This window comes from Lytechinus variegatus, chromosome 8 (assembly GCF_018143015.1).
Source record: "Lytechinus variegatus isolate NC3 chromosome 8, Lvar_3.0, whole genome shotgun sequence".
Taxonomy (NCBI): domain Eukaryota; kingdom Metazoa; phylum Echinodermata; class Echinoidea; order Temnopleuroida; family Toxopneustidae; genus Lytechinus; species Lytechinus variegatus.
Window position 1 is genome coordinate 11278872 of NC_054747.1, and position 72089 is coordinate 11350960.

A 72089-nucleotide genomic window follows, 5' to 3' on the forward strand; every position below is an offset into this window, starting at 1 on the left:
GCCTAGTAGCCACACGATCTCCAAGCAGTGACTGTTAAACGAGACCTTCCACTTAACATGTCTTCTTTTTTTATTCACAGTAATATTTGACAATTATTAAACACTATTTACGCATGTGCCCGTTCCACGAATTAGCCACAAAAATGCTAATACACGTTTCCTTAATTTTACTGGAACGAATCTTCCTTGTTTGAAGTTCGTTTTCATAGTCTTTCTCACGATTCATTTACCCGGCGAGTCTCGCTGTCTCGGTCGGCCGGTGCAGGTGCGGTTTCCGCCCAACTTAGGCAAGACGGGCGCCAACAGGTAAAGATGGCTTTACGCGAGTCAAAATTTGGCCTGAAATGTTATGAATGCATGCGCCAGAATTATAGCGCGAAATCACATTTTATGGGGAATGAAACTGGGAAGTATCTCACTCTTTGAGGATTTATGGAGAGTGGCGAGAGAAAGGAAGTAAAACTTAATCAAAAGATCTTTTTTTATTTGTATTGTTATGATTTAAATAACAGGAGGCTTTATACCTTCTTTATTATCATGAACATCATCCTTATGCCTGTTTTTTCTCCCTCTCTCGTTTTATTCAAATTAGGGAGTAAGGGGTTTCAAGGGCTGCTGGCATTTGACTCAGTCCAACTGAGCAGTGGCGGATCAGGGCGGGGCACTTTCGGTCCGTGCCCTCTCTCCTCCCTTTTTTGAGGGGCACCAAAGATATTTTAGTGGAATCATGTATACGCAAGTGAGGACCTTTTTTTTTTTTTTTTTTTTTTGCTAAATTTATTCCTGCAACAAAATGACCTCGATTTGGTAGTGAAGAATTTGTCAAAATTTTCCTGTACAGCAGAATGCCCCTCCCCCGTAGGAAAATCATGGATCTGAATTTGATCATTAATCAATTAGGCACAATAAATATTAAGTAGAGCTTCCTGAATATGGATTTGTTATCCAAAATAATGAAAACGATTTATTCCTACACACTATGCATTCATTTGGTTATTATCCCCACATAGATCAACCGACTAGAATTGATAGCCATTCATCAACACTTATCGACAACATATTTTCAAACATACTAAACAGAGATACTTCCAGCGGATTAATAATATCTGATATAGCTGATCATTTACCGGTATTTTTATTATGTGATAATGATATTTCAAAAGAAAATTCACCTAAATCTACAATGTATAGTAAAGAAACACCAATCAATATTGAATCGTTTAAAAGTGATCTTGCGATTGAGGAATGGTTAGATGTATTTAATGAGTCAAATTCAGATATTGCTTACACAAATTCTAACCAAAAATTGCAGAAATATTACGGAAATTTTTTTCCTCTATCACCTATCAAAAAAGAAAAGCAAAAATGCCATGGATCACTAAAGCTATTCTACGATCCATACACACCCGAAATAAACTATACAAGACATTTTTAAAGAACCCTTCTATTCAAAACAAAAATAAATATAAAACTTACTAACTTACTTACTAGGTAAAACTAACCAATATAATTCGGGCTTCTCGCAAATTGTTTTATTCCCAGAAACTTAACAAAGTTAAATCAAACATGAAAGCCACATGGGAGATAATCAATGATTTGATTGGCAAGAAACCCAAAGTATTACCTAAAGACAATTTCACAGTTCATGCTGCTGCAATAAATTCAGATGATGTAGCTGATACCTTTAATTCCTTTTTCGTTAACATAGGACCCTCTTTGGCAAACAACCTTGCCAGACCAAACCAAAGTTTTGCAAAATTTCTTCCCACACCCATCAATTCTTCCTTATTCTTTAACCCCACAAATGTTCAGGAAATAATTGAAATAACAAAAAATCTCAAATCCAGCAAATCACAGGGATATGATAGAATTAGTACTTTCCTTCTTAAGCAGATCATACATTATATTGTCTCTCCATTGTGTCATATTTTTAATCTGTCGATCAGCACCGGTAAATGTCCAGATTCCCTAAAAATTGCAAAGGTAAATCCTGCTTAAAAAAAGACAATCCACACGAAATAAAAAATTATAGGCCTATTTCTATTCTCCCCAGCATATCCAAAATATTAGAGAAGATTATTTACAAAAGACTTTATAAGTTCCTAGATACTTTTCAGTTTCTAAATTCAAACCAATATGGATTCAGGAAAGGGCATTCAACTGATCAGGCTTTAATACAAATATACGATAAAATTACAAATGCAATGACAAATAAAGAACACATAATAGGAGTATTCATGGACCTAAGCAAAGCATTCGACACTCTTGACCACCAGATTTTACTTAAAAAACTTGAAAATTATGGAAATTCGGGGAATCGCACTATCATGGTTTGAGAGTTATTTGTCTGATAGAAAACAATATGTCACTCACAACAATATTTCTTCTAACTTTCAGTCAATAAAATGCGGAGTTCCACAAGGATCGATCCTTGGCCCCTTACTTATCCTTATACATATTAATGATTTGACTACTGTAACGCCTTTATTATCATTTGTATTATTTGCCGATGACACAAACATTTTTTGTTCAAAAACTAGCTTAAAAACTTTAGTAGATACATTTAATCGTGAATTACCTAAACTATCTTTATGGTTTAAATGTAATAGGCTCTCACTTAATATAGACAAAACAAACTTTATGTATTTTACGCATACAAGTTCACATATTACTGAGTTTCCATACGACATAAGCATAGATAATATTCCACTCAAAAGGAAAAAAGAAACAAAGTTTTTAGGTGTCACAATAGATAAACATTTAAATTGGAATGAACATATACGTTGTATAACTACTAACATCTCCAGAAACGTAGGTGTACTTTACAAAATGAAAAACATAATTCCTCATACTACACTCGTTCTACTATACAATTCATTAATATTGCCGTATATATCGTACTGCAATATAGTTTGGGCAACGTGTGCAAAAACTAAAATTAATACAATATACTTATTACAGAAAAAAGCAATTCGAATTTGTACTAATTCGCAATATTTATCACACACAAATCCATTATTCCATAAACTAAAGACTCTAACTATTTTTGACATAAAGTCATTTCAAAGCTTACTGCTTATGTTCAAATAAGTAAATAACAGGCTCCCACCTTCATTTCACAATTTTTATACTATGAACATATCTATCCATTCATACCCTACGCGGAACTCTTCTAATTTCCATTTAATCAACCCCAAATTGCTTATTGCGCAGAGATCCATAAGACATCATGGTCCTGATTTGTGGAACTCTCTACCTGAATCTGTAAAAAGATCCACGTCCCTTTACTCATTTAAAGCAAACGTTAAATCTATGTTGATATCAGAATATTTGAAGTAAAATTTCTGTGTCGATGTGTCATCATTAAAGCATCATCACCATCATCCTCTCCATCGCCTTTATCTTCACCATTTCACCATCATCTTCATCCTTATCATCTCCATCTTCATTGCTCAAATTACATTACTGCTGTTTTTCATGAAATGTGCTGTATATCGATTCTGCTGTATTAATGCATTATATTAATCAATGAGTTCTAACCTGGGGTTGTCATTTTTTTAAGCAATCTGCTTATGATGACAATCCTTCTCCTGCAAATTGTAAATGTTACCTAATTTGGTATGAGATCAGTTTTGTTTGTAATGATAATTTTAGTACATTTAGTTATGATTCATGCCAAAAAAGTTCTCAATATACTATGTCTGTTATGTTATGGAAAATGTATTATATACGAATGATGTAATTGCAGAAGTAAACAATAAAATAAAATCAAATCAAATCAAATGTTTAAACCTTTTATTTTAACATAATTATATAGGCTATAGGCGGCTAGGCTATCAAGTGGATAACATAAATAACAGCCCTTCCATACATTCTTTTAAAAGAAAACGGAAAAAATTTCTTACTTAAATCCTACCGAGGTCTTCATTATTAATTCCCGCTCGTTACCACCCCCTCTCAGACACCGAGTTATTTTTATTAGTCTCTATCATTTTGTTTTATTCTCTATTTTCGGTCGCAATTCGTCCTGTTTCTATTTATGTTTATTTCTCCTTTTGTCGTCCTGTTTTTGTTTTTCTTCGTGGTATTTTACTCTTTAATAGTTTTGTCTTATTCTGGGGATTTATCTTCTTGTTTTTTTGTTTTTTTTTAATCTATTCAGCAAGTCTCCGTAGGCAAATAGCAACCATTGCGTCTCCCCCCCATCTCTCTCTCTTTCTCTCTCTCTCCCCTTTCTCTTCATTTAGGGAGGTTCATATTATACAAGCTAGTCTTTTTAGTGAATCTTCCATTTCCACAGATACCTTTTTCTATTTAAATTATATATTATAATTTGTCTACGTAATGCACCATATTTGGTTTATACCTTAATTATCATGGATTTTTTTAATATGATTATAATGACAATGATTTGTATCGCAAATATTTGTTATAAAGTATGAAAATGATTTGTATCAATGTTTATGTCATTTCTGTTGGAAACAAATCTGAATCTGAAAAGTGGATATCTGTATCGCTATGAAAATGATAATTCTCACGCGTTTGTGAAATTCGCCCAATGCAAAGAGGGACAAGGGAAGGACAATATAACACGTGATGTGAGGGGTCCACACGACAAAATAAAAGATACGCCCCGCTTTTTATAAAGCATCGCACCTTTCTCCCGATGTGGTTACACCGTCGACCGGACGAGGGAGATGATACTCGTCTACCCGCGGGAGCGAACTTTCCTCGCGGGCGTACTTTTGGTATGAACAGCGTCATCGCAGCGAAAACGCCGCGCAGTGCTTCCCTAAACAAAATGAAGCTATATATCTTGCAGATTTTGACTTCCCAGGCTTGAAACAATGGGAGATGAGTTTAGGTAGACAGCCAAAACGATGGGAAGATTGCCGATTGTAGATTCACAGAAATGAACCGTCATTTTATTTATTCTGATTTCGTATCAACAAAAATGAAGTAGTAATGGTAGTAGGGCTATTATCATTGGGATTTATGACTGGCATCCAATTGTATCAAATATGTAAATAGCAGGGGATGCGGCTGATTTTTCATGGGAAAGAAAAATATAGAAGGCAACTGCCGAGATCAGTATAGACAATTATAGTTTTTATAAGATGATACTATTGCATATCATCTTTATTTCACTGAGAATCATCAGATTTGTCTTTCTCACGGATGTTTTTATCACATTCCATTTCAACGGCAGTAATGTAACGTGAAAGTAAAATAATGACGAAAAATGATATGAAGTTAAAGAAAAGGGCGAGAGAAATAGGAGATTATAAAGATAATAAGAATGGTTTTCTTGCCAACTAGATTTTCATAAGCTTCTTCCCCTCGAGTTCCAATAAGCTGACAAAGGACACACACACACACACACTTTTTCAACACTGTGTTTTTATCATGTTTATTAGGATTTCATTCAAATGGATTACATACTCTCAAGATAAATTCCAAATCTTCATTATATATCAGCAAGGATATGCAAAAAAAATAATAGTTCCCCAAAAATTGAAGCAAAATCTATAATGATGATGGAATGAAATTCCTTAAAAATATAATTTTATATCTAAACAAAAAAAAAACACAAACAAACTCAACTGAGCCCCAACCCTCTATGTTTTTAATAATAATTAAAACACACACACACGCACACACACTCGCACATGTACATAATATGCAAATTTTCTATCTACTATCAAACGCATAAGCAGGCCTCCTCTAATGCTCCCTTTTATTTCTTTCATTTTCTCTCTCCTTTGCTTTTTATTCTTTAATTTATAATTTAGTTATCAATTGGCACTCTAGAATCCCTATATTGAAATATATTGAATCGTCCGTCTGTTTTTCCTTCAAGTGTCTATTAGAAATTCCTTTCCTGCATTTAACAAGACCTGAATCGTTTTTCAAACTAAACTGAAAATATTTTCAATAGATTATCACATCAAAACGATCGTTTTATCTGTTTTTCTGTGAAGTAATGCCATGCTGATTTCCGTTATGTTCTTCATTTCAGTATAGGGCTTTTGTATTTGCATTTGAATCCATTATTCTTAAAAGCATGAAGAGTGGCATGATTGCCTTATCCATAAAATATTGAATGAATTAAAAAGCAGTATGTATCAATAATTGCAAAAACAAAAGATTAAATAAATGCAATGTATAATATGATGGGGGATATTACTGTTGGTTACACTTCGTAATTCCGAAGGTTCGTAATTCCGAAACACGTAAACTGCCTATACCCCGATGTTCGTTAATCCGAAAACGTATAAGGGATCGTTAATCCGAACATTAGTGGCGTTATTCCGAAGGTTCGTTACTCCGAAGGTTCGATATTCTGAAAACGAAATAAGGTTCGATGTTCCGAAGGTTCGTTAATCCGTTAAACGAAATAAGGTTCGTTGATCATTTGGTTTTCGGACGAACGAACCTTCGGAATTACGAACCTCATTTCTTTTCCGGATTAACGAACCTTTGGAATTACGAGCCCCATTTTGTTTTCGGATTAACGAACCTTCGGAATTACGAACCTTCGGAAATACGAACCTTCGGAATAACGAAGCTTCGGAATTACGAACCTTCGGAAATACGAACCTTCGGAAATACGAACCTTCGGAATAACGAAGCTTCGGAATTACGAATGTATGAAATGAAATGGACATAGACCAACTGGCTATGAGACGAAATGGTCATAGAGGAAATGGTGATTAGACGAAGTGATGATTGGACCAAATGGTTGTTAGACGAAATGTTGATGGACAGTATGGCATTAGACTATTACAATGAAGGTAGACCATGTGATCAGTGGACGAGTTGGCAATAGACGAATTGGCAGTTTACCCTCTCTCGATCGCTGTATGATTGTTCTATTGTATGTCTGTATCTGCGATGTCGCTTCCTTCGCTGATCGTTCTCTCCCCCTCTCTCTCGAGCAGTGCTCCCATCCACCCGTGCGACAAATGAGGAAACAAGCTCACAATTGCGGCAGCTAAATTATTATTTTCATTGCACGCTCTTACTTTCTACGGATGAAATGAATCGTGGAGAATTATTGTCACTTTTTATTTGCTCTTCATGGTACTTAGAACGTAATGAATAGTGTACATGTCAACCTCACAGATACGCTAATAATGAGAGGGCAAATATTGATATACAGCTACGATTGAGATTAAACGAATCAGCGCGACTTATCTGTATGATAAACGTGGAGATTAGAGATGAAAGTTTTATTCAATTAAGAAACAAGTACGCTGTTTGGTTTTTGTCTCACCTGCATAGCAGTGTGAGACTATAGGCGACGCTTCTCCGACGGCGGTGGCGGCGGCGTCAAGAACAAATCTTAACCGAAGGTTAAGTTTTTGAAATGACAGCATAGAAAGTATATGGATCTAGTTCATGAAACTTGGCCATAAGGTTGATCAAGTATTACTGAACATCCTGTCTGAGTTTCATGTCACATGAACAAGGTCAAAGGTCCTTTAGGGTCAATGAACTTAGACCATGTTGGGGGAATCAACATCAAATCTTAACCTAAGGTTAAGTTTGTGAAATGTCATCATAACTTAGAAAATATATGAACCTAGTCCATGAAACTTGGACATAAGATTAATCAAGTATCACTGAACATCCTGCATTAGTTTCACGTCACATGACCAAGGTCAAAGGTCATTTAGGGTCAATGAACTTTGGCCGAATTGGGGGTATCTTTTGAATTACCATCATAACTTTAAAAGTTTATGGATATGATTCATGAAATTTGGACATAATAGTAATCCAGCATCACTGAACATCCTGTGCGCATTTCAGGTCACATGATTAAGGTCAAATGTCATTTAGCGACAATGAACTTTGGCCATGTTGGGGTATTTGTTGAATTACCATCATAACTTTAAAAGTATATTGGTCTAGTTCATTAAACTTGGACATAAGAGTAATCAAGTATCACTGAACATCCTGTGCGCATTTCGGGTCACATGACCAAGGTCAAAGGTCAATGAACTTTGACCGAATGGGGGTATCTGTTGAATTACCATCATAACTTTGAAAGTTTATGGATATGATTAGTGAAACTTGGATATAAAAGAGTAATCAAGTATCACTGAACATCCTGTGCGAGTTTCAGGTCACATGATCAAGGTCAAAGGTCATGTAAGGTCAATGAACTTTGGCCATGTTGGGGGTATTTGTTGAATTACCATCATATCTCTGTAAGTGTATTGGTCTAGTTCATAAAACGTGGACATAAGAGTACGCAAATATCACTGAACATCTTGTGCGAGTTATAGTAGTTTTCAAAGTCAGCACTGCTGCTATATTGAATCGCGTGATGCAGGTGAGACCGCCAGAGGCATTCCACTTGTTATCTTATTTGGAGCATTTATATAAAATCCTTTCCTTTTCACTTTTTCAGTTATTCATTGTCTTCAATCCATGAAACTATTTGTAACTATTAAAAACCGTTTTGCATGCACTCTAAAAAACATCAATATTTGAACGTTTGAAGGAGTGACAACATTTCTTAAAAGTTATTTTAGCCTTGCAAGCTGAATCCAAGTGTTGGGTCAAACCATTTTAAGTGGTAAATGCAACCTGAAGAAAATGTTGTCATTCCAGACCTCCAAACTTTCAAATATTGAATTAGCATTTCATTTTTATAGAGTGTGTTTTATCTTTTTTCAACATGTTTTATTAAAGATTTCATTCAAATGGATTACATTGACTCCAGATAAATACAAAACAATACAAATCTTAATTTTATACAAAAAAGGATGCGCAAATATATATATATACCAAAAACCAAAAACTGAAGCAAATAAGGAATGAAATTCCTTAAAAATATACTTTTATATCTAACAAAAAAAAACCTAACTAAACCGAGCCCCAAACCCTCTATGTATTTTAATAATAATCAATATTGAATGACTGAATCATTCTATGCTAAATGTGATGTCCGACCCCACACCCACCGAAAGTGAATTTCGCGAAAACTTGAAAACTTTTCAAATTTTCATGAATCCTGAAACCTTGCATGAAAGAAATGAAAAATGCAAACCTATGAACTTAAGCTAATACACTCTAAAAAATATTGGGTAAAAATGCTCCATGAGGGTAATTATGTGTCTAACCAATATTGGACATTTCTTTTGAATATTATCATTTATTCAGTGTGATGAATATTTTGCCGATTCTAAATTTATTGTTGCTTATGACAATATGCTTCCCGCATTGGGAAAAATACTGCCCCAAATTGGTTTTGAAACATAATTACCCTCGTACTGGTTAAAATTTTAATAAATATTTTTTTTTCAGTGTAGGAATGAAATGATTTAGAATCTGCTTTGGCAAAAATCACATGCAGGCCCATCAGTTCGTAGTTACTTCATGGACAATTTTGGTCAAATGACCTTTCATTTCTTTCATCATGATAGGCAGATTTCAAAGCAAAATATTACGTAAGCTTGCCTTACATAGCAGGATGAAGAAATTGAATAGACCAGGTGACTAGAATAGCACACCAATGAACACTTAATGAAGGTATTTGTTGCATTATACTAGCATGTTGCACAATGTACTTGACAAACTGTGAAATACCAGTCGTTCGTGGAAGCATTGTTGTTTTTTTGTGGATGTAAATGAAAACGACAATTCAAAAGAATATATGAATAATCAAGACATCAAAGTTGGTGCTTATCTCATTAGATTTTAAAGCACCATGTCACTTTAGTACAAATGACCTTCTGATCATGCGTAGAATCTTTTGATCATGCGCAGAAAGGAACTACGAACTGGCTTAAGGAACCGAGGTTTCAAGTGCACAATTTTGAAAGCAACCTTTAAGGCACACATGTACACATTAAAGACATTCGAGTATATTGTTAATAAGTTCATGCTCATTTATTTGGATATATAGTTTATTATGTTAGTATCCCCAATACGCTTATATTTCTAAAACTGTTGCGATGTGAATATTATTGAAAAGGGGGCAGGTTTTGCAAATATTACTGAATTAATGTCAAAGAAATGAAATTTAAATGTGTTTCCCTCTTTCCCAGTTTAAAAGGGGATTTCTTTTTTTTCACAATACGTTTGGCAGCTGCAATATAATTATATTTCTTTATTTTATGACCTGTTCTCTCTTGTTTTTCTTTTGACACTTTTATCACGTTTCCCCTTCTCAAATAAAGAGTTTTGCAGCTTTCCCCATTTATGAAGTCGGTCTTTTCACTTTCACTTTAATGTTTCAAATTTCCCCATATTGGTGCATTGAATAGTCAATGATTCTTGCTAATTCTTTATTTTCACTTTGTTGTACTTACATATTTTGCCGTTATCTTATTCCAGTTTTTACTTCAAGATGGCAGCTGCATTGTAAATTATTTTTAGTCTTCTCCTTGTTTTTCTCTCCATTTCTTTTTTTTACTCGCCTAAAATGGAATAATCTTATTTAAACCTCATTTATGCCATTATGGGACACTAATCGTGTCATACTCACAATTAAATATAAACTATAGCATTCCCGCTTCATTGCATGTTTAAAGTTTGACTTTTGTTAGTCTGAACATGTTAGCACTTCAAATTTTAATTCAAAACATTGTAAATAGTTTTAAAAATCATTATAGAAGAATAAACATAATCAAAACGAAGATTAAAAATAATCAAGAAAAATAAATTTATTACTTGTCACTTGTATGCCATTAATAAACTTTGAGGGAGGAATGGTGCCTTTTATTCTAAAGTTAAAAAAAGAAAGAAAAGAAAAATCGTATCTAATGAAATTTTCAGATGTTAATGTGTTATTGAGACTATTAGGCGAAGGGCGGTTTTTCATTAACTTGCAACTGACACGCTTTCTATTGTTATCCAGAATCGATCGATATCGAAGAAGAGAGCGCCTCGTCTGCGCCTCTGTTCGCACAGACAGTCGAATTTAGATGAAAATCTGTGTGCTTTCGAGCGCATACACAAAATGTATTAATTAATATGCATATTACGAGAGTGATAATGTGCGCGCTGATATTGCGTCTCATCCTGAAAAAGCATAAAAAGAGCAATGTGAACAACGCTATCGTCTGCGGAGATACCTCGTTATTATCATCTGATTGAGAGCAATTCAACAAGTTACTCTTTGCTATTTAATTAATAACTTGTTTGTTTTTCTAAGCTTCAATAAGCAAAAACGGAACGCTGCATTCAACGGCTAGTCAGTTGCAATACAGACATTGGTGGAAATAAAATATGAACTGTTGTGTTATTAGCCCAACTCTTTCTAGAAAAACAAGTATGGTTCACAAAACCCTTTTCCCATGCATGGTAACTTTGATTGTTTTTCCAAGATCGCCACCAACTTTGAATTTTCCCAGACCTTAAATTCTTTGGCGGTGGATCGACTTTCTTTTTCGGAACATACTTATGGCAAAATGATTGATAATGATAAAATCAATTCATTCCCCTGATTTGTATATTTGCAATGATCTCTTTGTGGTCGGGCTTCAATTTTGTAAAGTGGAAAGAAATGATGCTGGATTAAAGAACAAGTCCACCCCAACAAAAACTTGATTTGAATAAAAAGAGAAAAATTCAACAAGCATAACAATGAAAATTTCATCAAAATCGGATGTAGAATAAGAAAGTTATGGCATTTTAAATTTTCGCTTATTTTTTCAACAAAATAGTTATATGAACGAGCCAGTTACATCCAAATGAGAGAGTTGATAACATCACTAACTATTTCTGTTGTATTTTATTATAATTATGAAATATGAAATATTTTGATTTTCTCATCATTGTCATGTAAAATGAAGTTTTATTCCTCCCTGAACACGTGGAATTCCATTATTTTAACATTTTGTGCTTCAATCAGGCAAGGAGGTCCTAATCGTAAAATTCGTAAAAATTGAAATATTGTATAATTCAAACAATAAAAAAAATAGTGAGTGACATCATCGACTCTCTCATTTGGATGTAACTGGCTCGTTCATATAACTATTTTGTTGAAAATGAGCGAAACTTTGAAATGTCATAACTTTCTTATTTTACATGCGATTTTGATGAAATTTTCAGCATTGTGCTTGTCTGATTTTTCTCGATTGATTCAAATCAACATTTTTCTGAGGTGGACTGGACATTTAATCATAAAAGGGTATAGGCCGCCGTGGTTTTGAGAGTGGTGGGGGGGGGGGGGTCTGGCCTTCCAAAACTTAAAATCAGATAGTATTATTTACTTCTTGTACGAATTTATCGTAAAATTGGGGGTGGGGCTGAAGCACTCATGCCTCCCCCAATTCCGTCGCCACTGAAGATAACTGTACATCAGAAGGAAAAAAAAAGTTATATTAAAGAAAAATAATAATATACATAAGACGAATTCTTTATAATCCAATTACATATTAGACCATGATTACATATTATAGAGAAGGTATATATTTTCCCAAGATTTGTTTGAAAGGAATAAAAAGTAAAAAAAATATATTAAAAAAAAAGATTATATGTTTCGAAAGGGATTGGGGGAGGTATGGGGAAACAACCTTGTCATATTTGAGGGAGCAATTAATCATTGTTCAATTTGCATTTTTTTTCTCTTTCAGCTTTTTTTAATGGGGGATATGAAATTTATGCGCCTTTCTTTTTTATATGGCATTCTGCCCCCCCCCCCCCCTCCACTCATGTGTTAATTTCAATTAAATGCTCTGTGTTGTCAATCCGTTTTTTATTTGTTTTTCTCTTCCCTGTCCTTTTCTAGATTATTTTTCACTGAAATAATTACTTCACAATCCTGAAGTCTCCTCATTTTTTCAATCCGTGAACGCAACAATACAAGTGAACCCTATAAGCCCCGCCTACTTCCGATTACCAGCCGATCTCCGGGTGCCTCATTGGTTCGGCTTCTCGTATTTGCCCATCATCGCTCGCGCTGCCCACGGAAATTGACGTCATGACAAAGTTCTCGCCAATCACTGCACGTGCAACTCGAGCCAAGATAAACTAGCAACCACGTATTCATTTCCCCGAGACGCGCGCCGCTCTTTTCAATAACTATCTCGTCTGCGATTGTCAAATTCACACATCAGTAACCAATCAATTCGTGGTAATTTCACGTCAGAAATCCGGCATGAATAATAAGATTTGTTTTCAGAAGCGTTTAAAATGTTACCAAGAAGAAGATGGTATATAAATTTCATCTTCGGTCACGATCACCACTTTGAAAGCTCTTTCTGGACTCGTAGCAGGAGGTCTTTGGTTTTAAACGTGTCTCCTACCAGTTTTGTTGAGATTCGAACTAAGGATGACTTTGCAAGGTAGGCCTAAAGCTAATTAGTAAATTTTGGAAGTTATTTTTATTATTTGTTCAATCTATTAATTTTATTAATTCTGATTTCATCTACGATATCATTTTTACCCATTGCCATTCAATTCTACGTTGAAATTATATTTTATTATAATTATTATCCATACCTAGACTTTTAAATGGATATCTAATTTTACAGTTTTTCATGTCATATGTTCTCTTATATTACAGTCAGAATATATTGTTTCATCGATTTCAATTTTTGAAATTCTTATGTAGCGTTATATTAAGATGTAATTTCTATATAACACAAGGGCATTTAATGCATTTTGAAAAATATTTCCTTACACAATTGCATTGACCGTTGAAAAATAATACTTTTTTTTAAATATCACTAATTCGAAATAAAATTTTAAAGCTAAAAATTACCTTTCGGTAACATAATTTGTAATTGCCATTTTTCTTCTTTTATTTATGTACTTATTCATTTATTTTTCTTGGTGGGAGCACAAAACTAAAACAGCCAAAATCATATTAAGAATAGAAAAAAAAAGCACGATCTTTTTTTCTATATGACTTGTGTTGGAGTATATTTTGTATGACTGTTTTCTAAATCAAAACCGAAATTTGAAATAAACCTAAATAAGAATTGATGAATCAATTCAAATTCGATGGTTAGTAGAGTTATAAACGTTTTCAATTAAATCTAACGTAAAGCCGAATATAATAACAATGTAAAAGATTATTTGGGATCATGCATGCATGGGCGGAAATCTCAGGAGGAAAGGGGGGACGTTTCCCCCTACCCAAAAAGAGGGGGTGGGGCACAATATCAAATGTCCCTCTACTATTTTTGGTATCTTATGTAAGATGGAAAGAAATACATCATTCAAAATCGAAATAAAGCATTATTTTGGACGATAGCCCTTTTTTCTTTGCCTACCAAATTTTCCCCATACCTTTGGGGAGAGATTTCCGCCCTTGTTTGGGATCAGCATTCAAGTGTACAACAACATAAATCGTTAAAATTATCTATTTTCTATAAATTTGAACTAAAATAAGGAAATGCATAATCTGCTATTTCTGACAATGAATATTCAAGGAATATCCAATAAATGGAAATATCAGGTTTAATGATGTTCTTAAACTGCACGCAGTATACATCAGAATTGATGTTATACATGTATAAATTTGTATACATGTTGGTTATAGACTAAAGGTTTAAAATGCAGTATGAACTCAATAAAAACAAAATATCTAGATACATAAGTGGACTTCTTAAAAACATGATTTTCATAATTATTCCTATACTTCCATTTTTTTTCCAGGGAGTCTTCCTCCATACGGCACGTTCCTGCCAGCAGAACCTGGTCGTCTGACTACGGAGGATCTCCGGCGTGGTGTGGTCGGTATGCTCCCGTGTACTTCACGGGCATGCGACCTGACCCACCCACTCCTGACTATTCCTCAAGGGTATTCGAGCAAACTATTCGGTAAGTCTGGCGATGATGATATCATTCAATTTTTCGTTCCATGTTAGGAGCAAAACAAAATTCATTACAAAATATTGTTAGTCATTGGCGGCTTATTATTAAAAAAAAATTCAGTAAATTTAAAATTAATTTTGTTCAGGGCCGGATCCAAGATTTACCAAAGGGGGGGGGGGGGCACATTTTACGGAGGAAAATTTCGACATGAAAAAAAAATTAACCAAATATTAAGGATATTTCGTACCCGGAAAATTGGACAAGCAAAATAAAAATTAATAAATGGGTCTTCAATTTATAAAAGGAGACACTTCTCTGATTTAATTCTAATTTTGCTTACAATATACAGTGCGTCCCAGAATAAACGAAACCGAGATTTAGCGATCATTTATCATAACTTAATCATAAATAGAATAGACAAATGACCTACCAATTTAAAGCTTAGAATCTCCTCTTTCATCTGATATTACTTAGGTTATTTCTTATTCACGCATGAGTGAGCAAAAACAATTTGAAGAAAGGATACCAAAAACTCATTTTGAGGGGGGTATCTGGGTTTCAAAAAGAAAACAACATTTTTGAAAAGTTCAATATCTGCTCTTTAATTTGGTACCTCAATTACAGAAAATGGTCAAGAAATAAAAAAGTTCTGGTCATCTAAAATAAGGCTTGTATTTCCATAATTTCATGAGATAAATGTGTTTTCACCGGTTTCCCACAGAAGCTTTCGCATGGTGAACAAAAGATTTAATGCATGGCTGATCGTCAACAAAACGGAGTGTCGAGTGAGTTTGAAAGCCAGCCTGGAGAACCTCTTCATTTTATGAAATTATTGAAATTCAAGCCTTATTTCAAATGACCAGAACTTTTTTATTTCTTGACCATTTTCTGTAATTTAGGTATCAAATTAAAGAAGAGATAATGAACTTTCAAAAATGTGGGGTTTTTTTTGTAACCCAGATACCCCCCGCCAAATGAGTTTTTGATATCCTTTCTTCAAATTGTCTTTGCTCACTCATGCGTGAATGAGAAATAATCTAAGTAATATCAGATGAAAGAGGAGATTCTAAGCTTTAAATTGGTAGGTCATTTGTCTATTTTATTTATGATGAAGTAATGATAAATGATCGCCAAATCTCGGTTTCGTTTTTTCTGGGACGCACTGTATATAGATTGAGCAATTAAGTGATCATCTACTTGAAATACATTGATAAATCATCCTTCCTATCTAATAAAATCATTATTTCTATTCCTTTTACCCTTTTTAAATATTCTCTTCGAGAATTTCGCGCGTGATGAAAAACAAAAAAAGTGTTCACATTTAAAAGATAATCCAAGTGATTTCAGCACTCATTTTATTTATCAAGTAATACAGTAAAATACAGGTATAGCGCCACTAGCGTACTTACTGCCCCCCCCCCCTGACGAGTCACAACCCATGCAAAGGACGTATCCCTGCCCCCACCCCCTGACGAGCTTGAAAACCTTTTTTGCCCCCTTCTGACGAGCTTGAATATCTTTTTTTGCCCCCCCCCCTGACCAGCTTGAATAATTTTTTTTCTGTTTTTTGCTTGGGTTTAAAAATCTAAAATATGCACATTGTATCAAATTGTATTCTTACACGGAGAGCCCGAAAGCAATTGCCCAAGTGTTTGTCAGTTTAATAAAATTACAACAAGTAAAAAAGTCATTTTTTCTTGGTAAAGCTAATTATCCATGAATTAGAATAAGTTTATCCTGTCACCTGTAAACAATTGCCTTCCAAAGCATAATTTTTGTTAGAGTACGGGCGAGCTTAGCGATTTTTATTTATACTTATTTATTTATTTGATTATTTCTATTTTTTTTTGGGGGGGGTTGTAAAAGAAATGTTCAATGACCAATTACCCATATCTTATATCAAATCAAATACTTTCATTAGCAATTTTCCTATTGTAATTTCAAGGCAATACCAGCATTTTCATGGGAGTAACCTTTTAGGTCCTTATCCCTTAAAAATCCCTTTTAATTTCCTTTCCACTAAATTGACGCCCATTGGCCGATTTGTACAAAAAGTATCATATCCAGTTTTTAATAGATTTTGTAAATTTTTGGCTTACTCGCTTTGCTTTCCTACATTTTTGGACAAGTGTAATATTGGTGGTGCAAGTGGCGAACCACTAACTCGGGAGAAGAGATTCCTCTTTGATACCCCCCAATACTTGAATAACTTTGCCCATTCGCCCTTACGCATCAGGGACGGGGCAGTTGCCCCCACCCCCAGGAATTTTGAAAAATTACATATTAACTAAATTTTTTAAAAATTCTCTAAAACTATGAAAAAAAATCATTTAAATTCACTTCACAAAAATGCAAAAGAGCTTCAATGAAAACCTTGGTCACTTTGCTCCCTCACTTCTGTTTTTTTTTTTCGAAAGAGATAACGCATTCTGCCCCCAAGCGAACATTTTCTGCGAACGGTCATGGGCCCATTTCCATACCCAAACCCATCCCTCCTCCAAATTCATCCTATTTTGTCACTGATCACCAAATAATTATTAATTATTAATGATTAATAATTATTTTCTCACTTTCATCACACATCCCAGGCCGGCTTTACGAGCCCTCGCCTTCCCGTACCGGGGCGATAGGGGGCAGCAAACCAAAAGTAGCCACTCCAGCCGTCGTGGAGAAGATCGAGAGTTATAAACATGACAACCCAACAATCTTCGCATGGGAAATCAGAGATAAACTCGTGGCTGATGGTAAAATGATGATATCTTATTGTTTTTTTTTTTGCAGACACTCTTTTAAACTGATTGGCTAAAATGGTAAATGTGTTCGTTAATATGCGTCTGACCAAAATTAATATTTGTATAAATTTGTTTGAAATATTACTTGATCGTCGTAATGATCAAAATGCATTATTAATAATGATTTTCTAGCGCACTTTCTTAATTAGATGCCCAAGGCGCTCCAGAGCAAATGAGATAAAAAAATACGCAGGTTAGAAATTTGATAATAAATACATAAATGGTTGTCTTCAAATTTAGCCCGTTGAATAATACATATAATTTTTTCACTCCTTTGGTTCGACATAATACCCTCTTGTCACTAATCCATTTAAAGAGTACATAATAATGCAAAAATAAAGTATTTATCCATACCTTTAGTTTCAGTGCACAGCTATTTATTTCTAATTTTTGGTTGTTTCGTTGAACAAAAATTATTTCATGGATTTATGATTTGGGGAATCTTTTAATTATAATGATCAACGCATTGCATTAAAAAAAAGTTTTTTTACAAGCAAATCTGAATGTGCATTACGGCATTCCGATGCTGAATCTCATATTCTATACATGTATTGCAACATTTTTTGTGTCACACACGAATGAATAACCATTGGCGAATTCGGGAATTTTGATATACAGTACATTAATAATAATTAATCAAAATAATTATTGTTAAATTATATGTATTAAGCTATGGGATTAGAGGTCTATTCCCTCTTTGGAAATGAGTAGAGAGTCCCTATTATTCAAATCGGTGAATTTGCCAATTCGTCTACTGCCAACTCGTCCACTCCCCACATGGTCTACTGTCATTTAGTCTAGTGTCATTCCGTCCATCAACACTTCGTCTGGTAACCATTTGGTCCTATAACATTTGGTGCAATTATCACTTCGTCTAATCACAAGTTTGTCTATGAACATTTCGTCTCATAACCAGTTGGTCTAATATCTATTTCATTTTCATTACTGTTGCCCAATTAACACTTAGTCCAGTTGGTGTATGGACCAACTGGTTATTAGACGAAATGGTGAGTGAACGATATGGCAGTTAGACCATGGGCCCGTTGCATAAAACTTTTTACCTGAGAAAACTCACGCGGGTTGTTTTTACCGGAGTTTTTGTCCTGTGTTAAATTCAATGGCAGAAATCAGACTAACCTTAGTTTTCAGTTTTTACCGGAGTTTTCTCAGGTAAAAAGTTTTATGCAACAGGCCCCATATGGAAAGTGGACAAAGTGATGGTAGACCAAATGATAGCAGACGACATGGCAATTGAACGACTTGAAAATAAACCTTCAAATCGACGCTTCGATGAATGAATGGTGCCGTACTATATTATAGCAAACAAATATGACAATACTATATTCATGATAATTATTATGGAGTGGACGTTTTAAGACTGAAAGTTTTTTCCGTTCTTTTGTTTATATTTTTGTTTGTTTGTAGTTGTCATTATTGATTTTTTCCGTTCAATTAAATAAATAATCTGACAAGATATTACAAAAAATAACATTATAAGTAAATTGCAGCGAAACAGATATACTGCCGATCATTCTTTGATGGCAACGGGTTAAAAACAAAACAAAAACTCGAATATTTCTTCCGCGCATGCATGAACAAAGTAGTATACTCTAAATCAATTTCCAACGAATTATTTTTTTCAATCGTACTTTTAAATCATACTTAATGTCGGTGATTAAATTACGTACTGTCGTTTGTATGTAGACTTTTCTCTTTACCACGAGTAATATTGTTATTTTTTCCTCTATTTTTTAAAGGAGTTTGTACAACATCGACCGTACCGAGTGTGAGTTCCATCAACCGGATATTACGTAATAGGGCAGCGGAGCGAGCTGCAGCGGAGTACGCACGCGCAACGGAACAGGCTTATCTCCGCGCGTATCCAGAGTTATGGTCCGGTTGCCATGGATCTCAAGTAAGTGAGCTTTGACACTTTTCATCGTTATTATTTTATTTTTCCAATGGATCCTACTTTAAAATTGCCTAATTACTTTGTGAGTGTTGTTCTTATAGTTATTCATACAATTCCGATTACCCATTAGCATACATAAATTATTGTAAGCACAATATTAATGTTTTAAGAATTAAATGGATATTACTAGAGTCAGCGCTTATCATTTTCTGAGATAATCATCAAATGTGTGCTTAAAATAAGTAATCAGAAAAAATATACCAGTATATATTATATTTAGTAATATGTATACAACTTGATAAAAATATAAATTTGATTTATCTTTAAAGGTCAAGTCCACCTCAAAAAAATATTGATTTGAATCAATAGAGAAAAATCAGACAAGCACAATGCCGAAGATTTCATCAAAATCGGATGTAAAATAAGAAAGTTATGACATTTCAAAGTTTCGCTTATTGTTAACAAAATAGTTATATGAACGAGCCAGTTACATCCAAATGAGAGAGTCGATGATGTCACTCACTCACTATTTCTTTTGTTTTTTATTGTTTGAATTATACAATATTTCAATTTTTACGAATTTGATGATAAGGACCTCCTTGCCTGAAGCACAAAATGTTAAAATAATGTAATTCCACATGTTCAGGGAGGAATGAAACTTCATTTCACATGACAATGGCGAGAAAATCAAAATATTTCATATTTCAAACAATAAAAAAACAAAAGAAATAGTGAGTGAGTGACATCATCGACTCTCTCATTTGGATGTAACTGGCTCGTTCATATAATTGTTTTGTGAAATAAAGCGAAACTTTAAAATGTCATAACTTTCTTATCTTACATCCGATTTTGATGAAATTTTCAGTGTTATGCTTGTTGATTTTTCTCTATTGATTCAAATCAAGTTTTTGGTGGGGTGGACTTGTCCTTTAAGTTTTAATCACAAGATCTAAAATCGCGTGATAGTGGTTCAGCGTAACCAAGGAACTGTAGAGATAACTTATAGATATGTAAAAAAGGTGTTGTGAATTAATTGAATAATGAAAAGCCTCCAGCTGATTGTATGAATCTCTTTCTTTTCGTTATTAAACAGCTTTTCAATCCCATGTCCATGGCTCGTGCTCTGAGAGCAGATAAAATGAAAAGGACGCCATCTACGTCAGAAAGCAGTCATTCCCATTCTGGAATGTCCGGTCAGACAGGATGTTGTTCTGCGTCTCCTCCTCCTTCTATCGATGACAATTTCAGATCGAAGGAATCAGGTTAGGATTGATGATGATAATGATGATGATGATAACTGATGATGATGACGATGATGGTTAAGATAATTATTATGGTGATGACATGATAATGGCGATACTGCCGCTGATGATGATGATAATGATGATGAAGATGGTGATGATGGTGATGAAGATGATGATGATGATGATGAAGATGGTGATGATGCTTGTACTGATGCTGGTGGTGATGATGTGGTTTATGAAGGTGATAATGGTGACAATGATCATGGTAATGATGATAGCAATGATCAAAATGATCGGGATGATGAGGATGATGATAATGATAAATGATGGTGGTGATCATAACTTTGATAATGATGATGATGACGATGATAATGATGATGATGATAATAATGTTGGTGATAATGACTTCGATGATGATGATGATGATGATAATGATGGTGGTGATGATATTTACCACACAGAAAATTTCATGCATAATATCATAACCGAATAAAAGTGGATGAGTCGGCTATTAATGGTTTAGTTTTTAATTTCCCAATTTTGGGCTTACCATCTTACTTCATTGTTATTTTCATCAGAAACATTACCGCCAAATACCGAATCAAGAGAGCCGAGCCAAAACGTGATCCATGATGAGAAGATTGACGATTCCACATCTGACGTCGCATTCGTTCCATCATCTTCATCTTCACACCTTTCTTCATCGTCGTCGCTTGACCCGTCATCTTCGCCTTCATCGTCGTCTTCGTTCTCGATGGATGATTTCGTCAATATGAGCCTCCTTGATTGTCACAATGCTGCTGCTTCAGCAGCGGCTACTGAGGTAGGTGTGAAGTCTAAATCCCATTAATCATATCCCTTTATGAGTAATCCAAATTTGATTTCTATCCCACTTAATCTAATTCCCAGTTGGTATAATCCCACTTAATCTACACACCAAAAACTGTGGTGTTAACCGGTGTACATTGAGAAGCACACCAGTTATTTTACACCGGTGTTAAGTGGTGTTAGTTTTACAACTATAGGTGTTATTACAACACCTTTGGTTGTTACATTTACACTTTTTGGTGTTATGCTCAATCTTTAGGGTGTAATTTTAACACCTCAGGGTGTGGTCCTCTATTAACACCAGTTGGTTTTAGTTTTAACACCACAGTGTTTACAGTGTAATAATTCCCTAATCACACATTTTCAGCTTCTTTCAACTTCTTGTTAAACAAAGCCCTGTCCTGCCAATGCCTATACTCTTGGAGTAGGCAATGGCCACAAGAGCCAATAAAATTTGTAACTCGACGAAATGTGAATCTTGAAGCCATTCTTGAGAAATATTCTCCAATAAAATGTTGGAAAGAAACCTAAACGTCACGATTCCTTCAGGATAAAACTGTGTCTGATTCATTATTTTTGTTCTTATTTTTTTTTCAAATATAGATGTCAATGGCGGCTGCAGCGGCTTCGGCAGAACGCAAGAAACTTAGACGCAGCCGCACGACGTTTACGCAAAATCAACTGGCCGTGTTGGAGAGCGAGTTCGAAAAGACACACTACCCCTGCGTGAATACGAGAGAGGAGCTGGCGTCCAAGACTAGCCTCTCGGAAGCCAGGGTACAGGTGAAAGCCTGTTTGGGGCTCTTCTCTTACTTTTTACCCCCTCTGGAATTTTTATCAGGACGATCTAGAACTCTCCTGAAATATCGCAAAGTGTAACTGATATTCAATATTTATTTTGAGGAAAACAAACCAGATTAACGATTCCTCGAATGCCAACATCAACATTTCATTTCTTTTTAAACTGTCAACGACTTGTCCTGCTCTAGAGTAAAGTATCTCCGTCACATGAATACAATAGTTATATCATTTATATACAATACACTAGACCACTATCCCCCTCAAAAATCGGATTCATCACACAAATAAGTGAAATCCGATACATAAAACCAAATACAGTATGTTAAAGTGACGGTACCACCCGAACAATGGATTAAAACTATACATGTTTTTGCTTATTTTATCAACGAGAGATATTTGTTGTATACCCGCCTTTAATTTGTCATTGTTATCTTCGTTTCTTTTCATTCTTGCAAATGATTTTCTGTTCCTTCAATTGTTTCAAAGCAGAAATGGTAAAATATGCATTATTCCTTTATTTTCGTGGTCAAAAGCCAGTATACCATGTATGTGCACAATGGAGTGAGATCTAAAGTCTTTACCTATCCTTCATATCAAGTTAAATCTATTTTACTTCGTTCACTGTTTGTAGGTTTGGTTCTCGAACCGCCGTGCAAAATGGCGCCGTCACAAGAAAGTGCCCTCTACGGCCATCCCTCACCAGGTCTCCCTCGCACATCCCAGCCTTCGGATGCCACTGTCTTCATCATCACCATCGGTGGCAGCGGTGGGATTGCTATCCCATCCCTACTACCAATTCTACAGCGCCCTCCAGCGACCAGAATCTTTCAGGCCTATTGAGCTTGGAGGTTCCAAACTGCTCAAGTCTTCCCGCGTGACGTCAGCCTTCCAACCTGTGACGTCAGATCTTATTCGACAGTCTCCCTCATCCTCCTAAACTCTGATCTTCCAGTAAAAGGATGAAAGTAAAAAGGAACAATTCTCTTCATTTCTCATGCGGTACTAAGTGCTGCCGCATTCAGAATTGAGGCACATACCTAATAATGAAGTTTTGTAAGTAAGTCTTGTTGAAATGCTCCACAGGGAGTGGAGAAAGTTTATACATTGTGCATAGAATCTCGGGATGATTATAATGTCTGTAAAGCGCTTATTATTAAATTTGAGAGGTCGTTTCCGATGTAAAAAGCGCAATATAAAAGCGGATTGTTGTTAATACTATGAAAGTGCAATTAATACATATTTTTTGTAAATAGTTTGAAACTGTGAGTCGCCGAGAGTCAGGCCTATAAGGTGAAGGTGTTTTATTTTAGGCCTAAATTATGAAGACAATTTTTCAAAGAATTTTTAATGTGCAAATAATGAAGAAAGCATGACTATAGAATTGCATGTACAGGTGACAGTAATTGGCGAAGGGGAGAAATCTCCGAACTTTGAACCACAACTTCCCAGGTTCAATGTACGTTGGTAACACTCATATCATTTGACAGGGCGTATATCTTCAATTGCCACTCTCCACCCAAGTATAGGAAATGGGTATCTCGTAGGGAATTCCTCGACTCTCATATAACGTCTGATCAGGGTAGCCGTGATTATAAGCCGACGTAATAGTGACACCGTATCATTTGTGTTTGAAACCATGGTTTCGTATATTTTACACTTTTGAATGTTCTTCATTATTTCCAAAGGAAGCTATGATAGGCCTGCTGGGAGTGCTTCAGCACCCCAAGATTTTTCTGGGGGTGCTGCACCCCCTGGAATTCTGGTAGATGTGACAAAATGGAGAAATATTATAAAAATGACCTACAATTTGTATAGAAACCCATTTTTTATTTGCTTGTCAAATTTCTTGGGACCAAATTGACATTCATTTTTTTAAAGTGACACCTCTTTTATTATTATTATTATCATTCATTTTTTTTTTTTGGGGGGGTGTAAATTTACATCAGCACCCCCTGTACAAAACGAAATCGTTCCCAGTGCCCTGTTCTTCATGACAGACATTTAAAAGCAGTTGTGTATAGAAACAGGCAAGAAATTTGGCGAAAGACATTCAAACCTTATACATTCCATCTATCTTTAAGTCTCCATAATGTTTTTGGATTTATTTATATTTCAATACATGAACGTATACATATAAATGAAAATCAGTCTGATAAGATATCCCAGAGAAGGTATATTGATAATGTTTGTGCAATTGGGAAAGGATGTAAAATAGACTTATGGGTACATTTTTAAAAGTAACATTGATGATCGTGTAAAAGCCATTTATGTGTACGTCGACAGCAAGTTCATACCAAGTGTTATTCCATTAATAAATTGTCTTGTATATTTAGAAATGATTCCATCTGTACTGCATGAGTTCATCGCGAAGTGTGTAACATTATTTTGGTTATTTTATATTTTATTGAACTCAATAGCTTTAGATTGATGCTATACAATATACATTAAGACAGGGATTTAAAATAAATTCTAATCGAGTGTGCTGGGTTATCAGGCAATCTTTTGATTAAAATTGAAATACTAGAGATATTTCATTCTCAAGTAATTGCAATTCAAATCTCATCGATTTGAATTTAAAACGACCAGAGTACGATCTCTCATAGACCATAGTCGACCAGGATTTATTTTGAATCCGTGTAATCTTGAATAGCAGTATCAGAAGCGCAGATGTGGAGAGTGAAAGGGGGAGGTTAAACCAGAAAGAGAGGGAGAGAAAGAGAAGCGAATAGAAGGAGAGGGAGAGAGGGGGGGGGAGAGATAGGGGGTTGATGAAGGGAGAGAGACATGATAGAGAAGAGAACAGAGAAAAAAGCGATAGACAAGATATGGGAGAAAGAAGGGGGGAGGCAGTAGGGGACCGTGACCCGGACGAGACAAAGCATGGGGGGGCACTGCATTGTCTGTGAACAATGCTGTGCCCCCACCCAATGCTTTGTCTAGTCACGGTCCGCCACTGGGGGGAGGGGTTCAGCATCCCAAAAGAGAATGGATGAAACTCATAAATTAAAAATATTTTAGCCTATATTACCGTCCATCAATAGATATTGAAACACACACACACAAAGGCAAGTACATGAATATGGAAAGCAAATGTTTAGTCAAACAGTATTATAGATAGAAATATAAAATGATAAATAGGGAAAATGAGAGAAAGAGAAATAAGGTTACAACGTACATGAATGGCCAAGGAAAGGGGGAGAAAATAGAGCCAAGGAGAAAATATTAGAAGGATAGAAAATAAAAGTAATAGTGACAAGCAAGGAGTGAACCTGAATTGATAATTGAAAGAAAACAAAAATAAACAAATGAATGAAAGATAAGATGAAACACCAATGGAAAAGAGACGATTTGAAAATAAGATCTATATATTGGTATAAGAAATAATTAAAAGAGGGAAAACAGCAAAACATATGGAATAAGCGACTATAAAAGGAAAAAAAATGGAAATGGAAAATGAGCGAAGAAGTCTCGATAATATTATTTAGGACAGAGTGCACTAAACTTCATTTTACACCGATCAATAAATTGGAGGTACAGTGTAAAGAGACAACTTAAAGCAAAATGAATATGGACCCGAGAAGGAACAAAAACAAAGAGTATGTAATTTCAACACTCTAAATAAAAGGTTTATCGGGGGGGGGGGTGTTGTTACCCAAATGTCGGGTAAAATGGGAACATGCAAGTTGGATGGGTAAAAAGATATCGAATATTGTGTAAATTTCACGCAATTTTGCATGCGTTGAAAATTACCCTTAAAGCTTGTGTATAGTTTTGGTAAATCCACCAAAATGCACCTATCACTATTCCAATTCATTGCTAGCTAATATGAATGGATATGCCCTATAACAGTTATGATGTGGAGGATATGAAATGAAAATGTGTTTTACAGGATAAATTTTGCGATTTTACATGGAAATTTAACTTGATCGAGTCACCCGATCAAATTAAAATATCTGCGTGTTTTGTCTTTCAATTAAATCCTATTCCAAATCATGGAATGGGCTGAAACTTTCAAGATATGTTCTTTTTCTGTAACTTTTGGATATCTAATCACTAAATTTATAAGATAAGTGCTTGAATGCCCATTTTTAAAATTTAAAACAAGCACCGCCGAGAGAGGGCGCTATATATCCAAGATTTGAATATTTGAAATTTTCTCAGAGAAGTGCAGTTGGAAAAATATCTACAGTCTCTACGCTTCAGTAAGACTGTCATATTAGATGATATTCGATTATCAATCACATTATTGACCCTTTACCAAAGCTATACACAGGCTTTAAAACATGCATTTAGCCTAATATAGCCTTGGCATGGGGTAAAAAATACCCAACAAACATGCATGTTTCCTTTCTACCCAATATTGGGTAAAATTTTACTCAGTGTCATTTTGCTGTCGCCATCAGCAAAATGAACAATTTGACTATCTTTTTTACTTACAATAAAAGGCCAAGTTAACAAAAGCCAAGTTATCATAGACTTATGAATAAACTTCTAAACACATGACCTCGTCAAGGTAATTAATTTCAAAGTACCTCTAATAATCGTCATCTTTCAAAAACATCCTAAAGTAAAAAAGAATCTCATAAAAGACGAACCGAATGAATTACAAATCAATCGATAAAGAGACGCCCTTTTGTTGAAGTTAGAAATCGATAGATTTTGTATGAAAGTCCCCCTCAGCCCACACAAAGCACCCCTTACGAGGCGCTATTACCCCCTGGTAATTGTACACTTTGGTATTGTGCGTTTCTTGTTAATTTGTTCAGCGGTGCGCGGTGGAAACATGTGTAATTCTATTCAAAGTTCGAACTATTTTTAATAGCGGTATATGTGGCAGATGCGGTATGAGGTCGCAGACGACGCACATATATTTTTCCTGACTGTCAAACTCGCGTTTATAACAATGCTATATCCTTAGTTAATGTTATGATTATTATGATGTTGATGGATTGGAATTGTGATACTCTATGATGACGAGAGCGACGGGTTTCTGCAAGCATCGGAAATTCCAATTGGCAAAATGATTTCATACCGGCTTTTTATAGTGCTTGCATGCGTGAACGATTCTTCATAAAACATAACCTGAGGAGAAGAACGAGAATAAAAACATATTTTTTGCATCTTTTGCTGATTTTTTGGTGTATATACTCATCGGGATGAAAGGATGATTACTTTATTCTGACTGATCTTTTCGAACAAGATTTATCAGTTTTACAACTAGGAGTTTAAAGAATTGATTTGGCATCATGTTCATAACAGTGAAATATGGAGGTGAGTGTATATCAAGATTAACTGTTATAATGATTATTATCGTTGTTATTATTAGCTTGGCATTATCGTTATCTATTTACCTATAATAATAATTAAAAAAAGATAATAATAATGATAATTATTATAACTATTATTATCATTACTATTATTATTATTATTATCATCATTATTATTGCAATTATTATCATTAATCATTATTATAAACATCATCATGATATAATTTTATACCATCTTTGATTATTTTTACTGATATAATCAGTATCATTATTAGAATTTCTAGTTTTATTAATACTGCTACAACTATGTATATATTTTTTACGGAACATTTTATGTGGGGGGGGGGGGAGTTTTCAACTTTTGATTCTAAGTTCTACGTTCCAGTTCATTTTTACTACATTATACGGAAATATGGAATGCATTTTTTCTCCACTGGCGGATCCAGGTGGGGGGGGGGGGGCAAAGGGCAAAGCCGCCCGCCCGTCTCCCCCCCCCCCTTTAGAAGCAAAATTGAAAATTGTAATGTAGAATTAAATGCCATTAAAACATAAGTGTTTTCCCTCTTTTTATTTTTTGCTTTTCAAATTTTTTTTCGGGGGCGAAAAATCATTAATTTTTGGTTAAAACTCCCTTTCTTTTTTTTTTGCTTGTCAAATTTTTCCTCGAAAAAATGTGCACACCCTTTTGGAAAATCCTGGATCCGCCCCGTATCTCCCCTTCTTGGATTTAAATATTTAGAATAAAGCATACACCATTTATTTATATCACCAGAACAAGGTAAATAGATTATAATCATTTGAAGGTGCAAAAGAACTTTCGCATATTTGAATCTATCAAAATGTGAAATTGCTACAATTTTCATCACAACAATGATTTTGGCATAAATCATTATCATCATCGTCGTCATCCTCCTCGTCGTCGTTGTTATGATCATCGTCATCATCATCACCGCCATCAGCACCATCAAAAATAACAATAAAAACAAATAAAGTGCATTCCTTTCTTTTTTTTTCTCTCTCTCTTACTTTTCCTCATCCTTTTTCTTGCTTTTCACATCTTATTTACTGCTAAACAAATCACGGGGGCACTTAAAGCCCCTTTCACCATGTTCACAATGGGTGGTGCGATTCCTTACAACCGTTGCGATTGTGCGCAACATAATATTGTGACCAAATGATCGCAAACGATCGCAAGAGCGATTGTGAAAGCCCAATTACGGTCTCATTATACACTGTAAAAACTGCGGTGTTAAAACTGACACCAATTGGTGTTAATAGAGGACCACACCCTGAGGTGTTAAAATTACACCCTAGAGATTAAACATAACACTAAAGAGTGTAAATGTAATAACAAAAGGTGAAATAACACCTATAGGTGTAAAACTAACACATCCAATTTAACATCGGTGTAAAATAACTGGTGTGGTACTCTATGCACACCGGTTAACACCACAGTTTTTGCTGTGTACACACATGAACGGTACATCTAATTTGTACACTTCTCTGCTGCTCAGAATCCTCGAGCAAACAAGAGAAAAAACAATTAAGAATAGAAGGATGAAAAGCAAATATTTGTGAGCGTATTCCATATCACATCCTGGCTTGATATGTACACGGATATATAAACTTAATGAGAAATACGTTGTAGAAGCAACAGTGTATGGCGTTGGTAGGCAATGTCTAGGTATTAGGACTGCATGTTTACTAGTCAATCAAGATAGCTTGTTTAATTTGGAGGTATTTGTTTTCGAATTTATTATACGCCCCCCCCCCTCTCTCCCCCTCTCTTCCTATATATCTCCCCATTTAATCTCTATCTATTCCTATACATTCCTTCCCCGCTCTTTCTCTTCATTTCACGATCAAGACAGCTTGTTTAATTTGGAGGTATTTTTTTCGTATTCATTACACGTCTCTCTCTCTCTTTCTTTCCATCTCTCTCAAAATATATCACTTCTTCAATATTTTCTATCCATTCCTACATATTCAATTCTCGCTCTTTCTCTACATAGTTCACCCCTCCCCCTCTCTCTTTTCTTCTCCATCCCCTTTACCTATTGCCTTGCCCTTGCATTCTCACTCTTCCTTCCTTCCTTCCTTCCTCTTTCTTCTTTCCTTTTTGTTGTTTATTCTTCTGTAGTATGCACCCATCTCCTTTCTTCCATTTGACAAGCAATCAACAGTAACGCACCTGTAGGTTATTTACACGAACCGAACACCTATCCTTACTTACATCTATACCAATGAGAGTGGGGGTGGTAGTAGCACCCCCCAGGAAAGAGTATGTCGGTACAAAAAACTTTGCACCTCTACCACCTACATACCTATACATTTTGAACCCAATCATTACCTAGCAAAGTTGAACATGTTGAATTGAACCTCCAAAATAATCACAATCGCTATATATACGCACTCTCACCGTTAACATACCCGGTCCTCATAATTACAAAGCATTTTCCACCCGAACATTAACCTACCCAATCATTACGAAGCATTTTTGCACCTCTGCATGAACCTAGCTTAATCATAAGAAAATCATTTCCAACAATTTTGCATCCCCATCATTACCAAGCACTTTGTATACCTCTACCATTAAGCTACCCCGCCCCCATCATTACCAAGCATTTTGCACCCCCGTAAGTTTTCAACCCACCCCTATTGCCAATAGTTTTGCACCCCACTATATCTCATCATTACCAACCATTCTGTATACCCTTCCATTAACCTAGCCCGCCCCCATAATTACCAACCATTTTGTAGCTCTACCATTAACCAACCCAATTCATTACCAATCATTTTGCATTAACCGTTCCCAATCAATACCTATCAATTTGGAACCTCCACCATAACCTACCCGCCTCATTACCAAGCATTTTGCACCCACCATAATATTCCGCCTACAGTTACTAAGCATTTTTGCAACCCATCATTAACCTCCTCCATTCTCCTCCGAAAGTAGCCGTTCTTTGTTCATTCTATTCGCTCTTCAGATATTTCAAGAGTATTTTACAACACTTTAAAACAGCGATATCACAAAGCACTTAGCAAATATAACGATCAAGCCACTGAATGTTCAGTATATATGCGAACAAACAGGGCAACCTTTTAAAGGCGCTCCTCCCCGAGAGCCAATGGAGACTAAAACTATTTAGTTTGTAATGAAAACCTACAAGTTTCGCCTTGCGGGTAAAAATATACTCTTTTCTTAAATCGCCTTAAAATGCTAGTTAAAAATAGAATTCGGCTTGCATTCTGACACCAGCTTCAGAGCTGGACTTTATAGCATGCAACAAGAAAAGATTAAAGAACAGAACAAGCAATTAATTTATAAAAAAGAGAGATGTCTCAAGGCGCATCTTTATTGTCACCTCATTTATTTTAAGAAGGAAACCAGAGATGTTTTAGTATTCCACAAACGATTTCAGTTTAGCCTTCAATTTCTGGCTGGGCATATTGAGCAATGAAGAATAGGAGAATGTGAAATATAAATAGAAAAGAAATGAGGTACTTGAGTACTGGTTTGGTTGTAAAGGTGTCATATGGAAGTTTTTTTAAAGATTATTTTTTCTCTTGCGGGGGGGGGGGGGAGGGGGTGTAACATATTCAAGATGATAAGAGAGCGATGGAGCAAAACAAGATAATCAAGACGTCGGGGGGGGGGTATATAAAATATTTTCATGAAAATTTCTTTAAATTCTCCTTATCTAGCATGCAAATGTGTGTATCAAGAGTGATGAGGGTGAGGAAGAGAAGGAGAGAGAGATGGGGAGAAGGGGGGGGGGGGAGAGTGGGGGTAGAGGAATGAAGATGAATATTTTGTTTAAAAATGTGATATCGAAAACTGCAAATCATACTTATTTTTTTCTCTTTGTTTGATTTTGCAGAAAAGGAGGAAGCTCTCTTCAACCCTAATTGTAAAACAATGCTTTTACTAGAAGACATCAAGCGAAGATGCAAGTGTAGTATGGAAGGTTAGTTACCGGCTGATATTTATCTCTATGACGATGTGAGCTGGGGCGTCGATACATGTTGTGGATTAGGGGCAAAATAAGAAAAAAATCCACAAATTTTGGCCCTCTTAGCGCGCAAAATTGTTTATATAACACTGAATTTTCACGCAAACTGAGTATCTAAAACCATATATTTTCATTGAATTACTTTTTTTTAATTCATTTATTTATTTATTTATTCATTTTTTTTTTTGGGGGGGGGAGATGAAAGTATATGCTCCCAATATCTTCTTGGTGCGACCGCGCCCCCTCGAAGAATTGATACCTCTTGATATTTATTAGTGTATTATTGGAGGTAAGTTTACCGGTTGATATTTATCACTATCTCTTGATTAAAAGAGAGGACTCCAACATTATCAAATTATAAAATAACGTTAACCATATAACCTTTTCTCAGTACAAAATGTCTGTGATATTTTTCTTACTTGCATCCAGTAACAAAACATTAGAGCTAAAGAATTAGAGACAAAAACATCAACGGCAACAACAATTCCATAAAGACCCTCTCCCTAAACAAAACTACAAACAAAGAAACCCCAATACAAATTAAAATAATATTAATAATGATAAGGTAATATTACTACTACTACTACTACTACTACTACTACTACTACTACTACTACTACTACTACTACTACTACTACTACTACTACTACTACTACTACTACTACTACTACTACTACTATTACTACTACTTCTACTACTATACAACTACTACTAATAATAATAACAATAATGATAATAACAATAATAATAATGATAATAATTACAATAAAAATAATGATAATAATAATAATTATTATTATTATTACAGTGTAAAAATGACTTATGTAGCGCCAAATCCACTCTGTAAAGTGTTCAAGCCGCATAAAACGCCACAACAAATGTGTTTGTTTTCTTCAGAATAGGTCACCGCCTCATCTGATTAGATTGTAATAGACATCACGTATCCCCATTTTTCAAAACATACATCAGAACAATCCCACATGGGACCTATTTCTTATCGATACTATCGATTCGTTCCATTGTGTATGACTAGCGGGGTTTTACAGCCATCGTAGGATAAGATTGTTTACATGTAATTCCTTATATCGATCAGACACGTATGTAATCATAAAACAGTGGAACGGTGAACCGTATCTCAGTATAAACTTTGGAGTTGTTTTGGTGTATACATAGAAGGCTAGTGGCGAAATGAGCGAAACATTAGCACACGGCGTTTCGTCTTTAACAAAACTTCTTAAAATTGGCGGGCAAGCAAAGCGAGATACAGCAAAACAGAAATTGAATGAAAATCTGATTTTGTGATATAAATTTTGACACAAGTATGCAGAAAATATTATTTTACATGTGTTTTCCTATTAGTTTTTTTCTGTTTCACTTTCTCCTTTTTTCTTGGCCATGTAACTTTTTGGCACTCCTGTATTGGTATGTGTGGATATCAAGCCCCCCCCCTCCCATTCATATTTCACGTCTTGCTATATGGTCACAATGGTTTAGACTCTCTCTCGAATAATTTCATAAGACATCTCCTACTAGCGCTTCATTTTCAGACCCCCATTTCGCGTTAAATTCCAGTTACCAATCAATCCCATTTGGAGAGAGCCATACTTATATCAATCAAGCCCCTCATTTCGTAGGCATGGAGCTATATGTTCTCAAGCGTATGGTTTGGGGGGCTACACGCATCTACCCTTGCCTGATCAGAGTGCCCCCCCCCCGGAGTCAGCGCAGAACAAGCACCCTATTTAAACCTGGAGCCGGATCTACTCGCTCCTGGGACTGAAACGGGGCATTCCCCTCTGTAGCTTGTACGGATGCAAGTAGGCGTTTTGCCATATCCCTAATGGGAATCTGGCCTGCTATAGGAGCCAAGCTGCTATAATCTTGACTTCTATCGTCCCCTTTATAAATTTTGTTCTTTTTTTTATTCTCACTGATTTTGGAGACAAAATAGGCAAAGACACAAAACGTTTTTCAACTTCGTGAACATTTAGCGTTTAATACTTTGAATATGATAAGATTGTCATAATCAATATAAGCTCTCTTTCTTTTAGGTTATCACACCTCTATCCTTTTTAATCTGTAGTTCACATTTCTTCCAAACACACACCTCTTATATTATTGACATCACATGCAATTTATTATAGTTATTCAAAGGATAATGGCGTTTAGCTCTTCTTACGTCTATCTTCATAACGTTAAAAATGTTTTCAGCCGCTTCTTTATCATTTTGAAAGATCTGTTTATTGGTTTTTAACGTTCCACACAAGCACGTTCTGAAAACGTTTTAATCGATAAAAATTCCAAATACGTCAAATTTTATTGATAAAAGAATGTTCATAACACGTCCAATCGTTATAGCGTGATTATTATCACTAAAATTGCGATATAATCTAGATGATACTTTACATATTTCCGTTTTATTGTCATTATCTTGAGTTCAATCATACGTTTATTTTTTTAACAGTTGAAGTAGATCTGTCGGATCAGGAAGGGAATATCAAACATCTCATCGAATCACCTCAGAGGTACGCCAACGAGGTCCTCAAAGAAAGGGAATCATTCGTTCTAATCAAAGTCGAAAGTAAGTTATTTTTTCAAATTTAGTAATAATGATTTACATTATAGGTGATGTTATCGTACTTAACAGCTCTTTTTCAGAAGTCTTTTAAAGCGCTCTAGAATATAGGCCAAGTTTTGCCAACATGTATGCAGCATGACTACCCTGCGCAGCTATATGATACGCCCAGCTTTTTAAGGAATAAATTCCATTTACCTCACCTGGGTTGAGTGCATAAAAATATGGATAAGTGCCTTGCTGGAGGAAAATAATGTTTGGAGTACTGAGGATTTGAACCAACGTCCCCATCTTAAAGGACAAGTCCACCCCAACAAGAACTTGATTTAAATAAAAAGAGAAAAATTCAACAAACATTACACTGAAAAAATTCATCAAAATCGGATGTAAAATAAGAAAGTTATGACATTTTAAAGTTTCGCTTCATTTCACAAAACACTGATATGCACATCTCGGTCAGTATCCAAATGAGGGAACTGATGACATCACTCACTCACTATTTCTTTTGTATTTTATTGTATGAAATATGAAATATTTTCATTTTCTCGTCATTGTCATGTGAAATGAAGTTTTATTCCTCCCTGAACATGTGGAATTCCATTATTTTAACATTTTGTGCTTCAGGCAAGGAGGTCCCAATCGTCAAATTCGTAAAAATTGAAATATTGTACAATTCAAACAATAAAAAACAAAAGAAATAGTGAGTGAGTGAGTGACATCATCGACTCTCTCATTTGGATGAAACTGGCTTGTTCATATTACTATTTTGTTAAAAATAAGCGAAACTTTTAAATGTCATAACTTTCTTATTTTACATCCGATTTTAATGAAATTTTCAGCATTTTGCTTGTCTGATTTTTCTCGATTAATTCAAATCACCATTTTTCTGAGGTGGACTTGACCTTTAAGAAACGCGAGTCAGAACCACAGTGGTACATTAGTGACTACACCGTTTTACATTCGACCATAATTTTCACTGAAAGTGTAGCGTGTAGAGTATGTAGAATGGAGATACTAGGATAATAATCAAGAAAACATATATTATCATGGATCATTCATATTAGATGCATATTTCATACACATGCAATTTCATAGCAGACTTGAAAATACGAGGCAATACAATTTATGACTTCTTCACCATGTTCACGGTTTGTAAAATACACGAACAGAAAAACCGGAAAAGTGGAGGCAACCTTAAACTGTAATTATCCATTGTTATAAGTGCCAAATAATATTATCTCCAATAGCAATAAAAGTATCATATATATTGTAATAGTTGTTATATACAAATTATTATACATAAATCCTCATGATTGTGTCATTATTATCATGAAGCTATAATATTTGTGCATGTATAAAATTGTAAATATTGTTATGAGAAATAAAAACCTTCGAAACATTATTCTGAATCTGAATTATTTATTTCATTAATACAGGTCTTGTCATTGCAGACGCCGTATTTTCCCTGATATTATTTGAATGTATGCTTTGTGATCTTGAATATGTTTGAAGTGCCGAATAAATAAATAAAATCTTCCTTGTTTTTTTATATATTTTTTTTCACAGAAAACGACATATCATCCAAGCCTCATTACATACCTTTACTAAACGACAACGAGGCCATCGATGCTGCCTTTCTAGGTAAAATAAAATTCATATTCCATTCATTTCTCGCTCTTATATTGGCTATAATAGCCTAAACCTACTTCAAATTTTCAGTAGAATACAAATTTTCGAAATTTCGAGCGAGGGGGGGGGGGCAACTGCTCGTGTACTTGATAAATTCATACCTCCATGAAACCAAATCTACTCAAATTAAGATTTCATATTTTTGGCATGTTTTTCGCGCATCAGAGAAGGAAAAGGTTTAATTCTGGATTAATTATGCGTGTGCGTGCGTTTGTGCAGGGGTACGGGGGACAATTGCAATAGCTCCAAAACAGCAGAGCCTGACGTAGAAATTCTCCATACCAAAGTCCGACTTTTAAGCCCATACAGTCGTACAGACATTCTTTTTTAATTATTATTTAAAGGCAATAGGCTGTGGTTTTTTTTTATTTAAAGGCGTAGGCTGGTTTGAGCATGGGGGGTGCACATCCTGGGAGATGGAACTAAAGTTAGGAAAATCAGCTGTTGAAAGAAAAAAAGGGGTAAAATTTCCTTTTGCTTGCCAGTGTCGGAACTCGATCATCTGCCTTATAGGGTGCATGTGCATGCACCAATAGCCGACGCCCTTGTAAACGTTTTTCTTTATTATCATTTTGTGTTTACGGAACAGATAAGGGGATTTATTCATCACAAGCATTATTTTCATCGGTCATTTTCTTTCTTTGAATCTACATTCAGCTCGGCTTTCAACGAAAGAGAACCTCAGCCTGTCCAGTGGCAAGACAACCAGTAAGAAGAAGAGTAACAGGAATGCCGATAGAGGGCGCGATTCACAACGCGGTCGAACGGGTGCCAAGTCGACGACACCAACCGGGCGACGAAAACAGAGCCAAGATAGAAAATAACATCATCTGAAAATAAATACAGACTTATTAGCACTTAATGAAGCTTTTACTTCATTATAGTAATATGGGCGTCAGCTGATATGTAGAATGAATTTGCTTGACTCAATGACAAGTACTGGCAATACGTCTTTCGGGGGAAATACCAGCGAGAAGTCCGCTAAAATAATTGCCAATTCCTCTATTGCTAACTCGTCTACTCCTCACATGGTCTAACTTTATTAGTTAAATACCATTCCGTCCATCAACATTTTGTCTAACAACCATTTGGTCCAGTGCAGTTATGTGAAGTTCTACCAGACAGACGTGAATGGCCAACATTTCTACTACCCCACTTTGATTTAGACATCACTATCATGATCATCAAGGAAATTGCGCTATCGTGTGCACGTTGAGCATATTAGGTTGACTATACTTTAAGTCACTCTTGACCGCTATGTGATACACCTCTGATTGAATTTGTAATTATCTCATTTTTAAGACAATGCTGTATAGTATAACAGTTCAAAATAATGCATCGAACAATCAAAATACTTGTAAATAAAGAGTTATATCATTTGCTTCTTAACGATGTTCTAGAATAAAGAAATGTATTTCAACATTTGGAAGGTGTATGTTGTCTTTGTTATAATTCTGCGTTATTTTGACAGAATATGCCCAGCATTACAAAGGGGCGGGGTCGTCTATATCCCGAATATGAAAATTCTCTGATGATCAAATTGAATAATAGAGACGAAAGTAAATGTTGACGAACCCCGAACCTTTCCTCATCTCACATCAAAATAATTTTATAGTAATCCAGATGCTCGTTCATAAAACTTATTTTAACAAATTTGATATTAACAGTTAAAAGCTACTAAAATCCTACAATCTGGTTGGCTGGTGGTATTTAATATAAAATCTGTTCATTAGTAATAAAAATTAAATCTTTATGAAATGTGACACAGGATTATAAATCGCTTTTAACTATGTACGTTTTAATTATTATCATTATTATTATGATTATTATTATCATAATCAATAATAATCATGATAATAATGATATCATTGCCTTCAAAGGTCTGCATGATTGTTTTTTCAGGAATGGAGTGGGAGCTAGGGGGGGGGGTGAGGTGATTGTTGTTGAAGCTGACTGGTCGAACTGAAGTCAATATCATTCTGTCATGAAGCAATTGCCTGTGGCATCAGACAGTAAAGCACGCGAAATATTCAGCGGGAACATATCAGTTACCTACCCAGCAATTCCCCCTGACCTACAGGATTTGACCCTGTCATTTTGCCATTATCATGAATATGCATGAAGTCCTAATAATCCAGTAGTGTGATGCAAAACCGCTTCGATTTATTGTCAATTGGCACACGGGACTGAAAACGATCTAGAAGCTAATTTAGCAGATGACCAAGGCAGAGATGTAACTATGAGGAGGCGGGCCGGGATGGGCACCCACCTTTTTTCCTAAAATACATGCAGCTTGAAATAAAGGGAGTATTAAGAAAATATAATACAAAGGGAATATCATTAAACCGATGAACAAAAAAGAGTGTAAAAACGTAGGCCAGGGGCATGTTTCATGAAGAGTTACAACTGTTGTAACTTTGCCATTGTGGCCACTACCATGACAACAGCAACCAATCAAAATCAAGTTTACCATGGTAGTTACCATAATGGCAAAGTTGCAACAGTTGTAACACTTTATGAAACGGGCTCCTGGTCTTGTAACTTTACATTCATTTGATTTAATTGAGAAAAAATGGCTCTTTGGTCGCCTTTCGAAATGAAATGGTGGCGCCCTATTACAGTACAAATAGAATGAAACCCCATCTGGAGAGAGATATGGGGCGAGGGGCATGGACCTATCCACGGAGGATTATTCTATTGTTACTGGGGGTGCTGAACATTGCAACAGCACTGACCCCCCAGTAACAATAAATAATCCTCCGTGGATAGGTCCATGACGAGGGGGGGGGGGGCAGAGAGAGAAAGAGAGAGAGAGGGGGGGGGGGAGACTGGGAGAGAGGGGGAGTCAGATAGATGAGAGGGGGGGGGTGAAGGTTATCAATTTTTTTGTACTACTATCAGATGAAGATATTAACATGTTTTATCAGGAGTTCATTGCACTTTATACTATTCCTTTAATGTATGGTCGGATACAGAATGACCGACATATGGATTAAAATAGGTTGCGGAACTGCGTAGGTGTGTATTGGGCAAGAACATGCATAAAGAATATAAATACAATAGTCATTTTCATGTTGGTGTTGTTGTTTTTTTTATTTAGATGATTACTGACAAAAGGTGTGTTTGTGTATGAGTGTGAAGGGATGTTCAGGGCTCCTACCCCCCCCTCCAGTTCCGGCTATGGTATTTTTAAAGGGGCTGAACGACATAAAGGTGATATCATATTGTTTCCAATGACATAAAAGGCTCTTCGATCAAAACATCCGTTATTTTGACATTCTTCTTCATCTTTTTATTTCCTTTTCTCATCTCATTTTCATATAACTTTGAAAACCAAAACGGAGCGATGGCCGTCCTACCTCCTCCATATCACGCACCGTGAAGCCGCCCCTGATATTTACATCGCCCTCCCTCCTCTCTCTGTCAAGAAGGAATGTTCTTGAATGACAACGACCTTCGACACACTTTCATTAATCAGTGTTAATGACATCGATTCCTCCATAGAGGAATTTCCCATTCTTTATTCTCCCTCGCTCTCTCCCCGATCTCTATATGACTCTTTACATCTGTCTGGCGCTCTCTCGATCAATTCCTTCCCCTTCTTTTCCTTTTCTCCTATCTCCGTTACTCTCTTTTCCCCTCTCTTTGCCTGTCCCTCTTCTCTCCCTTGTTTTTTCTCCTTCTATGCTTCTCCTCAGTGGCGTACCTAGGATTTTGGATTTTCCACAGGGGGGGGGGGGGCAGATTCGTCCGCCAAAAAAGATGACAAGCAAAGCAAATAAAAAATAACGTCTTCAAGTTCAAAGGAGCGGGCCACTTGTGGCTCGTCAGGGATCAGTTGTGACTCGTCAGGGGGGGCACGTCCCTTGCATGGTTTGTGACTCGTCAGGGGGGGGGGCAGTCTGCCCCCTCTGCCCCCCCCCGTAGGTACGCTAATGCTTCTCCGACTCTCTCTCCCCTTCTCTCTCCATCTACATGATCTAGGCGTGTTCTTTCTTCTTTAACTGTGACTCTGATGTCTGTATCCCTCTCTCCCTATAACTATATTATGTCCTCCCTTTACCATACTCACCCCCTAATCGACACACAACCCACCTTTCTTTCTCTCTCTCTCTCTCTCTCCCACTCTCTCTTTCCCCCTCTTTTCTTCTCTTTTTCCCGTCTTTTCTTTCTCTCTTTTCCTCTCTCTTTTCTCTTCTCTTCCTTCTCTCTCTCTCTCTCCCTCTGTATTTCCCCCTTTCTCTCCCCCTCTCTCTCACTCTTCACTGTTATTTCCATTCTCTCCCTTAACCTGCTTTAATGACTCGACAACCAGCTGATACGTCTGATAGTGTTTGACGGGGTTGTGATAGAGTGAGCGGAGGGATGGAATGTTCTTGAATGACAATGACCTTTACACATCATGTTCCAGAAGCACCAGCGAATCCGACTGCAGACCGATATAGCATACGTTAAAGGGATGGTCCGGGCTGAAAATATTTATAACTTAATAGATAGAGTAGAATTCACTGAGCAAAATGCCGAAAATCTCATCAAAATCGGATAACAAATAATAACGTTATTGAAGTTTAAAGTTTAGCAATATTTTGTGAAAACAGTCGTCATGGATATTCATTTGGTGGGCTGATGATGTCACATCTCCATTTTCCGTTTTCCTGTGTTATTACATAAAATCATGATTTTTTTTCATTATTTTATACTTGTGTGAATTATGTCTCCCTTATAATGAAATAAGTTGCAGCAATATATATCTAATGCACTAAATCAGTTGTCAATCCAATTTGTATAGATCTTGGAGAAAAAATTTGAATAAACCTAATTTCGTATAATAAAATACAAAAAAAAGCAAGTGGAGATGTGACATCATCAGCCCACCGAATGAATATTAATGACGACTGTTTTCACAAAATATTGCTAAACTTTAAAATTCAATAACTTTGTGTGATCCCATTTTGATGAAATTTTCAGCATTTTGCTCAGTGAATTTTACTCTATTCATCAAACTATAAATACTCTCAGCCTGGACCATCCCTTTAAGGGGGCATTTTCGCAATATGCAGACGCTTTCTACAACTCAGACAAATCTTTTGTCAAAAGCCTTTCAATGACAAAACAGTCTTTGTCGAACATCGATTAATCAAAACTACAGTGTCGTCCTGGACTCTGCACAAACGCGATTTACGATCTGGGGTGCATTCCATCTACATTTTTTCCCTACAAGTTGTCAGATCTGACAGCTTTCCTGGATTTTGAATGGCTGAGAAGCGATGTTACTTTGGGAACTATCAGATAAAACTGGGGAGCATTTCATGAAAGGATTTGTCAGACGTTTTATCCGACGAGTCCCATTTCATCCGACAGTTGCCATAGTAACAGTGCTTCTCAGCCAATCAACATCAAGGATAGTTGTCAGGTCTGACAACTACACTCCCCAGGACTTGTCGGATAAAACGGGGCAACCAGACCTTTCATGAAACGCTCCCCCGCTGTCCCAGTCCACCAACTTTCGAGAAAAAAACCCTCTCAGCTATCAATTGTCGTTTGCCTTGTATTTCTTAGCTACTAGACCGCCTGCGTAAACTCGATGATATCAATAGCAGACCGCCAGTTGCTTTAGATTCAGATTTGTTGGTGTGACCAAGGCTTTTACCCAGGAATAATGTTTAGTGTGAATGGCCAGTGGGCTAAAGCGAGAGTGCATTGTTACTTATTCACATCTATCACCACTATACCACCACCATCGACACCACCATTACTATTTTTCAACATCACCACCACCGCTACCATCACCACTTCCACCACTACCATCTCCCCTCCACCAACGTAACCACCACTAGCACTACCACCATCACTATACCACAACCACCATAGACATAATGGGGGGGGGGTGTCAGAAATGATCATGCGTTTAAGGCAGTTTTGAAGATAACATAAATGCCCTTTCTCTTCACGAGATTTAATCAGCCTTTCATCTTACCTCGTGATCGGCATTGTAGGCGTAAATCAATAAAAAATGGGTTATTTTTTTTGGGGGGGGGGGTGGGAGGGGGTTCCAAAGTTTTACGGGCCCGACCTACCTATCGTACGATGCGTGGCTACGCCATATCCCTTTGTCGCTTTTCTTAATGCCTTGATATGAATCACTGCACCGTCAGATTACGGATGGCATCATAAATAGATGCCAGCCCGGGCGGGCCGGAGAATGATCTCGAATGAGACTGCGGGGAGTAATATATAGAGCAAGCATTCTTGTCGTTCTTTAGTTTGTAAACCAGCTTCTCGCAAAGAGATTAACTTCAACATCCATTCAGGCTGAGTATGAGAAGATCTCAGTAGGGCGTTCACAGTCCCACATCATCATTTCAAGAGGAGGCATTTCATTTTCCGAAAGACAGATTTCTTAGTGCCCATCGAAGGAGAGGAGAAATTTTGAAAGAAACGCGAACGAGATATTTGCTTTGATCCGTGGAATATAAAAAAAGGAAATACAAAAACTATATTTTTGGTCATTTGCAGGCTTATAATCGTAAGGTAAGTATTTGTTTACATATTTTCCTGAACGATAGTGTACTTAATGCGTAATTGTATTTTTTTATTATCCTATATCCTTGAGCGTATTTATTCTTTGAAACTATTCAGCATATTTAATTTCTTGATCTTTTAGGACAACACATGTAAATGTTTTATTTTGTCGTCGGTTTCCCTTTCTCATGTTTAGTATTATTTGACATGATTGTTACCCAATATGACCCAATTAACACTTTTTCTTTGTTTATAATAAAATATAGACCTACATTGTTTTTTAAATACTGATAGTGTCGTTGTGACGGCATTTGTTCTACAGTTGTGACATTGTGTTTTCTGTTTTTTGTTTTGTTATGTTCAGGGATGTTTGCTTAAAAGTTTTTAACTTCATAGCAACCCATGTAATATGCAAATATATGCCTGTGTATTTGATTTTATCTCGACAACTACATTCTGCCGAATGATTAGATTTGAATCTGAACTGTGTAATGGAAAACATTATCCAGTGGACTAATGAGTTTAATTATTGAGCAGGCGAGATATGGTGCATGCAGATTTAAAAAAAAACATCGAGGGAGCGAAGAGAGCGAAGTGTTTTTTACAATTCAAAAAACATATTGTGACTTGTGCTTGGTTTAGAAACTTACCGTTGGTTTGGAATTGGATGTAAGTTTTTTTTTCAACACCTCGCCAGACTACAAACAAATAAGTGCTGAGAGTGCGAATTGAGAGGACAATACTTTATGCATTTGTAACCATGGTAACTAACAGCGTGAAATTTATATGAACCACAAACTTTTAAAACTTTTCACAGATAAAGGGTTCACATAAGAGGCGTCAAGGATGTCAAACCCGAAAGCGATCGGCATTGATCTAGGAACCACCTACTCCTGCGTGGGTGTGTTTCAGAACGGAAGGGTGGAGATCATCGCCAATGACCAAGGTAATAGGACCACGCCCAGTTACGTGGCTTTCACCGATACGGAGCGGTTGATCGGAGATGCGGCCAAGAACCAAGTTGCAATGTGAGTATGGCAGCTGAGACTTAAATATGTATACAGTGCGTCCCATAAAAAGGAAACCCATTTTCAGAGATAGATTTCTCAATTATCGCATTTTTTTTTACTATGAATTTGATATTTATGGTAAGAGTGGAGTCTCACCTTTAATTTGAGACACCACCCCAGCTTAGTACACTCTTAAAACAGATCAGTCAAATTGACTAGACCAGTAGTCAGCTGGGAGCAACTGATATGGCAATCACAGATTGTCACATTTCTGACATATATTCTAGTCAGAAATAACTCTGTTCGTAGTAAAATATGACTAGAAAATAGTCAAATATGACTAGAATAACAGTTGCACCCAGCTGACCCTATTAACTATAGTCATTTTTGTACTGATTTGTTTTTAGAGTGTAAATCATTCGTGCATGCCAGACTACAACCAATAAATATTGAGGCCTATCAGAAACAATTTGCGCAGAAAAGCACACGTTGATCTGAATCCACTCTCATATTAAGGGATCAGTGAGAGGAACTTGCAAAGATTACAGAAGAAAAGCTAATCGTCGAATTATCACGGTTGTCGTATCACGAACCAATCTTGTTCAATTTTTCTGCGCAACATGATTTTGAGATTAAAATTTCAAACCCGTCTTGCTCCTAAATGCGTAAAATTAGCGTTCGTCGCGCATAAAGTATGAAAGTGTAAATGAATAATTGAATTGTATGAAGATGTAAATGAGATATCATAATTAATTTGCCTTTGAAGATAAAAAGATATGGAAATCCGGTTTCCCTTTTTCTGGGACGCACTGTATTAACTTCCAGCAGAGTATGCGAATGGAGGTGATGATTGTGGTGATGTGGAGCTAACAGTGGTTGACGGTTGTGGTGAGGTAATAGAGTTGGGAGTGATGATGTTGATGACGATCGCCATGGTGATGATGGTGGTGATGATGATGGTGATGGTGGTGATGATGGTGGTGTTAATGATGATGTTAGTGATGATGATGGTGATGACGGTGGTGATGATGGTGGTGATGTTGATGATGGTGATGATGATGTTGATGACGATCGCCATGGTGATGATGGTGGTGATGATGATGGTGGTGGTGGTGATGATGATGGTGATGATGATGATGATGATAGTGATGCTGCTGATGATGGTGGCGATGATGATAATGATGATGATGATGGTGATGAACTGATGCTGATAGTGATGCTGCTGCTGATGGCGGTGATGATGATGATGATGGTGATGATGATAGTGATGCTGCTGATGGTGTTGTTGATGATGATAGTGATGCTGCTGATGATGGTGGTGATGATGATGATGATGATAGTGATGCTGCTGATGGTGTTGTTGATGATGATAGTGATGCTGCTGTTGATGGTGGTGATGATGATGATGATGATAGTGATGCTGCTGATGGTGTTGTTGATGATGATAGTGATGCTGCTGCTGATGGTGGTGATGATGATAGTGATGCTGCTGATGATGATGGTGATGCTGATAGTGATGCTGCTGATGATGGTGATGATGTTGATGATGCTGTTGCTGAGGTGGTCATGATGGTGGTGTTGGTGATGATGATGGTGTTAACGATGATGGTAGTGGTGGTGATGATGATGATGATGATGGTGGTGGTGTCATAATTAAGGAAAAGCCGATCAGTGTGAGAACGGGGGGTGTGAGAATGTAATATTTTTTGTAATAATGATATATTGTTTGATATTATTATTATTACCTTAGGGGACCCACGCTCTACAAGCAATGCTTTTTAGTGGATCCCCTCATTCCATACAAGATTTTGTTAAAACCATTCTACAAATGTTTTGGAACTCGTAATTTATTTGTAATCATTGTTATCATATTTCATTTGTATTTGTTCATACTTGTGATGTATGTTTGATTTGTATTTGTTTATAATGTGGATAATGGAAATGGAAAATAAAGCTTGAACTTGAAAACTTGAACTTGATGGTGACGAAACTGATGCTGCTGATCTTGGTGGTGTTGGAAGTGATTGTGATGATGATGATGATGATGATGGTGGTGGTGATGGTGGTGACGATGATGATGGTGACGAATGGTAGTGATATGATGATGGTGGTGGTGATGGTGATGATGTTGGAGGTGGTGATGACAGAAGTGATAATGATAGTAATGGATGCATGCGGGGATGATGATGAGGATGTTCGTCGTGGACTCATAGCCTATTGATATGTCTAATCTTTTATTCGAAAAATTGGCCCAAGATATCCCAGACAAACTATTAAAAGTCACTACTAAAAAAAAACACGATGATATCTAGAACGATCAGGTTACCAATTAAGAAATTGGCTCAACCCCATGGCCATTAATTCGTGAGTACATCACTCACATTCAATAATAACAGTAGTATGTAATAGATCGCGTATTGTTCAGAGGTCCAACATATTCATGACAGACACGACCACATTCTTAGCGTGCCAATACTGTCGGATGAAGGGTGGCGGGGAGGGATAGGGAGACAGGCGTAGCTAAGATTTTTGCTCAGTAGAAGATAGGCATGGGGATGATGTGGGTCCGTGGAATTTCGTTGGGGGCACCCGGCCGAATTAACTTTGAAGGCACATACCAACCCTCCCACATCAAATATACTCACCATAAGCCATGTGGAGCCATCAAAAAATCGAAGTGTTTGTCAATATTATACCAATCAGATTAGCCTTATCAAATTATTCAAGGGATGGATTTTGAAATTGGTATTGTTTAAAACCATTCAACTATATTGTCTAAATTATCTTGGAATGTATATATATATATTTACATGATCTGTCTTAATTTTGTGTTTTCCCTATTCGATAGAGGCATTACTTGGATTGTTTACATTTATTTATCTGTTGATTGATTATGTATTCATTCATTTATTCATACCCATTGTTATTAAGAACAATTACAAATAAAATAAGCTCTGACCACTGTTCCTCTTCCATCAAATTGATATCTGATGATTTTACTTACCACCCTTCCACACGGTAAAAAAATTCGCAATTTGAATGATGATTCCAGACTGGTGAAAAATAAAGCTAATAGATGACGATTATTTAGCACGTGTGAAACCAAATTGGAACATGATTAGAATCACGAACGCCCATCACAGTCACGATTACAATAGCAATAATCGTTACAATGATGATTCAAGATTCACGTGTGAAAAGACCCTAATCTCCTAAGATGATCAAAGTCTACATACACACGCCTCCGATCTTCCCTTCTTGAAAACCAGAAAAGAACGAAGATATTGTAATGTACGAAAAGTGAAATAACTTCTCGACATTTGGGGTCAGAGTTTTTTTTTTTTAATTCAGTCCCTCCTGATATTCTTTGGTTTAATTCAATGATGAAACTACCTCGAACTATTGATTTGATTTTTTCGTATCAGTTACGAAACAGATACTATGCTTTACCTGTTCTTTTTAAGAATATGCTCATTGTTGATTGATCGTTCCTATTGTACTTACAGGAATCCTAAAAACACAATATTCGACGCCAAGCGATTGATCGGACGTCGTTTTGATGATGCAGCTGTGCAATCAGACATGAAGCACTGGCCGTTTACGGTCTCCAACAATGGTGGCAAACCCATGCTGCAGGCGGAATACATGGGAGAGACGAAGCGCTTCGCTCCAGAAGAAATCAGCTCCATGGTCCTTACGAAGATGAGGGAGACCGCAGAAGCGTACCTCGGTTACAAGATCAACGACGCGGTTATAACTGTCCCGGCTTACTTTAACGATTCTCAGCGAACCGCAACCAAGGACGCGGGTAAGATTGCTGGCCTGAACGTCCTGCGTATCATCAATGAGCCTACCGCTGCCGCTCTGGCATACGGATTGGACAAGAAACTCCGCGGTGAGCAGAACGTGCTGATCTTCGACCTTGGCGGTGGAACCTTTGATGTTTCCATCTTGGCTATCGATGAGGGTATCTTTGAAGTCAAGTCAACTGCTGGCGATACTCATCTTGGCGGGGAGGACTTCGACAACCGAATGGTTAATCACCTTGTTGAAGAGTTTAAGAGGAAAAACAAGAAGGATATTCGCGGAAACGCCAGGGCTTTGAGGCGGTTGCGTACCGCTGCGGAACGTGCAAAACGCACTCTTTCTAGCAGTACCCAGGCAAGTATTGAGGTAGACTCTCTCTACGAAGGTATTGATTTCTACACAAGTGTGACCCGGGCAAGGTTTGAAGAGCTCTGCTCGGATTTGTTCAGAAAGTGCCTAGATCCGGTTGAACGCGCCATAGTAGATGCCAAACTTGACAAAAATCAGATCAACACTGTTGTCTTGGTCGGTGGGTCCACACGGATCCCGAAGATTCAGAAACTGCTGCAGGATTACCTGAATGGAAAAGAACTGAACAAGTCCATCAACCCAGACGAGGCTGTTGCTTATGGTGCAGCAGTTCAGGCTGCTATCCTGTCAGGTGACCAGAGTTCGGAGGTCAAAGATGTTCTTTTGGTGGATGTTGCACCATTGTCTCTGGGAATCGAGACCGCTGGTGGTGTCATGACCAAACTGATTGAACGCAATACCCGCATCCCAACGAAAGCTCAGCAGACCTTCACAACCTACGCAGATAACCAAAGCGCAGTCAGTATCCAGGTCTATGAAGGAGAACGCTCCATGACCAAGGACAACAACCTCCTAGGCAACTTCCAACTCTCTGGAATCCCTCCCGCACCGCGAGGCGTCCCTAAAATCGAGATCACATACGACATTGATGCTAATGGCATCCTCAACGTCACAGCCAAGGATGAGAGTACTGGTCGTACGAACAAGATCACTATCACCAACGACAAGGGAAGGTTGTCAAAGGCAGACATTGACAGGATGGTCAACGATGCTGAGAAGTACAAAGCTGAAGATGAAGCTCAATATGCTCGTGTCTCCGCTCGGAATCAACTGGAGAGCTATGCTTTCAGTATGAAATCCACCGTCAATGATCCTGCCATCGAAAGCAAGCTATCCCCAGAAGACAAACAGACAATCCTCAAGGCTGTCGAAGACACTATCCAGTGGCTGGAAAGCAACTCGCTGGCCGAGAAGGATGAGTTTAACTTTAAGATGGAGGAGTTGCAGAAGAAGTGTTCGCCCATCATGGCGAAGCTTCATCAAGGTAGCGGAGGTGGAGCACCCGGAGGGCAGCAATCTGAAGGGCCACGTGTCGAAGAGGTCGATTAATGTTTCGCATTGAACTGTCCATGGCATGGCTGTTATTGCTGATAGAAGTATGGTTCATTGCTTGCGAATTTTAAAGCTAATTGACGGAGACTTTGGATTAAGAGGGCAAAGGGGGCAAGTGTCGATCTCATGAGGATCTGTCCTACTTTGTGGAACCTCTCTTGGGGCGTCTTGATTCGCAGAGACGGATGAAGGTAGCCATTACGTAAATAAAAAAAAGTAAAAATAGGGTTATGAAGAAATTAAGTTGTTATATGAGGGCATTCTAACATCTTGTAACTAAGTGTGTGTGAAGGATAACTGAAACTTCATCCCTACACCGTGAAATGGCGGTTATCGAGCAGAAAGTAAATATGAAACATTTATTTTAACACAAAGGACCTAGTGCTATAGGCCTAGTTTTCCTCATCGAATCACGAGGATGCTTAATGGTGTTGATAAAGACTGTTGGTAGATCTTAGAATAGAACATAAACCAGTTTAAATTTGTTTTATTGCAAATTTTTGGTCAAATATATATTGAAAGTTTAAGAAACCTGTAGAAGACGTAAACTAAGAAAAAAAATGCAATGTTTATCAATATGTGTATAGCGCAGTAGGTAGGTGGATCTTTGTAAAGTCTGATTCATCTCTAGTTACATCTCATCGTACTCACCATTTCCTATTATCATGAATATCGTATCAAATTATTCTTTTTTTGAGGGGGGGGGGGAATCTAAAAAAATTGATTTCGATTTCTGATGGTTTTATGGCACTATTACATTAATTAAAAGAAGTTACACTGATTTTACAAAACCAAAGCCGAAACTTGTGGCGAGGTGATTAAACAACAACTTCCCTTTTTCATGTTTAGCTCCCAGCTGATAAATTATTTAAAAACTCATTATTTGGATATTTCTTTCTACAAAATAAAACCAAGAAGTACAATGTATATCCTCAAGATGGACAAGATATTTTTTCATAATTATTATACAATAACTGTGATGATTACTTTTATTCTTTATAGAAAAGTAGATTGGTTTTTTGAAATGCATCTATTCTGTACTATATTTTAAGTCAATTGCATGATATTATGTTTTTATTTGTATAGTTTTGTTTTATGAATATCATCTAATGCATCGTAGCAAAATAAAGAAATTGAATCCCGTTTATTTATATCGAAATTTATATTCCGACGAAATTTTTGAGAGGTCTGTTAAATATACTAGTTCGTAGGCCTATTCTGGTAATATATTTGCAGAGAGAGAGAGAAGGAAAAGGAAAGATGGCGATGAACCATAGAAAGAGCTACATAGAATTAGTATAAAGAGAGAGAGAGAGGGAGAGAGGGGGAGAGGGAGAGGGGGGGGGGGGGGTGAAGGAAAATAGGATAGACGAGACATAGAAAGAGAATCAGAAGAATAGTGGTCAGACTCAGAGCGAGTGAGAAAATGAAGTGGAGAATAATGGGAAGAAAGCATGGAAGGGATGAGAGAAGAAAACGAGAAAAAAAAATAGGGAGGAAGAGATAGAAAAAAGAGAGGGGTCCAGGGCGAAGAGAAGATGGGGGATGCAGATGCCTAAGTAACAAGTCTACATGCAGATCTCTGTTGTCACATCCTACACGATATCATTCTTCTTCTTTTCCCCTCTCTTAGTTGGTACCTTTCTGTTTTTTTCATGCCGTTGTACTTCATAATAATAATAATAATAACGTTTTATTTACCCAGGGTAGCCACTTCAGTTAGGAAACTGCTCTACTAGCGGGCCCTGCATAACATTATATGTCATTATTACCCTTCTCCAATCTAAATGCTGAGCGCCTAGCAAGAAGGCAGAAGGTCCCATTTTTATAAGTCTTTGGTATGACTCGGCCGAGGATCGAACCCACGACCTCCCGTTCATGAGGCGGACGCTCTACCACTGAGCCACCATGTCCGGTTATTTTTCCTCCCTCTCACCATGCTCATGCTTTAAATACTTTTTCGCTACATATCTAAAAAATATTATAAGATTACCCTGAATGAACCCATGTTGCTCTTTAGAAATCCTAATGGTATCTGCACCACCTGTCTCATAGACTCCCGTTACAACCAAACATGGACGTACGCTTAGGTAGGGGGGGGGGGGGGGTCCCCCAAATGGAAAGCTTACATTTTTTAACGAAAGTGTATACAAGAATTACCAAAACTGTGCATGCAATTCTTCATTCACTTGAGAAAAAAGGCCCGGGCCCCATGCCAAGCTCGTCACTTCGCTCCCTCACTTTTGAGTTTCTTCAAAAACATTTTATTCTCCCCCCCCCCCCCCCGCCCCACCTCGACCAAAAAAAAAAAATTCTGCGTACGGCCATGCCACATCTTCCCCACAAGACCCGCCCATTCCCCCTCTCTCTATGTTTTCCCCTGTTTGCTATATCTCACATTTTTCCCCCATCATAATATTTTCACTCACTCACACACAATTAGGTACTCTTTGCCCATATGACCACCACATCAAGTCATTCTGTATTTTATAGAGTTATCATTTAGACAAATTTTGGATCCCAAACAGGGTATGGAAAAGATGAGAAGGTGAATTGTCTTCCCAAATGAAATGTTTGCTAACCACCTTGAGGTTCCCGTGTTATCATCAGTTGACTTTGATCAAATCAGTCCCGTTATATGGAAAGCAATTAACGTCACCGTTTTATTCGTCTATCAAGAGCTGGGGGCCGTTTCACAAAGCTGTTCGTAAGTTAAGAGCGACTTTAAGGACGACTGGTGTTCCTTTCTTATGCTCTTAACCATCGCCAATGAATATACCATTTACCACAAGAAAGGGTCACCGGTCGTTTTTAAAGTCGCTCGATCTTAACTTCGGAACAGCTTTATGAAACACCCACAAGGAAAACACACATCAATGATTGATTAAACCAATGACACATTATAAGTGTGCAGTCATGAGAAAATTTTAACGGCCATGGCTTTCCATATTTGAGATGAATTGGATCACTCACAAATACCAAGGTAACGCGTGATATGTTCATAAATCTGGGGCCCGTACCACAAAGCTTAGCAATGATCGTAGAACATTTTTCTACGATCGATTCCATTGATTACAATGTACAACAATCGTGAACACCAAGCGTATGATTAATCGCTAACCTTTGTGTTACGGGACCCTGGGGGTGTTTCACTAAGATTTAAGTATGAATTAAGTCCCACTTAAATGCCGACGCGTACATGATATGCAACGCGAGGTCTTATTGATAGATACGCAGTAGTGCGCGTTCTCATGGCACGATCTGACCAATGCGGTCAAGCCTTTCATACCGTACGCAACTCGGCATTTAAGTGCGACTCTAAGTCATACTTAAATCTTTGTGAAACACCCCCTGGTCTTATACGAGCGATTTTATGAACGGCTGGTGATCCTTTCTTGTGGTAAATGATAAACCTCCATTTTTAAGTGGTGTTGATTTAGTGACTCAGAAAGAATCACCATGCAGGCGTTCGCAAAACAGCACGTAACACCTTAATGACCCACCCAGCACGTCTCAGTAGCCTGTCACAATGCTACTCAATATTGCATTCATAAACCAAAGAAAACAATTTAGATCTTGTTTCTGAATATTTATTACTGTGCCTTTACATCCTCTGGCATCTACTTCATTCAAGTTTCTTTTACTTGTTCAAGTCACCAAACGTGAAAAATAACAAAACATGATGTAATTTTTTTTTTTTTTGGGGGGGGGCATGTTATCCTAAACAAAAGGCAACGCCGATCTAACATATCCAACGCTGCTTCAATAGTTAAATGTAACTTGAAAAAAAAACGTTACAAAAAATCATCAAATGCGAATGTAATACCACCGAAAGAAAATTTAAGCCCTTTAATGAAAATGATACGTAATGAGAGTTATGGAGCAAGTCATTTTGGGATATAAATGTTCATCATACTACCGTTAGGTTTGTTACCACTTCTATTATATTCTGGAGAAAAATTGGGCATCTCATGAAAATGGAAACTAAAGAAACCTCATATAAATGTATCATTTGCATGACCTAAATTCTAATCTCAATAATTCCTAATTTTATAGTCACTAGACACTGCGGATGCATAACAAAAAAAATTACAAACAACTTCAGATCATTCAGTATGATCTATTAACAAATCGAAAATATGAAATTTAAAAAACTTGTCATTAGATTATATTAAACTGTTAACTTTTAAAACTGGCGAAATGGAAGCATCACAGAATATGAAGGGTATTTAAAATTTGTATTCCTTACATCTTAACTGTAACATGCTTAATCGAAAATCATTTTAAAAGACGAAAAGGACTATTTTTGGTAGGACTAGGTCTATTCGTTGATCATGCAGGATTGGACCAAGAGCCAGAAGGAGTCTGCTGCCCGGAGCTGGAACCCACGGCGCCTCCTCTTTGGATCCGAGACGCCAGCTCGCACTTCGGGATGCCCCGAGAACTCTCTCGCAGTTCGAATTGATCCACGAAGTCCTGGAAGGCATTGCGACTGCACACGACATCGGCCTTGCATTCACCGTAACCTATGAAGAGCGACGTAACGGGAAAGGAGATTTATTCAATTTGAGCTCGAAGAGTGATGTTTAGTGTTTTAGCTTTCAAACACCAGATTTGGAAATTTTGTGATTTTTTTTTTTGGGGGGACAGGTGGGGAGCCCCTGCCCCCACTCCAGGACTAATGCAGAAAAAAGCAATACAAAGAAGAGGTCGTGGTTTTAGTGAAGAAAAGGGCGAAGAACTTAAAATGGAATATGATATAAAAGACAACCTTGGTTAAGATATCAGCTTTGATACAAAGTGTTCAAAGTTCATTGACCCTACAAGACATTTGATCATAATTATATGACCCGAAACTCGTGCAAAACAATCACCAATACTTGTTTGTTTTTCATGCAATACAACCCTTTACATTAGACGCTATGATAACATTACAAATCTTAACCTTGATTAAGATTTCAATGATATTAATTATGCAAACTAAAACTCGTGCAAAACAAGCATTGATACTTCATCATCCTTAAATGTATGTTACGTCCTGTAAGTTTCATGAAATTAGATCAATATATCTCCAAAGCAATAATTACATTAAAAAAATCACTTTGGTGATGATTTCAATTTCGATACCCCAAACAAGGGCGCCGGAAGCGGGGGGGGGGGGGGGCAGGGGGGCACTTGCCCCCCAAATAAAATTTTTGGGGGGCAAAACGAGATTTTGCCCCCCCAATGTGCCCCCCTGAAAGTAGAAAAATTATAAATTATTTAAGGACAAAAGCAAACGAAGGCACTTTTCTGCCTGAAAATTGTCATTTCCATTGTCAAAAATGAAAAAATTTTGCCCCGTCAACATTATCATAGTAAAGCCTCGCGTCTTCCGACGAACAGTACCTCTGTGAAACATACCTTTGATAAGCCCCTTTTCCATCTTATTACAGTGTGATAACGTTTAACCTTTTAATGAATACATTTCAGACTAAAAGCGAATGGCAAATTGATAGTGGTCCACCAATGATTAGGTTTATAACTCTATGATGCTGGCTGTGTCGTCTAACAAACGCGCGGTCGCCCAGCAGACCGGACCCGATATCACAAACGCGCGTGAACAACGTATGGAATCTATGTCGTAGCTGTCAAGCCCAGAAACCATAACATCTCGAGAAACCTGTTTCAATTATTTCATTTTCAACTTAATATAAATTGAGTTAATACAGTGCTAACAAGTCAGTGCCCTAAAGAAAATACCAAGGTCATTTCAACTCAATATAGACATGTTATTTGAAAATTACACGCAGAATAATCATGTGTAGAGGATTATAATTTATAATTTGTGAAAATGGTGAATCCCACTCGAAAGCAACTTGAGATAATGTTTAGACATGAAAAAAATAAAATCATTTGTGAAAGTGTTTTCTTGACCGGACTCATTTCATCCGAGATATGAATAAAAATGTAAATAAAGAATATAAAAGAAAAAAATAAGCGTTACAGTACTGCTCTACTATAAAAAAAAATCTTAAGATATTTTCACAGCCCCGTATTTTCCTCTATTCCTTTTCATTGGCATGATTGGAAGGCGTTTTGTCTGATACTATTTCAGCTCATATGACATAGCACTTATGTATTTTAGATTTCAAAACTTCTTCCCAATACCTGTTACTAATCAGATCGAGATGGCAGCTATGATCTCTGGTTCATCCCAGCTTTTGTTATTCATGGGCGTTTGCAAAAATAAAAAAACAATCCGGGAGTGGGTGGGGCTGCAAGACCTAAATTTTCGAAGAAACTTAAGAGCGAGGGGGTTTGTGATGGGGAGCTTGAAAATTTTCTAGAATAAAATTGAAGGATTTCGTGCACACTTTTGGTGAATTTTGTGAATTTTGCCCTCTCGATCGGCGGCCCCGGCTGCGTACGGTCATGTTTGTCATCTTTAAAAGGCCTATATTACATTGGTTTGAAACAATTTCGTTTGCAATAAGGCTCGGAATTTGCTGGAACTGCGACCCTGATCATGAAGAAACACCAGTCTGGGTCAGAAGGGAGGAAACAGAAGGAGCAAAAAGAACTCCAAGACTGTTTAATTTGAAGAAATTTATTTTTGAATGCTCTTAGAAATGCAACTTTTATACTCCATTTTTACACAAAGTCCTTACCGTGGGGGGGGGGGGGGTCCCACAGCCTCTCCCGCTCGATCGCTTCGGTATCTCACACTGTCAAAAATATTGTGCCCCCTTCGGGATTTTGCCCCCCCAAAACTGAAAGTGTTCCGGCGCGCCTGACCCAAAATATTGGCAAGTTCATTCACCTTTATGAACTTTGTCCTTGTTCATGTGACCTGAAACTCATACAAGATGAACAGTACTGCATGAAATCCTTGCGCCCAAGTATCGTGAAATACGTGTAGGACAATATAGGGCCTACTTTCTATTAAGTAATGATGGCACTTCAAAGACCTTGCTTAAAACTCCAAAGTTGACGACGTCGCCGCGAAGCTCCCGCCGCCGGAAAACGGGGCCAACACTCTCGCCTTGCTAAGAAGGCAAGACAAAATCACAGAATCACAACTTACAAATGATAAAATTCTCTGTTTTAGTATTAAGATTTCACTCGTCACAATTCCAAGGCTTTCAAACTTCATCATGCCTTTGCCGTAGATGGCGTAGTTGCCAAAACTGCGTTGACAGCACTGAACTAGAAATACGTATTTCTAGTTCAGTGGTGGACAGTGCAGAAGTGTGTAGCTTCGAAAGTGAAAGACTGATACTGATTTCAAAATATGACACTGACTCAACGCTGCATTTCATCAGCATTTTTCATTCTACAAGTTGTAAGGGAACGTCTTACAATGAGCTGCGATTGATGTGATCAACCACAACTATGGAAAGCCAACATCTAAAATGCATACGGTATTTGTTGAAAAAACATTCTAGATATATGCTACATATTCATAACTTCAAATTCTTTTTCTACAAAAATCAATGTGCTTCTGTCTGTTTACAAAGAACAGTGTGTACAATTATAATATTATGACTTTGGTAGATTTCCATGAAGTTTGTGTTGATCGGACTCTTTGTAACTCTTTGTAAGACGGGCCCCAGATCTGACAACTTTCTGGTGCCGTGTCAGATAAAAAAGGGACTTGTCAGATATTTTGATATATGATATTTTAATATCCGACAAGTCTTTTCTGGAATTGCTCACCATGGCCCTGTCTTACAAAGAGTTGTGACTGATCCGATCGACTACAACTGTATTGATATCCATCCATACCATATTTTTTTTCTATAGGACATTTGCACAATCTCCATAGTGAGCAAAGAGAATCACACTGAATCTTCAAGAGAGCAATGAGTGTACACTGTATATGAATACAATATATATATATTATACTGAAAACATTTTGAACAAATTTGCATTTCAGATGTTGACGTTGCTGGCCATCCATACTCGTGGTTGATTGGATCAATCGCAACTCTTTGTAAGACGGGGCTCAGGGGCCTGTTGCAGAAAGTGTTGCGTTTAAACGCAAGCCAAAAAACAATCGCAATTCCCAAATGCGCGCTGTTGATTGGTTGAAAATCAAGTTGCGCATGATTTTTAAAGTTACGATTGATTGGAAATCTTTCTGTGACGGGCCCCAGGTGAGCTGATTTTATATTCTTGCATATATTGGATGGGTTTGTTCATCTTGAAAATATGTATAGAACTTACTCATTGCAGCTCTAGGGGACATGAAAGATTCTTCAATGTTGAATGGTCCACATCCTCCATCCCCGGAACAAGAACAGCCCCGTGTCTTCTCACAGATACACCGTAGGCAGTAATCAGACACTGTTCAGAGGGGAAAAAATATCAAATTAGATATGCATTAGAATCTTTAATTGGGAATCTATCTAAGGCCTATAAACAAGAAAGAGTTGATCTTTATTGTTTTGTCACTTGTTAATTATTTATGCTGAGCTAGTGGAATATAAGCAGAAAAAAAATGTTTAAAAACTCTTTCAAACAGATGGATATGGGTTGTCTAGTACGGAATAATATAGATGTGCATGTGTAGATATAATAAGAGTCGAATGTATAGCAGGGGTGGATTCAGGATTGTCCGGGGCTTCATCCCCTGAAAACACCCAGCAACCCCCCCCCCGAAAAAAAGGCATCAAATTGTATCAAGTTATTTCCACTCATTCACGGGTGTGTGGAGGATACAAAAAAATTGACGCAATCTCACTCCTTCGCCACACCTCCTAGAGGAACGGATTTCCATTGGTTGAGTGATATGAGAGAGCTATACAAGCGCGTTTCTAATTGGACATTGATTAAAATATAGGTGTGTCTTACAGAGATAAAATAAAGATAAATTGTTCTCAGAATACCAATTCGGAAAGATTTTAAGGGTATTTTATGTCACTGATTTTAACAGAGATAAAATATTTTATTTTATCTGAGATAAAATGGATCTCAGAATACCACACCAGGTCATGGACGTTAAGTCTGGCCGCAGGTACTTCTGATGAAGTAAATACTATCTAGCTTTACTGAAAATCAGCCGATCTTTAAAAATTATGTTTCAAATTAATTCTATTGATTCAAATTTTTTGGTAGAAGTGGTATGACGTTTAGTCTAACCTTCTTAGAACAGTGACTTGTCATATAGGCCTATTTTCAGCTGGACAAAAGTCTTGTCGCGATTTACAAATCATTCAGAATGAATCAACAAACTTCGTTTCTGACATCATATCGACATCAAAGTGACTGCAACACTGGGAATTTAATCATGCTGTGACTACTTTTGGCATGTTCGGCCTTGATAACAATTGTCTGGGAGGAAGTCGTTCGGTCGGTAGTGTAGGGATCAGGGGAGCATTTCATCAACATTTTCGTCCGACAAGATGTCAGCTCTGACATCTTTCCTCAGGGGCGTCGATCCATTTTTCAGATTGGTGGGCAAAATCATGAATCAAATTTCCAAAGGCGCTCGATCACACAAAACAAACAAACTCACACACACACATATGCCTATATATATGTGTGTACATATGTATGTATATATATATATATACACACACACACACATGTATATATCTCACCAACAGATTAATGCGAGCGCGAAGCGCGAGCTGAAAATTTTGATATTTTGATCAAAAAAAAAAATTGAGTTTAATGGACGTTTTTAATAAAGAACAAGATATATATATCCAACAAAAGATTGTTGCAAATCGAGTTCTTTTGAGGTTTAGAACTGAAAACGGGACCATATTCCCCTATTTAATCATAGAAAGTATAGGTTTTTGTTACAGAAATGATGCGAGCGCGAAGTGCGAGCTGAAATTTTTTTATAGTCCAATCTAAAAAGTGGACATTTTGAGCACGATTTTAGACGAAGAACGAGTTGTGTATCTCAATCTCGCTTGCTGATTTCTGTGTAACATTACAATCTTATTTTTATTTTTAGCACATGTGGAATTATTGGGGGGGGGGTAAAATGATATGTTTGCCCCCCCCTCCATCCACGATATGCCCCCCAATAATTTCATTGGTGGGGCGATCGCCCCCCCCCCCCATAATCGAAACCTCTGTCTTTCCTTGATTATGATTGAGAGGCATTGTTACCATAGTAAATGTCAGATAAAATAGTACTTGTCGGATAAAACGTGTGACAAGTCCTTTCATGAAACGCTCTCGGGAATGGCATAGAAGGCGGCCTCAGAAGCGATCCATCCACTCCCCCCCCCCAACAGTTTTGGCTTCGATTTTCATGTAGTCCTCCTTCTTTGTGCTCCATAAATGCTTGATAATGTTCATGTCTGGATACTGTGCTGGCCACATAATCTTCTTGAACCTTAGAAATTTCTTCAGTTGGTGGAACTAGAAGTGCGACAAGAAGCTCAGTCCTGCAGGAAAAATCTGCCCTTTCTCGTAGGTTGGAATGTAGCTGGAAGTCAGAATATATTGATAATGCTGTCAATGTTCTCATCTACTCTGCATCTATGTTTCTTGCACCACCATATCTGGGCCCCGTTGCAGGAAGAGTTGCAATCAAACGCAACTCTAAAAATCATGCGCAACTTGATTTTCAACCAATCAACAGCGCGTATTGGGACTTGCGATTGATTTTTTGACTTGCGTTTAAATGCAACTCTTTCTGCAACGGACCCCTGATGTAGTCCCACACCATTATTTTCCCATCTCCAAATTTGACGGTCTTCTGGGTGTACCTCGGATGGGTATACTACTTGGTCGGCGGCAGTGCTGACGACGTTTGGGATGTGTGTAAATGGAGGATTCATGATTTTTTTCTTTATTTACTTCCTTCCTTTTCTTCTTTTCTGTATTCCCCCCTATTTTCTCCCCTTATTTCTTCTTATCGTTTTCTTTCTTTCTTTCTGTTTTTCTCTGTTTTCTTTCGTTTTTTTCCCTCGACTTTCTCTTGTACTTTCCTACATTTTTTTTAGTTTCTTTCCTTAATTCTTTTTCTTTCCTACTTTCATTCATTCTTTAATTGTTTCTATGATTTCCTTATCCCCTATTTTCTTAGTTTTCTTTCTTTTTCTTTCCTGCATTCCTTCATTCTTCTATTCATTCTTTCTCTTATTTTTTCTCTTTTCGTTCGTTTCTTTTCTTCATATAATTTTTCTTAATGTTCTCTCTACCTTCTTTCCTCCCCTTCATCTTTCTCCTATACTTTCCTTCATTCTTCTGTTCATACTTTCTTTTTCTCTCTTTTCCTTCCTTCCTTTCTTTCCTTCTTTTTTTTCTTTATTTTCTCTCTTCGTTCTATCCTCCCCGTCATCTTTCTCCCATACTTTCCTTCATTCTTTAGATCTACTTGATTCTTTTCTTTGTCCAGACATGAAATGAAGATGGTCCCGAAAGTCACTCATTAGTTGTTGAGATGAAACAGACTCTGTAATCTGGATCAGTTTTACAAACTCTGATTCTGAATAAGTTTTGGAGCTAGCCTAGGCCAGGGGAAGCATGCAGAATAATTTCACAAGATTGAATACGATCCGAATATCAGCCCTCGATCTAGACTAGATCTAGGCCTAGATCTAACGTTAGCCTTTAGGCCTAGGCCTACTCGTTAGTCCGTTGTTGGATTAGGTCTACCTTGGCTTCGTCAGTGCGGAGTGATCAAAACTAATAATTGAAAGGTTCTACGGTAGGCCTAAGTTTAGTTAGGCGAGGCCAAAATAGAGGAGCGAGGTTTGTCACAGGCAAATATGGCATGGATGTGCATGTATCTGACCTAAAGAGAGAATTGGATTGGCAGCCGCTTCAACACAGACGGTTTGTATCCAGACAGACGTTGCTCTACAAGTCTATCCATGACCGAGTCGCTATACCCAGACCTGAGTACATTACTCAACCAAGGAAGGCCCTAAAGGGTCACCATAGACTCTCCCTCTCCAACATCAGATGCAACACCGACACCTACCGTCATTCATTCTTCCCGAAAACCATCCGGGCTTGGAACCTTCTTCCCCCTGATGTCATTTGTTCCAAGACCCCTGAGACATTCAAAAATAAACTGTGGGATACTATAGTGAAAGGAATAATTACTCTAGTCCCTCCAGCCAACTGCAAAGTGGTGGGACTCAACTCCAAAATGTACTAAAAAAATATTGAGCTCTCTCGATCGCTAACGTTCTCATTGGTCATCAATATCCACTTGAGGATCAGGAACTTCACAGATTCAGATTCAGAGGCCTTTTTTTAGGCCTAACGTTTTAATAATAATAGGCCTATAGGCCTAGACCCAAACGATAGATCTAACAGTTAACAGCATAGCATAACCTTACTGCGGCAGCCCGAGCACGTCTGAAGACGTGTCGAGGTCCTCGGGGCAAAGCATAACCTTACTGCGGCAGCCCGAACACTGTCTGAAGACGTGTCGAGCCTCGAGGTCCCCGGGGGCGGGGCAAAGCATAACCATAAACATCAAACTTACACGATGCTGATGTATTGCTGCTCCACATCGTAACGATGAAAATGGTTAACAATAAGATCCTTATTTGTGATGCCATGATTGCCACAGATCTTTCGATGAACTTCTAAATTCTAGACGAACAGCAGCTGCAAATCCAAACTCCGCAAGCGTTAATTTTTTAAGCAAGTTGATAAAATAAGGCAAATGTCGAACTAGTTAGGCGCTCGCGGCTTTAGTATCTTTATAAGCGCGTAAGCGGTGCGTACGCAATCGATAAACGCGCACCAGCTTAGCTAGACGATAATCATTTATCGTAAAAAAAGGTAAACAAAGAAATACTTAAAAGAGGTAACAAATTAGACTCTGATTGTATCCATATGTGACTCAAAAGATCAACATTATAATGGGGCATTGGATATCATTTGATCATTTTGATCTATCAATCAGTCGATAGAGCCTTTCAACGATTTCTTCATTTTATTTAGAGCTATGTTTTGGGCTTTCTGCGGGAATGTGTGAGGAAAACTGATTTTTCCTAAACAAACATAGACACTCTCTCGCGTATTAATATGCTAATCAATGGTGCGCGTGCATGCGCTCGCGCTCTAGATTGATAAGATAAAAAGGGAGCTATAGTACCCGTACGTCCGAGCGCGCGAGCGATGGTGTTTGTTTACCGATTGCAACTTGATCTATCTAGCCTACAGTCTAATTCATAAATTAGAACGTTGCAAGACTCGTGTGGTAGAAATGGGAAAAGTTTCATTGTTAGTTATTGTTATTTTTGCCTGCTTTGGATTTTCACTTGGGAAGGTTTCGTCAAAAGGTAAGGTTTAAGTGCCATTAATGGCCCAATGAATCTCGGCTGGCTGTGCATGACATCATATCAAAGGGATATAACACCTTCTTCTCGCTTACTGGAACAAAGCAAGGAACTCTACGCCTGCTGCCACCAATATGTACTCATCTTTGGAAAATGTTCTGCATACCAAGAATGCTATATGGGATTCAGATTATCCAACTTACCAACTACATGCTGTCCCGTCTGAACAAGGCTCAATCTTTTCTTTTTAAAAGAGTGCTTGGTTTGCCAAGGAGTGCGGCTGACGAAATTGTTTATTTATTGCTAGATATCCTTCCAATGGATAAGCGAATCGACTATGAAATTCTCCTCTTACTTGGGCAATATGCAAGCCTTTCAGATGAGCGCACTGAAAGAAGAATCCTATTGAATGGTATAGCAAACAATACACCATTGGTAAGACGCTGGATAAAAATTCTCAATAGTTATGAGCTTCCAAGTCTCACTAACATCCTTAGAGAGCGCATTCCATATAAAGTATGGAAGAAGATAGCAATGGGAAAAATTTATAAACAACACTATGCAGCCCTTGAAATTGCAGTTGCTAAAAAATCTTCTCTAAGTCTATGGTCGGGCATGACCCAACGTAATAAAAAGAATTATTACCCAAAGCAAGTCTCCAGCCCTCTCTTGAGGGAAGCTATATCCATCAGAGCTCAATTATCCTGCAGTACATACCCAACGAATAGAAGATTATTCTCTCTGAATCAAAGTACCACAACGTCCTGCAAGTTCTGCCACTCCGAACTGGAAAGCGTTGTACATTTTGTTGGAGAATGCCCAGCGTTTAGCACACACAGGAAAACACTTCTACACTTAATAAAAGAAGACGAGGAACTGCAGTATTTTTCTGTGTATTTCAATGATCAAGAACCTCAACAATTTACCGCTTCCGTCCTGTTTCTACCTGACGTCGAATTAGCAGATTCCTCCAGAAACGACCTTAACCTACTTGTCTTAAATTTCTTGCATAAGATTCACCTCTCTCGATCTACCTTACTCTCACGTCAAAATATGTAACGCTACCATTAATGCAGTATCAAACTGCGGATCTCCGATACAGCGGAGGAAGGATACAGAAGAAGAAGGGGGGGGGGGGGGTGTCCGGACACGTAACAAAATTGAAGCCTTCCTCTTGTCTTCGGATTAAACAAAAACTGTGCATTGATCATTGATTAGTGCTAATCATCATCAATATTTGTTCTACATAATATTGTCTAACATTTTGTACTAAAACATTAAAGAGATTTGAATTGTGAACTTTTCCAAATGGCTGTTTAAAATCGACTGTCCGGACACCTAACAACTTTTCTTCTCTTGGGGAGGGAGGGGGTGCGCATACATTCCGTAAATTGGAGTGAAAGTGCGCACCCCGTGGAACCCACGCCATGAAATATAGTGTGTCCGGACGATCAATTTTAAAAAGTCATTTGGAAAAAATACAAGCGAAGTTTCCTCAATTTTTAGTACAAAATGTTATTGTTAGGAAATAGAACAAAATTGAAGATGATTACAAGTATTGAATTCATATTTTTAGTGTAATCCAAGGACGAAAAAAGAAGGCTTCATAAAGATAAACTATCCGTATATACACCCGACCCCCATCCTATAATGATAAAAAAGGACCAAAATGCGCCTTTCGGAGTGATGATCCCAAGGTTTTGTTTTGTTTTGTTTTTTTCTCAATTTGGGGATGAAAGCCAGCGGGACAAAATTCTGATTAAAACCCATACCAGTTGAAGGTCTCGTTGTAGGGTCTAATTGCTGATCGGGTCCAGTCGCGAAATCTTTGATTCTCGGTAACAAGTCTAACAAGTTCACATCTTTGAAAGATCATTTTATGTTCAATGATCCATGCATCTGGTTGGTCGAAAGTAGCTCCAGGGCAGGAGTGGATCCAGAATTTTCCAAAGGGGTGGCCGGGGGGGGGGGGGGCACATATTTTGGAAGAAAAATTGACAAGCAAAAAAGAAAAACGTTTTTAACCAAATATTAAGGATATTTCGTAGCCGAAAAAAACAAACATGACAAAAGAAGGGGGAACATTTCTGCTTTAATGGTATTTTTACAATACAAATTTTAATTTTGCTTCTCAAAAGGGCACCGGCTCCACCCCTCCCACTGGATCCGCCAGTGCTCCAGGGGAGCGTTTTATCAAAAAGTTTGTCCGACAAGTTGTCAGATCTGACATCTTTCCTTGATTCTGATTGGATGAGAAGCACGGTTACCACGGTAACTGACGGATAAACGTCCGACAAGTCCTTTCATGTAACGCTCCCTGTGGCCCGTAACACAAAGCTTAGCAATGATCGTAGAAATTTTTTTCTACAATTGATTCCATTGGCTACAATGTACAATCAACTGTAGAAACCAAGCATCAGATCAATCGCTAACGGAACCTAGGCCTTGTAGACCCAACCTAAGAGTGTGTTACCATGGGCAACGGTCGTAGTTAACACGAAAGTTGCTTAGCTGTGATCCTTAGATGTTTATAAAAAAATGTTGGTTTTATTTTTCTGTGATGTTTGCAAATGTCATATTCTTTTAACGCGATATAAGTGATCTTAATATGTTTATTCCCAACAACAGGTAAATACCAACCGGTTCCAGCCAACTGTATCCGATGTATCTGTGAAGCCGAGTCGGGTTGTAAACCGCCCTATCCGTCATGCCACGAGGAGTACACCTATCTCCCATGTGGCCCGCTAGGTATCTTTTATATCCAATGGGAAGAGGCTCTGGGGCTGAACAAAACCATTGGCAAATGTAAGTTGATAATGCCGATGTTGCCAGAGAAAGAATCTATTATTTCAAGGTTGAACACCCGAGTACCGGTTGCCAGTTTTAAAAATACTTAAAAACTAGTGTGACGTTGTCACTTTTGTAGAAACCAGGGAAGCGTTTCATTAACATTTCTGTCTGACAAGTTGTCAGATCGGACAATCTTCCTTGATTCTGATTGGCCGAGAAGACTGTTACTATGACAACTGTCGGATAATTGGACTTGTCAGATGAATCATCCGACAAATCCTTTCATTAAATGCTTCCCCGTTTGGCAAAGTTTCTGCAGTTGTGACGTTATGAAACGGGCCCCAGAACTTGGATTGGATTGCAAACATAACGTGAAAAATAATGTTGTTTTTAAATAGAAAAATTTAATAGGCAGGAGATGATCAAGAAACATTGTGTGAGCTTCTATGCTTGGTCGAAGTTTGAACATTCTTTTTTAAATATCCATCCACTTTGCTGAAATTAGGTCCAATATACAATTCAAGTTTTTATTTTCAAGAACAAGCAAAGGAAAACAAATAATGTTAACAGACGTTTCTTATATATCTTTCAAATTTCAAACCGACAGCTTTCGAGGAATGCGCCTCAAAAAGGAAATGCAGCGAGAGGATCTTCCAGGCGTACATGGCCAAGCACAAGCCGAAGAAGATACGATACTCCGATAGCAAAGGGCTCTGCGAGTACTACTCTAAGGTCCACAAAGGCGGCCCTGAGGGACCCCGCCTGGCGCCTACCAAAGCCTTTTGGGATAAGGTGGCGTCATGTTTGGATAGGCTTGAATTAAACCATGCAGAACTCTAAACACTATCATCACCTTCTTTTATTGGTTATCATGCTTAGTACTGTTATGGCGAGTCACTACATCTCAGGGATGGAGCGATCGTAGAAGAATGTGCCGGTAATAGGTCGTCAAAAGTGATGAAAATAAACTGAGGAATTTCCTCTGCTTAGAAAAATATAAAGCTTCCACATTGTTTTTCATGTTCCGTAAGCCTAAAAAAAAAGCAAAAAAAAAAAAAAAAATACAAAACACGAATTATTATATTATCGATCATACTTTATAGGCCTATATACACAAGCTTACATCAAGGTAATGCTGATATTTTCACTTACCCTTAAATGTAACTCTTATTTCACATTTGAAAGATTATACTTAAAAAAACCATGTAAACATGGTAAAAGGGAGCATTGTTGAGTCTTTATATAGGTGGGTGGCATCTAATTGCAGAAAGAAATTCAAATTTCTACAAAATTATCGATTTTGCAATAGAGATTTACTATGACCTGGGGGGGGGGGGTGCAAGAAATATTTGCAATCAATTGCAAATTTCAGATTCAAATTTTCAAGTGTTATTATTTTTGTTTACTAAGACGATTGAGCAAATTTCCAGTCGGGAATGGATGGATTTCCATGCAGTTTAGATTGATTGGATCGTAACTCTTTGTAAGACGAAGCCCAGGTAGCTCTTTTGCCAAATGATATGTAGGAACCCCTCATTCATTTGGCTCATTACGCCATTAAGGTATGGATTATGTACGCCAGTATTTACACCCTGGGCCGGGGGGTGGGGTCATAATGTATTACTGTACACACGCGTGGCAAAATTATTTCCAAACACTCCCTGAACGATGTTTTTCTCTGTGTGTAAAATAACTCCCTATTGCGAGCTTCATTAACACATTTTTGGCCACTAAACAAGTTGTCGCCGGAATGACCACTAAACAAGTTTAGTGGTCATTATATCCAGTGCAGTTAAGAACCTGAACACGTTTTAGAAACGAGGAGGAAAAAAGCCCCGGGGAAAAAATATACCCTAAACACGTTTGGCTAACGACTCCTCTATGTGTAGTCAGAGTTATCAATAGATATTGATAACTCTGTGTGTAGTGTTATAGCGCCAGCTTGTGGCGGTTGACGATAATGTGAACAATAATATTAATCTCCCTCTTTTGCAGCGCCGTGTCAATTAAATCATGATGTTCCGATAATAAATGGTAGGCACTTAAGGGGAAGTTCACCCTGAAGGAAAGTTTGTTGTAAAAGTAGAAGAAAAAAAATAAACATATTGGTGAAGGTTTAAGGAAATTCCATTAAAGATTAAGAAAGTAATTAGAATTTTAAGTTTTGGATTTGTGACGTCATTAACAAGCAGCTACACCATAAAAAAATATAAAATACATAACTTTTTTTTGAAAGGTTCAGGATGACCTATTTTTGCTTTCTTTTAAGAAACGGATGTGAAACGATTTGTTTATTGCTATACTAAAGATAGGCCTACAGTAAAAACCATTTTAAATTTACTGAATTTTTTTAAACATTATATAGGAAAGGTGCTCGCATGATATGAAGTCACAAATCAAATAATTACAATCCTAAAAGCTTCTTTAATCCTTGATTGATTTTCCTCAAACCTTCGGCAATATCTGTTTTCATTATTTTGTCGGCTATATTTACATAAACTTTTGTCAGGGTGAACTTCCCCTTTAATCAAATTGTGGTCGTTGTGTCGTTTCCTGTATACAGTCGCTAGGTAAACACGACACGGGAACCGTGCAGGGTCATGCATGGACAATGGTACAACTATTATCATTTTATCAACTTGTCTGATCATTGTGATCGGTATGATACAGCATGACAATATTGTGAAAAACGGGATTGCAGTCACAGAACATTAATTTATTCCCCCGCACAGTATTTACTGGTACAAATTTACTGGGAGAGCTTTGTCTTTGCAATCATGGCTGACGAGCAACAGGTAAAAGTTGCACTTTGGTGCATTCCAAGGTCTAGATCCACAGTCCTCACCAAGTGTCTTTCAGCTATAGAAGATATGGACATATATTTCGAGCTGTACTCCGTTGCCGCACTGGTGGGCGGTTGCTTTGAGACGGCGACTGGTCGCAAACTTCCCCTGAAGCTCGATGGGAATGAATCCGCTTATGAAGAGGCCAAAGACGTCTGGTTCAAGACAACCAACATGATGATAAATCCACGAAGAGTATCGTGAGTATAATATGCCCTGCCATGGGATGATACCCCCCCCCCCCTGCATCAAAAGCCGATCTTTACTCACTTTTTTGCGACGTGACTCAGGCGGTGAACGTGCAAATGAGTCAGAACATTATTGACGCACTGGTGACGTATCAGTGAGCCAATGCTGACTCGTTTGTTGATACTGAGGAGTCAATTTTGACACTTGACTCATGAAAATTGCGCAAAAATGAGTCACATGACTCACTTTTTTGGTGAGTGTAGCGTCCTTACTGTCAAAAACTGTTAAAAGTGAAATATTGTATAATTCAAACACATTATGAAAAATACGAGACATTTGACTTCCTCCTGCTCGTACGCACGGGCGTCCGTCGATATAACACATAATATTTTTATATATATGGAATGAAAATATGCACCTTTTTTCTTAAAAGTTGATGGAGAGGGGAAAAATTAATTGTATCAAGTCGGGGTATTCAGTAATGAGTACAGGAGAAACTATATTTCACTGATTTTCATGATTCATCCCATTTGATTAACTCATCTATTCGTGTTTTGTGGCTAATCTTTCCCTTACGCATTGCTTTTTGGCAGAAGTTCTATGGAAAATGCACCTTTTTTCACACAAACTTTGAGACACTCTGTATTCATTCCCCCCATTGCTCGAGAATGAATGGGCAGTTAACGACGGGGTTAAAGATTTATTGAAGAATGGAATGTATATTTCATGAAAATGAAAGCCATTCCCCCATTGGATGTTATCTTCAATACGTGTTTTTTAGATGAAGTCAGTTATCGAATAGGCTCTCCTGGCATTTGAGGTCTCTATCGGTGACGTCACTCAGGATCGTCATGCCTGGACCATCGGCCAGGCAGGGGTCGCAATGGTATATGATTTATGCATAATGCACTCGATATATACAATAATCTTGTCCTCCCGTTCAAATGAATGTGAAACTCATATAATTTCCATCAGAGCATTCAACAGGAGTACTGTAGTACACATTTCTTTGTTATAAGTGAATTAAAGTCCCTCCAGTGAGTTTGCCTCACCCCTATTGTGAAAATGTATCACCCCTAAGTTGTAACACAGTCAGCTGTTTGCACTCAGGGTCACTCCGTGACCTGTGTGTGCGTTCAAGAGTTGTACACGATTTTCTGTCTCATTTAGGCAGAAATCTTTCATAATGTATAAAAAATAGTGAAGGACATCATCGACTTTTTTATTTTGCATGTCACTGAGTTGTGCACAAAACTGTTCGGTGAAAAATACGCGAAACTTTAAAATGTCATAGCTTTCTCATTTCACACCCGATTAAGATAAAATTTTCAGTATTATGTTTCTAATGATTTTTCTCTATTACTTCAAATCAACTTTTTTTTTCTGGGGTGGACTTGACCTTTAATATAAGATGTTAAATGACTATCTTGGATATGGGTGTGAAGTACTTGCGAGGTTTCACAGAACGGCTGGCTGACTTAATTAAATGGTGCAGTTATCTGGTATTTGTTGTCGATCAGAGTCCCCTTGATCAAACCTCAAAGCATATATGAGACGGCAAGAGAAAAACGTTTTCCCGAAAATCTGAAATTAGAATGGCATAATATTTCTCACATTTCCGTCTCCTATATAGCGCTTTCGATATTAGGCTCGAAAGAGACAGTTGATTCCCCAATTATACTACTGATATACGGTTGGTATCCACACATACAATATTCGGCCGTTCTGCTGTTGTTATGAGATCATGCAGTTCCCCCATTTATGGTGTGACCTTGATGTCTGAATATAGATCAACATATCTGGGTCATTAATCTGCTTAAGTGATTGCACAGCAAAGTTAATGATGCTATTATATCCGTAGTTAAAAAACGTTCTTGACCATTAATATGGGGATATATATGAGAGCCAGGGTTTCATGGTTCCGCAAAGTTTACATCGAATATTCATATTCCTAGTTACCCCAACGTTCAAGTTGAAATAACATGTCTGGGAGGGCATTTATTGCAGCACGTGTTCTCATGAAGCTTAAAGGGATGGCCCGATCTGAAAGTATTTATAGCTTAATGAATAGAGTAGAATTCAATGAGCAAAATGCCGAAAATTTCATCAAAATCGGATAACAAATAACAAAAAGAAATATCTATATATAGCAGTATCAGTAATAATACATTTACCACAATTTTTATATTTCCAATATACAAACATAAATAATGTATTAAAAATTTAACATAGAGTAATGACCATAATGCAATAAAATGAATTTAAGTTTATCTATTTATCGAACACATAACGGAGGGTAACTTAAATGAATATATGATTTATGACAGAGATATGTCTTTGGTATCCATTGAATTTAAATAGCCTGAATGAAAGAAAGAAACAGATATCTAGAGTGAAAAAAGGTTTGACACTGGTCAGTGTTATTTGGGCCTATTTTAGTGTTTATCAAACCCCACACTGTAAAAACTGTGGTGTTAAAACTGACACCAAATTATTGGTTTTAATAGAGGACCACACCCTGAGGTGTTAAGATTACACCCTAGAGATTAAACGTAAGAGTGTAAATGTAACAACAAAAGGTGTTGTAATAACACCTATAGGTGTAAAACTAACATCACCAATTTAACACCGGTGTAAAATAACTGGTGTGGTCGTCTATGTACACCGGTTAACACCACAGTATTTGCTGTGCAGTGAAAATTAAAATCAATTCGATTCTTTGTTCCATTTCCATTTAAAACATAATCCAAACTAATATAAAGTAATACAAATCAAGTACAATAGAGACGAGCATTCTTACTTCGTAAAACAAAAAAAAAAACAGTATAATATTGAGCTTAAATGGAAATGCGGGGGGTCCACTAATGGTGTATTGACAAAAAATAATATGGTTCGTGTTAACAGTAGTTTTCCTTTCTTTCATTTTCACTTGCCAGGTGCCATGATATTCAAGAGGAAGTCGAAACTACGAAAAGTAGGTTTGTCTTGATGAAAGAAATGTGCCAGTTTAAGGACTACGCCCATGATTATCTTCCGCGTGACTTTCGATACGTCTTCGTGACGAGGGAACCAACGAGAGCCTACGCGTCTTTTCGGAAGGTTCTGTTGACTACGGGACTCTTTGTCCCAGCGGACAAGAAGTTGGATATCATCCGGGACGACCCGGGTAACACCAGGCCGATGTCGTGGTACGAAAGTCAACACCAGCTTTGGAGGTACGTCAAGGACAACCTAGACCCCAACCCAATAATCATCGATGCCTATGATCTCTCCTCCAACCCTAAGAAGATCTTGAAAGGCCTCTGTGAAGCGATTGGTTTCCCATACAACGACAGCCTTCTCCAGTGGTCCCCGAGCATTGACGATTTTCCGCAGAACTTTCACACAGCAGGACCAAACCTGTTCGAGGGCGTTGGGTCGGGTTTCTACGAGAGGGCCTTTAAAAGTACCCAATTCGAGGTACCAACTGAATTGGTACCAATACCACGTGATCAGCTGGATGATGACGTCATTCGCTGCGTTGACTATTCGATGCCATTTTACCGGGAGCTATACGCAAATAGATTACAATAGTGCCTACCTGCCTTCATGGGGATTTAGAGGCAGTTCATAGATTCGAGCCCCCCCCCCCTCCCCCCCCATAATTTTGACAACTTAAAACATTACCATTTTTTTGGACATTTTCTACTTTCACTATAATTTGTAACCCCACCCCCCCCCCCCGTTTTTGAAAACATGGATCGACGCCCCTGGGAAGACCAATATACATGTACCTATAAAGGAAATATTCAACTCTAGAATCATAATACACGTTTCTTCGATGTTGACCTCTTATATTCTATACAAGAGCAGCATTTTATGTTGGTTTTCTTTGGCAGTTGGCGCCATAGTGAAAATTCGATCCGCTATATTCTATACACTGTAAAAACTGCGGTGTTAAAACTGACACCAATTGGTGATAATAGAGGACCACACCCTGAGGTGCTTAAAATTACACCCTAGAGATTAAACATAACACCAAAGAGTGTAAATGTAACAACAAAAGGTGTTGTAATAACACCTATAGATGTAAAACTAACACCACCAATTTAACACCGGTGTAAAATAACTGGTGTGGTCCTCTATGTACACCGGTTAACACCACAGTTTTTGCTGTGTACGCAGGGCCAAAATACAGATAAAATAATGCCCTTCATGACATAGAATTACCAAGAAGTCTTTGTCGGAAATTGCTGAATCAAAAGGCAGTTTCGTCCTTGACTCTGGACAAAGACCTATAATTATTTCTATTTTTTCTGTCAGCTCCAAAACCTAGAACGAGTCTGATATTCTGGTTCAGTAATAATTGTCGCTAAAC

At 37.4% G+C, this 72089-nt stretch overlaps 5 protein-coding genes across 5 annotated transcripts; 4 read left to right on the plus strand and 1 right to left on the minus strand.

Annotated features, from left to right (window-relative positions):
* Window positions 1–12980: 12980 nt before the first annotated feature.
* On the plus strand, window positions 12981–24251 carry LOC121419975 (paired box protein Pax-6-like). Its single transcript, XM_041614483.1, has 8 exons — window positions 12981–13301; window positions 14620–14784; window positions 17367–17522; window positions 19328–19485; window positions 20576–20744; window positions 21305–21549; window positions 22158–22331; window positions 22987–24251. The coding sequence occupies exons 1-8, from the start codon at window positions 13289–13291 to the stop codon at window positions 23290–23292; spliced, it is 1386 nt and encodes a 461-aa protein (XP_041470417.1). The 5' UTR covers window positions 12981–13288; the 3' UTR covers window positions 23293–24251.
* A 2909-nt stretch (window positions 24252–27160) lies between these two features.
* On the plus strand, window positions 27161–37324 carry LOC121419976 (uncharacterized protein CXorf65 homolog). The gene is made up of 5 exons (XM_041614485.1): window positions 27161–27626; window positions 31507–31593; window positions 34103–34219; window positions 35780–35854; window positions 36560–37324. Exons 1-5 carry the CDS (start codon window positions 27602–27604, stop codon window positions 36724–36726), a joined length of 471 nt encoding a protein of 156 aa, XP_041470419.1. The 5' UTR covers window positions 27161–27601; the 3' UTR covers window positions 36727–37324.
* Window positions 37325–42077: 4753 nt separating this feature from the next.
* Window positions 42078–49144, plus strand: LOC121419977 (heat shock 70 kDa protein IV-like). Its single transcript, XM_041614486.1, has 3 exons — window positions 42078–42433; window positions 43242–43452; window positions 46941–49144. Exons 2-3 carry the CDS (start codon window positions 43271–43273, stop codon window positions 48658–48660), a joined length of 1902 nt encoding a protein of 633 aa, XP_041470420.1. The 5' UTR covers window positions 42078–42433; window positions 43242–43270; the 3' UTR covers window positions 48661–49144.
* Window positions 49145–52995: 3851 nt separating this feature from the next.
* On the minus strand, window positions 52996–61136 carry LOC121420647 (lysozyme 2-like). The gene is made up of 3 exons (XM_041615311.1): window positions 61109–61136; window positions 56872–56991; window positions 52996–53189 (listed from the first exon to the last, which is right to left on the minus strand). Exons 1-3 carry the CDS (start codon window positions 61134–61136, stop codon window positions 52996–52998), a joined length of 342 nt encoding a protein of 113 aa, XP_041471245.1.
* Window positions 61137–61837: 701 nt separating this feature from the next.
* LOC121420648 (lysozyme-like) lies at window positions 61838–65540 on the plus strand. The gene is made up of 3 exons (XM_041615312.1): window positions 61838–61913; window positions 64539–64715; window positions 65308–65540. The coding sequence occupies exons 1-3, from the start codon at window positions 61838–61840 to the stop codon at window positions 65538–65540; spliced, it is 486 nt and encodes a 161-aa protein (XP_041471246.1).
* Window positions 65541–72089: the final 6549 nt, after the last annotated feature.

Coding starts and splice junctions, on each gene's coding strand:
- LOC121419975 (XM_041614483.1), top strand. Junction 17,523..19,327: donor AGATAAACTCGTGGCTGATG/GTAAAATGATGA, acceptor TATTTTTTAAAG/GAGTTTGTACAACATCGACC. Junction 20,745..21,304: donor TTTCAGATCGAAGGAATCAG/GTTAGGATTGAT, acceptor TATTTTCATCAG/AAACATTACCGCCAAATACC.
- LOC121419976 (XM_041614485.1), top strand. CDS start 27,602: ATGTTCATAACAGTGAAATATGGAG. Junction 31,594..34,102: donor ATGCAAGTGTAGTATGGAAG/GTTAGTTACCGG, acceptor TTTTTTTAACAG/TTGAAGTAGATCTGTCGGAT. Junction 34,220..35,779: donor CGTTCTAATCAAAGTCGAAA/GTAAGTTATTTT, acceptor TTTTTTTCACAG/AAAACGACATATCATCCAAG.
- LOC121419977 (XM_041614486.1), top strand. CDS start 43,271: ATGTCAAACCCGAAAGCGATCGGCATTGATCTAGGAACCACCTACTCC. Junction 43,453..46,940: donor GCCAAGAACCAAGTTGCAAT/GTGAGTATGGCA, acceptor TTGTACTTACAG/GAATCCTAAAAACACAATAT.
- LOC121420647 (XM_041615311.1), bottom strand. CDS start 61,136: ATGTGGAGCAGCAATACATCAGCATCGT. Junction 56,992..61,108: donor CAGCAATACATCAGCATCGT/GTAAGTTTGATG, acceptor CCCTCTGAACAG/TGTCTGATTACTGCCTACGG. Junction 53,190..56,871: donor GTCCCCTAGAGCTGCAATGA/GTAAGTTCTATA, acceptor CGCTCTTCATAG/GTTACGGTGAATGCAAGGCC.
- LOC121420648 (XM_041615312.1), top strand. CDS start 61,838: ATGGGAAAAGTTTCATTGTTAGTTATTGTTATTTTTGCCTGCTTTGGA. Junction 61,914..64,538: donor TGGGAAGGTTTCGTCAAAAG/GTAAGGTTTAAG, acceptor TCCCAACAACAG/GTAAATACCAACCGGTTCCA. Junction 64,716..65,307: donor GAACAAAACCATTGGCAAAT/GTAAGTTGATAA, acceptor TCAAACCGACAG/CTTTCGAGGAATGCGCCTCA.